Genomic DNA, 72,089 nt, shown 5'->3' on the forward strand with positions numbered 1-72,089 from the left:
CCCCACACAAAGCTACCATGTTTCCTGTTTTTTCCTTCCACACGGGTGTGCTTTACCAAATACACGTAGGGGACTGGGTGATGGTGCTCACATTACTTAAATAGACTCATGCAATACATAGCTAATGCCAATGTCTTTCAAAAGTTTTCACTGTGCTATGATACTCACTGTTAGTGTAAACAGATCAATGAACATTTCATCTGCAGACAGTATTAGCAAAGAGCTTGCTAGTAGTATTTTTTATTCTATAATATATTAGGAGTTTAATATTTGGTGAACTCCATTCTCGAAAACTGTCTGCATATAATTCTCTACTTACCAAAAGTGAGGCCTCATTCTGAAATCATTTAACAAATCTGATGTATTTTCTGTGAGGACAAGTTTAACTTTCTGTTTTCCTTTCAAATCAAGATGTCTGAAATCATCTCTCCAACAGCCATTTTCTTGCAAAATCCCACGCTAGATTGTTAAACATGGAAAGGATGCTTGCCATAAGTTTGTAACCTGGATAAAATGAAGTCCTTCTGCCTTTAAAAACTTCTTGCCGACATTTTTGACTTTGCTCCAGTACAACTCTCCTTTGGGAATATTGTGTTATTTCAACATGCCAAAGAGAAGGCAAAAGAAAAATGAAAGTTGTTCTTAATTTTGTTAGGACTGCCAGATAAAATGCAGGATGCCTAGTTAAATTTGAATTTTATAGACGATTTCAATATTTAGTGTATGTGTAGCATCCTTATATTAAAAGCTATTTGTTATCGCACAGTCATATTTAATTAATCTTCTGTAGTTGCACTAGCTGTATCTGACCAGTCTTTGATTTTTCATTGTGCTGAATTATTAACAATCCAACACGCAGCAGGGTTCTCTACGTCTAGTGTTAGGCTTTGCTTTTCAGATCAATGAATGATATAGGGCTAAAATAGAGAAGTTTCAATGACAGTAATATTATGAATTACTGCCTCTAGTTTATTTTCCATCCTATGGCTGCATGGCAAAGGAGAACAGACACAGAGAGATGGAGAGACACTACAGATTCATCACCCCAGCGGCTTCGCCGTGTGGCTTGAATGCAGGTCCTTGCGCATAGCTGGCGAGCTATCCCCGGGCCCTCTACCCATGGTTATCTGTTTGATGCTTGAAAGAAACTTTTTACGGTTGAACAAGACAGTATTCTATAGAGGTAACAGAGACTCAACTTTATAGAGTGAGAAACAGGGTGACGGTAAAAAGGGAGGGCGAAAGAGAACGAACCGGTTACTGCAGCTTCGTTCTTGGACAGATTGATATAAAGAAAGAGTTCATACGGAAGGTGAGGACCTGGAAATTGATTTCTTTACAACAATTGCACCTCTTTCTCTTGGGAATATTTGGACCTTTCTAAGTGCGTAGTTAACCCATTTTGACAACTACTTACCCTGACTCTAGGCAAGTCTTCTCAGAGCAAGTGGCATTTGAAAGATGATGAGAAAGGCTAAGTGGAGCAGTAGAGAGAGAGTAGATAGTTGACGAAATAGTCCCCAAATCTCCTCCCAACAGATTTCAGTTTAAAAGTGTGTAAGTTAGAAAGGGTGAGGTGATAATTGTAGGTAAAACCCATCAAGGTCCTTGTCTTGTGTAAGCGGTGAGTACAGATATTGATTAAGTTTAGAACTTGTTCAGTCAAGTACTAGAAATTATAGGGTGACTGCCCAAAGATAGGGTTAGAGTGAATAATCCTTAAGTGGCAAAGAAGAAAATGGAATGTGGGCCTATGGGAGGGGTAAGAAAGGTTAGTTGAGAAAAATCAATCAACCCTAAAGATAGCATTAATGGAAAATGCCTAGAAGAAACTTAACACTTACCCTAGTAGGATGCATACTTGTATTATGCCTTTCAAAGTTTCTAGAAGAGATGTTAAAATTTTTTATCAGGAAAAGAAATAGTGCAACCTTTGTGAAAGATGCTGGTTTGACATACTGTGGTTGTCATCTTGCAATATACAGAGATGGTAAATCATTCATTTGTACACCCAATACAGTGTCATGTCTGTAAAAATTGGAATGAATTACAAAATAGTTGAAATCACAATAAAATCAATGGACCAACGGTACATGCAAGCTTCTAAGATTCATAGAGAATAATAAACCACTTTGATGGCAAATATCAATGAAATGAAAGTTTGAAAGGCTAAATTACTATTAGGCAAAACAAGATGTTAAAAAAAATTGTTTTCTGAAACAATGAAGAGGGTGTTACAAACGGACAAGATACTAAAAATCACAATGTGCTTTGTAAAATGGATGACAAATAAAGGAAAGGGAAAAGTGACAAACTAATATGAAACTAACATGTCACTTTTTGTGACTGACAAAGCTGATAAAAACATCATGAGGGGAGTCCGGCGGTAGCGCAGCAAAGCGCAAGGACCGGCGTAAGGATCCTGGAGCCCCCAGCTCCCCACATGAAGGGGAGTTGCTTCACAAGCGGTGAAGCAGGTCTGCAGGTGTCTCTCTCTCCCCCTCTGTCTTCCCTTTCTCTCTCCATTTCTCTCTGTCCTATCCAACAACGAATGACAACAACAATAATAACCACAACAAGGCTACAAACAAGGGCAACAAAAGGGGGAAAAATGGTCTCCAGGAGCAGTGGATTCGTGGTGCAGGCACTGAGCCCCAGCAATAACCCTGGAGGCAAAAAAAAAAAAAAAGTCATGACATGAGCACAGCTAACAACTAGCTCTCAGATACGTGTTTTCAAAAAGACTAGATCTAGGTTGTGAGACAAGTGTCAGTAACTGGTACTAAATCTACTGGAGACAACACTCTCTGACCATAATACAATTAATGTAGGTAAGTTAGAACATTCATAGACTCCCACACAGTTAGAAATTATGAAAATTTGGTCTGGGCAGACAACACAATGGTTATGCTAAAGTATTCTCACTGCCTGAGCTCCTGGGTTCAGTTCTCAGCCTGCCATAAGCCGGAGTTGGACAGTGCTCCTGATATCTATCTATAACTTTCTCTCTTTCTTTCACCTTTCTCTCAATATCTCTTTCACTAGAAGTAAACAGCTGGGCGGTGGTGCACTTGGTTAAGCACATTTGGCACCAGTGTAAGGACCTAGGTTCTAGATCCCACTCCCCACCTGTATAGCAGGTAGGTCAGCTTCGTGAGTGGTGAAGCAAGTCTGCAGGTGTCTATATTTTTTCTCTCCCCCTCTCTATCTCTCCTGACCTCTCAATTTCTCTCTGTCCTATCTAAAACAAAAATTAGCAGGAAAAAATGGCCACTGGGAGTGGCGGACTCATTCACAATGCTGGTACCAAGCCCCAGCAATAACCCTGGATGAAGTAACAACAACAAAATGAAGAAATAAAAATGAAACATAAAAAATAAATTATGGGGCCAGATGGTGGCACACCTAGTAAAGCACTCATGCTACAGCATGTAAGGACCACGCTCAAGACCCTGGTCTCCACCTGTGGGGGGAAAGTTTCACAAGTGGAGAAGCAGGGCTGCAGGTGTCTCTGTCTCTCTCCCTCTTTGTCCCCCATCCACTCTCCATTTCTCTATGTCTCTATCCAATAATAAATGAATAAAATATTAAAAATAAATAAATTATAACATTTACCTTTAACTCATAGAATACAAGAAAATCTCAACAGGAATCAGAACAGGACCTAAATTGGGGTGAAAGTGTTTTTGCTGACACCACAGGGAGATGAGAAATTGTATCCATATGTCAAACACTACACTGTAAACTGTTACCCCCCCCCCGAGTCATTAAAAAAAGAAAGAAAAGGAATATTAAAACTAAATGATGAGAAAATTGTCTGTAAAGCCTAATGAATATCACTAAAATATCGATTGGGAAACAATTCAGAGCAGTGCTCTGGTAAAATAAAGCAAGGACATAGAGAAATATATAAATTTTTATAAAATACAAACAGGTAGTAAGAATAGCACAGTTTATTATATGAAGGTGTCTTGGATTTTAAAGTCAGAATCTTCTTTGTCTTTTAAAATAATTTTAATTTTTTCACAAAAGTTACAAGGAGAGAAAATACTTTCCTCTTTCCTCACAATTCAAGAATTGTCTTCTTCTCCTCCTCCTCCTTCTTCTCCTTTTTTTTTTTTTTACAAAGAAGAGCTTGTTCCTACTTAAATCCAGTACACCCATTAATATCAGAAAATCAACATGAAAAATTACAATCTAATACATAAACGAAATTCTAGTTTCTCCAAAATAGAAACATTCAGCACACTAAGGAGCACAGAGACCTGCTTTGCAGGTGTCCACTGTCACTTCCACTCATCTTGGGATTCACTGAGCCTTCTGGGTTTCTGTCTTGGGTAGTCACAAGGTGGGTCTGTCCCCATCCTCTGCAATCTTGGCAAGAAGAGAACCAAAAAGGGCAGGCGAAAGCCTCCCATAATACCACACCCAGGAGACCAAGCTGACTTCCCTGGACAACCAGCAGTGTGTCCTGGAGCCCTCCTCCCCAGAGCCCTGCCCCACTAGGGAAAGAGAGAGAGACAGGCTGGGAGTGTGGATCCACCTGCCAACACCCACGTTCAGCGGGGAAGCAATGACAGAAGCCAGACCTTCCACCTTCTGCATCCTAGAATGACCTTGGGTCCATATTCCCAGAGGGATAAAGAATAGGAAAGCTATCAGGGCAGAGGATGGGATATGGAGTTCTGGTGGTGGGAATTGTGTGGAGTTGGACCCCTCTTATCCTATGGTTTTTGTCAGTGTTTCCTTTTTATAAATAAAAATTAAAAAAAAAAAATACCACACCCATATGACAAACTACTCCTGGGACCATTTCACACTCTACCCACTTCCAAAAAAAAAAACAAAACAAAACAAGACAAAAACTCCTTTAATGGAGGCTTTTGCCTGTTTTTAAGAGAGAAGGTTGCCCGCTTGGGAGTCTGGCGCTCAGCTCATCGCGTTTCAGGAGACCCATGCCACCTGCGCCCTCCTGCGCAGCTGGCGACCTCTGCCCTCTGCCCGCCTCCCCAATAGCGTCACGGCTGTTTGTGCGCATGCGTCCCAGCAGGCTTATAAAGGGGGTGAGCCCGGGGCTTGGGGCCGGTCGCCATCTTGGACCTCGTGGTCCTCTGCGCGGCTGGAGGGAGGCCAGGCCGCAGCGCGCCCAGGGCTGCCCGTGAGTGCTCGCTCGCTTCTCCTGCCGAGGGTCAGCCTGCTTTAGCTGCGGGGGATCGGGGTGGGGGGCGTCCACCTCCCCCAACCCCGTTTTGTCCCCGGGACTTGCGGCGGGGAGAAGGGGGGCGTCCTGCCGCGCCCTAATGGCGGCTGGAGACTGTTAACAGGTGGCGGCTGTTTGTCCTTCTCCGCGGAGCTGGAGCCTCGGGCGTGAAAGGCTGTTACCTCCCCTACCTCACACTTGATGATGATTTTTTTAAAACAGATTTTATTGGAGAGAGGAGACCGGAGCCCTGCGCAGCTCCAGCTGATGGAGGCCCTGGGGATTGAACCTGGGGCCCAGCGCCGCGGGGACCCGGAGTCTCCTTGCGCCACCGTCGTGCTGGCTCCCCTGCCTTCCCTCCGCACACGTTTACCATGACCTTTATTTCTTTGTCGAACAGAGACAGACGGACACCTGCAGCCCCGCTTCCTCACTCGTGAGCCCCCCTCCCCCTCCCCCAGGTGGGGACCAGGGGCTCGAACCTGCGGCGCTGCCGCTCTGCAGTGTGCGCGCTCAACCGCGTGTGCCAACACTTGGCCCCAGCTACTAACCTTTTCTTTTTTTTTTTTTTTCTTTTATTTCTTTATTTACAACTATTTCGTTTATTTTATCTTGGTGAGAGAGAGAAGGCCTGGCCAGCTCCGGCTGATGGCGCTGCTGGGGATCGAACCTGGGGCCTCAGGGCTCAGGCTTGAGAGTCTTCTCACATGGCTGTTATGCTCTTCCCCCTGCCTTCTAGCCTGACGTTTTTTTTTTTTTTGTTTGTTTTTTTTAGTTTGAAAAATATTTATTTATTCATGAGAAATGATAGAGACCCAGACATCATCACTCTGGTACATGTGCTACTGGGGATTGAACTCGGGACCTCATGCTTGAGAGTCCAAAGCCTTATCCACTGCACCAGCTCCCGGACCACTATCCAAACTTTTTTTTTTTTATTTCTTTATTTACAAATATTTGGTTTATTTTATCTTAGTGAGAGTGAGAAGCCCTGCCCAGCTCCGGCTGATGGTGGTGCTGGGGATTGAACCTGGGGCCTCAGAGCTCAGGCATGAGAGTCCTTTCACATTACTATTATGCTATCCCCCCCCCTTCTGCCTTCCGCCTTCTATCTTAACATTTTTTATTTCTTTATTTACAAATATTTTATTCATTTTTATCTTAGAGGGAGAGAGAAGCCCTGCCTAGCTCCGGCTGTCTGTCTGTCTGTCTATAGCAGATCGCATAGAAAGACGCCACTTTGATTAATTTTTTTTTTTTTTTTAATATATCTTAGAGACGGGGTGAGAGCGGAAGCAGACCACAGCACCAAAGCTTCCTTCAGTGGAGTCTGGACTGGGATCATCCTGGGTCCCGCACATGGCAGAGTAGCCACACTCCCCAAGCCACACTTGCAAGCAGGGGGAGCCGCTTCCTCCAGGTAAACCTCTGCGCCAGACATCCGGTGTATTTTCATTCATATGTCGAAACTGTCACGTCGGCACGATCCACTGTGAAGATGCCGCCACACGGCCTTTTATCATAAAGTCTGAACAGTTGAGGGTGAACTTCGTGCCTGTGCATCCGTCCGCGCTGACCGTGTTGCTGATGCTCAGAAACCACGAAGCAGCTAGTGACTGCAGTGTGAAAAGTGTAAGTCTAGGTATAGAATTACAGTATACATTTTTTTCCCCACTAGGGTTATTATTATTTTTTTATAGGAGGCAAATGACCTGTAGTTTCTGAAATGACAAAATTACATAGTTCTGAGAATATGTGAAATGGCTTTTCACACACTAGTACTGAACACGGGCTGAGTGAGGAAGAATCTAGCTGGCCAGCGTCAATGTTTTTCACACCCCACTTGTACTTAATATTTTTATTAGTGATTGAATAGCAGTTTACAAAGTTATATAACAGAGGTATAACTCCATGCGTCTATCACCACCAGAGTTCTGTGTCCCCATTCCCTCCATGGGAAACTGCATTAATTCTCCCAAGATCACAGATCGGGGTTGACCCTAGGGTTTCCTGTGGTATTGCTTTCTCCTCCTTTTTAGTCACATCTGCTGCTACTTCTGAGTGTCCTTCCTTTTTATTTCACTCTTCTCTCTGGGTCCTGATGGAGTTGGAGTGCAAAGACCTCTGGTCATCTTCCCGCTGTCATTTCACCCCCTCTGGCAGTATGGACCAACATTCTTGATGGAGTGCAGAAGATGGGAGTTCTGGCTTCTGTCATTGCTTCTCTGCTGGGCATATGGGTTTAGGCAGGTGGGTCCATGCCCCCAAGCCTGTTTCTGTCTTTCCATAGTGACTGGGGTATTGTTCACTGGAGTGTCAAAACCTATACCTGCTACTACACTGCTTGGCAATTTTATTTATTTATTTATTTATTTATTTATGGTCTGTCTATTTTAATAGAAGGTGAGACAGGGACAGGGAGAGGAGAGGCACCATAGTGAGGCACGGCTTATGAAGATTGCCATTTCACTGGCGTTCCCACATGGTGGCCAGAGACTCAAACCCAAATCCTTGCACATATTAAGGTGTGCGCTTGACTAGGCGAACCATCTCCAGCCCTTTGCTCAAAAATATTGAGGTAATAAGAATTATTTTTACTAAGAACCTATTGAATCCCCTGCACTGCTGGTGGGAATGTAAATTGGTCCAACTTCTGTGGAGAACTGTCTGGAGAACTCTCAGAAGGCTAGAAATGGACCTCCCCTGTGATGCTGCACTTCGTCTCCTGGGGATAGATCCTAAGGAACCCAACACACCCGTCCAAAAAGGTCCAAAAAGATCTGTGTACACATAGGTTCATAGCAGCACAGTTTGTAACAGCCAAAACCTGGAAGCAACCCAAGTGTCCAACAACACATGAGGGTTGAGTAAGTTGTGGTCTGTATACACCATGGAATACTACTCAGCTGTTAAAAATGAGTAATTCACCTACTTGACCTCATCTTGGATGGAATTTGAAGGAATCATGTTAAGTCTGAGATAAGCCAGAAAGAGAAGGATGAATATGGGATGTTCTTACTCACAAAAGTAGAGAAATAAAAACAGAAAAAGAAACACACAGCAGGACCTGGACTGGAGTTGGTGTGCTGCACCCAGTAAAGGGCTCTGCGTGGAGGGGGCTCTCAGGCCCTGGTGCATGATGACGGCTTAGAAGGACTTGGCTGGGGGTGAGAGTGTTTTGCAGAAAAATGAAATGTTACATGTGTACTAACTGCGTTTACTGTAAACCATCAGTCCCCCCCCTAATAAAAACTAAAAGGGACCCCTTAAGTGTTTTAGATGTTCAAGATTTTTGGCACATTCATTTAGTTAATATTCACAAATAGCCTTTCAGATTAGAAAAAGCAATATGCCACCCCTAGTCAAGTCTCACCTTGTGTTTTCCCCTACTGTTGTTTCTTCTTAAGTTCTGCCTGTAGGTAGGATAGTCTGTAATTTGGCATTGGCCTTTCTCCTTCTAGCTTGTCTCACTCAACAAGATACTTTTGAGTTCTGACTATTGTCACTGCAAAGGAGACAACATCATTTCAACTGCTGCGTAGCACTCCGTTGTGTATATGTGCCACAACTTCCCTAGCCATTCTATTTTTTTTTAAAAAAAACTTTATTTGATTTGATACAACAAGAGAGAAATTGAGAGAGGAGGGGGAGAAGGGAGAGAGGGAGAGAGAGAGACAGAGACACCTGCATACCTGCTTCACCTTTTGGGAAGCTTGTTCTCTGTAGGTGGGGGACCAGGGCCTTGAAGACAGGTCCTTGTATGTGACTCACTTTTTCAGTGAGAATGTAAAGAGAATTTTATTTATGATGTACATGCTGTCTGGATACATGGCAGAAACCCAGTAATGTAAGCAGCCCACCTACCTGGCCTTAGATCAGTAACTTAGCTCAAGCAGAAGCCCTTGGGAAGAAATTAGGGAAAGTTAGGTAGAAAAGAAATGAGAAAAAATAGGAGAAACAGGAGTAAAATGTGGACTGGTTTGTTGGATTGCACCAAAGCAACAGAGTCTGGGGAAGAAAGACGGAGAAGCAGAGGCTAGGGGGGATCTCAGGTCCTGATCCATGAGGATGGGCTTAATTTGGGGCAGAGATACACAATGACTGTGATTCAACTATGTGTTATAGATGCTGGGTGATCTAGAATTACTAGAGAGGAGTTCCTGGAAAACAGTCCCCAGCTACTAAGAGAGTTGTCGTCCATATTGTGTGGAATCAGGAAGTGTTAACTCTTATTTTCACTTCCTTCTCATGTTTCACACACCCATCTTCTGGTTCTCCCAAGGACTCATTGATTCTATGTACCTGCAAACTTAAAAGAAAATGTAGCTTCTGTCTAAGTGAGCTGGTGCACTAGTAGTTGTGTTTGGTTTATATCAGTGTCGTTGTGACCAGTGGCATGCAAGTCTGGTAACAGTTTTGCTGTGAAGAGCCAGGCAGCCGAGGAATCCACCAAGGCCATCCCCGCCTAAGGGCAGGAAGCAGAGAGGAGCCGCCCAGGTCACCCTGACATCTGCAGAAGCACTGTGTGGGGTGAAGGAGAAACCTCTTACCAGCTCCAGTTCATCTCCTGTTACCTGCTAGCAGGAATAGCGAAGAGCCATCCTTTGTTCATTTTCATTTCTGGCTTCTTTGCTGTAAACAATGTGTGAGTTTACTTTTGAGCTACTATCTTCTGTTGTTCTCTGTGTCTGTTTTTATCCCATCGCTCTGTTGTGATTCCTGTGTCTTCATATCACAGCGACTGTGATGGCTCCGCTTTGTTTTTCTTACTGTTGTTTTTGACTACTTGCGGATATTTTTTTTATGGTTTCATAAATTATTCGAATTACTATCTTTATCTGAAATATCAGGGTGGAATTGAGTCTGGGTAGTGCGCCATTTTGACACTCTGATTCTTTTTTTATTTAAGAAATTATTAGTGATTTATTAATTTTTTGATATTTATTTATACAAAGGGAACACTGACAAAAACCATAGGATAAGAGGGGTACAACTCCACACAATTCCCGCCACCAGAACTCTGTATCCCATCCCCTCCCCTGATAGCTTTCCTATTCTTTGTCCTGGGAGTATGGACCCTGGGTCATTATGGGGTGTAGAAGGTGGAAGGTCAGGCTTCTGTAATTGCTTCCCCACTGGACATGGGCATTGGCAGGTCGATCCATACTCCCAGCCTGTCTCTCTCTTTCCTTAGTGGAGTGGGGTTCTGGGGAAGCGGGGTTCCAGGACATATTGGTGGGGTCGTCTGTCCAGGGAAGTCTGTTTGGCTTCATGCTGGATCTGGAACCTGGTGGCTGAAAAAAGTTAACATATAGAGCCACACAAATTATTAAATAATCATGAACCTAAAGGCTGAAATAGTTCATATGAAGAGTTGGGGTGGGATGTTTTAAATTATCTTAAAAATTGGTTTTATGGTTGGGGCTGCTGCGGTGCATAGGATTCACAGTAGAAAGCTGGGAACTGGTTTAATCAATACAGGGTTTATTAGGGTGAAACGGGTAAAAGGCAAAATAAGCAATTATCATCAAGGGTTAAGCTTACGCTAGGTCTATAAAGTCTGACTATGGTTAGCAAAGTTTAGTCCCATAAGATAAACAGTTATCAGCTCTGGTGAAGGTTGCTCATGGCTGTAGAGGGGTCTGAAAGTTTACCGGCTAGCAGAGTCGCATGTGCTCAGTTCCCAGAAGAAGTAGCCATGGCGGGTGGATGCCTGGAGCATCTCCGCTGAGAGGCATCTGACCAGGAGAAGAAGCCGCAGCCCAAGAGCCCCCAGCGTTCCGGCTGCTGTCCTTTTAAGTCTCTTCTGCCTACCCACAATGCTTTGCACACCAGCACAGACTGGATTCACCTGCGGTCTACCATGCGCCTGTGCAGACCACTGCACTCTGTCAGAACTGTGTCGGGGCATAGAGCGTCACCACAGTGGGGGTCTCCATTTTGTATATAGGTCGGAGTATAGTAGTCTTAGTTGTTGTTTTTTCCCCTGAGCCTGAAATCTGATATGCAGGTGGATCCAAGTTATTGTCTGGGGAGATGATGTCATGGCTGGAAAAAGGACCAGAAAGCTGGGTCAGGGAAGAGAGTAGCTCCCTAATATGGGAAAAAGGGGTATAAATAGTGTTGACTGTAAACCTCATCAATTTGATCCGATCTGGGGCACATATTCAGCTTCCCATGAAATAGGATATATGTTTACACATACCCATTAATCAGGACAAAATATATACCTGACAGCAAAAGTGCACAATAGTCTGCAGTGAGTCAGTATATGCAGCAAGCAAGTAGAGAGGCCTAAAAAGACACCATAAAGTTCCTAATGAAATAGTGTCTACTTAGACCTAGATACCCTCCTCACCTACTTCCTCTTATACTTTCCTCACTCACTGCTGGGAAATTTAGTCTCTATCAGGCCACCGCATCATCTGGGACCCTAGTCGGGGAGTCCTGAGATTCCCAAACAGACATGACAGGCCTAGATCTTGAATGTATCACTCTTTTCATTGTTACTGGTCATCTCTATCAGGAACAACAAAAGAGGCCCCTTTGTGGGCCCCCATAGGACTTTGCCTTCAACTTGGATCAACAGTGGTAGAGAATGTTCCATCCTCTGAAGGGAGACTGAACAACATACTCATATGTTCCATCTGAGGAAGATGGGTCCTGATATTGGGACAGTTTGGAGCGGTCCTACTCATGACCACAGAATGTGAGATTGGATCTACAGGTATGCAGAGAGCACACAGGCTCGTAAGCTGAATATGGGTCCAAGGTCAGATCAAATTGCTGATATTTTTATTGAGAATTTTTGCATCTATGTATATAAAGATATTGGCATATGTTTTTGTTTGTTTCTTGAGGCATAGCTGATCTGAGTTTGGTATTAAGGTAATGCTGATCTGATATATTTGGAAGTTATACTTTTCTCTTTTGGAAGAATCGGAGAAGGAGTCCTTATTCTTTGAATGTTTGGCTGAACTTACCAAAATTTCTTTGACCCATTTGTTGAGAAGTTGTTGACCACTAATCAGTTCTAAGATATTTTTCTTTTCAATTTTGTCTTGCTTTAGTCTTGGTACATTGTATACTTGTAAAAATTTATCCATTTCTTTTAAATAGTCCAAATTTGTTGGCATGTAATTGTCCATGGTAGTCTCTTAGTATCCTTTGTATCTCACTGACAATACTTGTAATATTTTTTAATTTTGATTTTGAGCCTTCATTGATGAGGCTAGATAAAGTAACTTTTATACTTTTAGATAAATAGTTCTCAAGTTTCATTTATCATATTGTACAGCCTTTATAAAATCTTTTGTTGTTTTTTTTTGGTTTTTTTGGTCACCAGGGCTTCACTGCTCCACGCTGACTTTTTCAGATAAAAAGCCAGAGAAGAGGAAAGAAACCCCGCAGTGCGGAAGGTCCATCTAGCGCAGCAGCGAAGGGCAGTCTGGAGCCTGGGTTTCCCTGCATGGTGGAGCAGGCACAGTTTCCGGTGAGATGTCTCGCGGGGCTGCCTCTGTAGTCGAGGCCTTTATTTCCTTTGCTTTACTGTGACCTTTTTTCTTTCCTTAGTTCTGACTTTGTTCTTGACTAGTTCCTTAACATGTGAAGTGCCAGTCTCACTGTTGCTGGACTGACTTTTCATTCAGAGACACAGTCTGATTTGATGCGGGGTAGACAGAGAACTGGGTGTGAAGCTGAGAGGAGAAGGGGTCAGGACAGAGAGCTACCACAGTATCAAGCAGCCCTGGATGCCTGTGCACTCTCGTGTGATGCCAGGGCTCCCACCCAGGCCATGTGCATGACGGCACTTGCTGTATCCTGGGAGCTCTCTCAGCCCCTTAATGCATTAAAGTCTCTCCCCACCACCTCCACCACTGCTTCCAGTGGCCATTTTTTTAAATCTTTCTTTCTATTTTATTTGATAGGACAGAGAGAAATTTAGAGGGAAGGCGGAGATAGAGAGAGAGGGAGAGAGAGAGAGAGAGAGAGAGAAAGAGAGATACTTGCAGCCCTGTGTCACTGCTTGTGAAGCTTTCCCCCTGCAGGTGGGGAGAGGAGGTTCGCACCCTAGTCCTTATAGTAATGTCTGTGTTCACCATGGTGTGTTTCCACCTGCCCCCCCCCCCCCCATTAAGCTTCTTTTTTTAAAGCCAATGTTTCCTTGCCAAATTTTTATGGATAATGAAAGGGAGGCATGTCTCTTCTATTACTGTATTGTTACCTGTCTTTAAATCTCTTACTCCTTGTCTTATGTAGCTAAGTATTCTCACCCTGATGTGTCATTTCCAAATGCTATATCCTCTTTGTCGATTGATCCATTTATCATTATGCAGTGTCTTTTTTTTTTTTTCCTGACTCTTACTACAGTCTTTCTCTCTTGTTAAAATTCTTTTGACCTCATCAGAATACTGCTCAGCTCCAGCTCAGTCTGGTGGAGTGGGGTTTGAACCTGGGACCTCAGATCCTACACCTCTGTCCTGTCTCTAATCTCTCAGTCTTTGTTTTGTAGTGTCTTGTCGGATAAAAGTATCACAGCTTTCCCTTGGTTTCTCTTTGCATGGGGTCTTTGTTTTTCTCCCTTCACTCTGGGTGTGTCCTGTTTGAAAGGAGTCGGGTTTAGCCAGCAGACTGGTGAGTCTCATTTATTTGCCTCCTCCGCCTTTTAACCTTTAGGCTGCTTTAGAAGCTGTTACAGCCCAGGTTGACCGTCTGCCACTTTCAGTGAGATTTGCTGCTACCGAGGAGAGTAATGTTATAAATTATGATAGTGCCTATATTTTATATTCTCTGAAGACTACAGGGGAACTGTGATACTATAAATTTGAATATAAACTGAATGCAGGAGTTTGTAACCTTTTAAGTTGAATTTAAATGAGAAATAATATATGGCCTTTTAAAAATAAATAATATATTCAGCTCTACCAAATGTAAAGGCAGAAAAGAACAGTGGGGAGTGCCTGCAGGTTCACGCATTAGCTTGTGGTTCAAAGCTATTTGCATATGACTCTGCTAATTGTGCAAGTATTCGCGAGTATCACTGAGTCTGATTTTCTCAATAGCGTGCTATCAAAAATAGTAAACCACATTATATGACGAATTTGCAATGAAACTATTCATCATAATAGCTTCACTGTTTGCTCTTACTGGACTTCTAATAAGTAATTTTTGTAACTGTTTAAAGTTCGGATGCCACTATTGAATCTGAACTATATAGAGACTTATAAGTCTTAAGTAGTTCTGTAAGTTTTTCTCCTTTCTGTTCTGTTAAAAAGGGCTCCTGGGCCCGTGCGCTGGTTTATCCAGGAAAGCACACACGTCACCATGCCTGAGAACCCGGCTCCAACCTCCCAACGTTTTCCTCCTCCAGAAGCAGTATAGCAGGGGCGCAAGGGTGTACCCTTTCTGCTTCTCCTTTTCTATCTCACTGTGTCTTCTCCCTCTATTAAAAGTAGATAAAAAGCATAAAAACTCACCACTGGGAGTGGTGGGGCTGTATAGGCACTGAGTCCCAGCAATAACCTTGCTCCAAAATAATGAACTTCTGCTGCAAAAATGAAGTTTGAAAACCACTGAGTCTGAAATAATATATTCGCAGAATTATCCGTTGCATAAAGTAACTGGGTTTGTTTTTAATTCCTTGTTTGTTTTCCTGACTTTTAATTGGTCATTGGTTCTTCAGATACATGTGGGTAGGTGTGTCCCATGGCACAGGGCACTTTCTCCCTCCTGTTAAAAAGCACTGGAGGGAAAAATAGAGAAGGATTAACAGCCACAGAACTGGGCACTCTGCCTACCTGGTTATTTATTTTATTCTGGGATTCGGTATTGGCACCACTGGCAAAGCACACAGATCGCCATGCGCAAGAACCTGGACCTGGGTTTGAACCCCTGCCCTGCCCGACAAGCAGGGCGGGGGCGCGGGAACTTCACAAGCTGTCTATCTTTGTTTTAATAATAAAGGAAAAAGCCACCAGGAGCCATGGATTTCTTGTGCAGGCAACAGGGTCCAGAGCTAAACCCGGTGACAAAAACAAAAGTTCAACTTTTCCACAGTGAGGCCCTGGAGAACATCATAAGGCCGACCCATTTTCTTTTCTTGGGTCTAAGAATTTCCAGAAAGCTTTCCAGACTCCTTTCCTTTCGACTTCTTTATAGAAAACCCTTTGGTCTTGTGTCTTCAGAATTGTCATCACCCTGCACAAGCCATTATCTGTCAGTTCACTGTTACACATTAAGCCTGCCTCGCACTCCTCCTCCTCCTCCTCCCCCTCCTCCTCCTCCTCCTCCTCCTCCTCCTCCCCCTCCTCCTCCTCCTCCTCCGTCTCTGCTCCCCCGACCCCTTTCTCAGAGGGTTCTCAGCTCTGGTGGTTCTGGCTGTTGAACTTGAGGCTTCAGGCATGAAGTTCTTTTGTGTGACAGCATCACCATCGTCACCATCTCCCTGCCCTCCACAGATTCTTAGTCCAAGCAGTTTTATTTCAGAAAGAGGTCCTTCCTCCCACACAGGTAGGGCTTAACTAAACTCAACAGACATAGCATTAGGTGAGAACAGTCTGCAAATCGGGCCTCTTATTTTTTTTTTCTCCTTTTGCTTTGAAACTCCTCATGCTGTTATTTGGCGTTTGTGCTGTTTGCGGAAGTAGTAACCATACGGAGGAGAGTAGGCTTCCGGAACTTAGTGACTTGTGTCTGTGAGCTTCCTCCGGCTTCTGTTCACATTCCCTTCAGTTAATAAAGACCTTTGCTGAGAAGAGTGGCGTTATTCCTGAGAAATGTATGTTTTTCTTTTCTTTCCTATGAAGCCGAATGAACAGTCCCATAGCCCTTTGTGTGAACAGCAGGAAGAATGTTCTCCGTGTATACAACAGAAGATCCCTTCTTTTCCCCCTTAAATTCTTACTTATTCCTTTATCTTTGTTATGATAGAGACGGAGAACAATCAGGTGAGAGGGGGAGATGGAGAGAGAGAGAGAGAGAGAGACACTGTCAGCCTGCCCCACTGTTCAGGCTTTCCCCCTGCGAGGGGCCGGGGGGCTCAAAGCCCCAGGTCCTTGCTCTTGGGAACGTGTATGCTTTACTGCTTACACCACCACCCAGCCCGACAGCGTCACGTCTTCAGACTCTTGCCTGGGCCAGTGAAATAGCTCACTGGGAAGGTGAAACACGTTGTCAGGCTCAAGGCTGGCACTGAAGGAAGTTTTGGTACCATGGTCTCTCTTACTGGCTTTCTCTCTCTTCTGTCTCACTGTCACTATCCTACAGGTTTTCCTTATAGGTCTTTCCTTCCTATAGGTTGTATTTATTTATTGGATAGAGACAGCCAGAAATGGAGAGGGAAGGAGGAGATAGGGAGAGAGGCAGAGAGACACCTGTGGCACTGCTTCATCACTTGCGAAGCTTTCACCCCTGCAGGTAGGGACCGGCTCGAACTCGGGTCCTTGCACATTGTATCATGTGTGCTAAGACAGGTTTGCCCCCTGCTCACCCCCTGTAGTTTTTTTCAAATCGAGTAAAGCCTAGGACTTGGAAGAAGGCCAGTGAACTTAAGTAATGAGTTGAGAAAGTCCTTTCTCAGGTGCCGGGTAGTAGCACAACAAGTTAAACAAGTTAAGCACATGTGACACGAAGCGCAAAGACCTGCCTGAGTTAAGGATCCTGGTTCAAGCCCCTGACTCCCCACCTGCAGGGGGGTCAGTCGCCTCATGGAATGTGAAGCAGGTCTGCAGGTAGAGTCTGTCTTTCTCTCCCAGCTCTGCCTTCCTGTCCTCTCTTGATTTCTCTCTGTCCTATCCAACAGCAATGACAGCAACAACAACAACAATAACAGCAGTGATAAATAAAAAGGACAACAAGAGGGAAAAAATAGCTTCCAGGGTAGTGGATTCCTGGTGCAATAGCCCTGGAGGCAAAAAAACAAACAAAAAAGGAAGTCGTTTCTCATTCTAAGTTTCTTTCTTTCTCTCTCTCTCTCTCTCTCTCCCTTTCTTTCTTTCGGCTTATTCTAATGAATGTTTCAGTGTGCTGACCTTTGCTTTTATTCTCAGGAACTCCAAGATGGAGTAGGCACAGCCCAGAGTCACCATGCTGACGAATCCATGAATTCCCAGGGAGAAAATGCGAGCGGAGTTAGTGCCCACATAGCCCTCAGTCTCACCTCCTGCTCCAGCTCTCCTTGGGTTATTCAGTTTGTGGGCTTGCATCTTCGACCCGCTTATCGCCTGTAACCTTAGTTCTCTCTGAGCTAACACAGCGTGCTAAACCTGTGTGTCCTTATCCTGCGTGTTCTTCTTTACCTTGTTATTTTCTGCCTTCTGTGGTATTCTCACAGCATATTCCTCTAATTCCATTGATCTTCATTTTTGTGTTGACTTTCCCCACTGCAGACTTCAATTTCTTGTTTGTAATACTATATTATCTCGCTTGTTGCATAGTATCAGCTACTTCCCTTGTAGAAGAATGATTATTTTGATCTCTTGGAAAACAGAAATCAAACTTTCAAGATAATTGTATGCTGTTTCCCTCAGTATGTTTAAGGCAATGTTTCCTTGGTTTTTTTCAGGTGTCTCCCTTTCCTCCCCTTCTTCCCTCCCTCCCTTCATTCCTCTTTCTTTATTTCTTCCGTTTTCCTTTATTGGAGCAGGTTAATTGATGGTGACCGCAAAGCTATTGGCATATGGGCACAGTTTAACTCCATATAGAAGTCTGCAGAGCACTGTTAACTCTAAACTTAGGTCCTTTTCTGTGATATTTTTAACGGTTCAGTGTTTTTCTTTTATTCTCACAGAAAATAGGCAAAACACAGTTTTGAAATGTGCGAGATCCGGGTTCTAGTGAGGGAGGAAGCATTTGGTGCTAGACTTTCCCCTCCTGCCTGTCTTATCTTTCTATCTGAAAAATCATCTTGAAACATTGAAACCCTGGCAATGAAAGTAGAAAAAGCCAAGTGATAGTTGTCAGATGTTAACTCGGGCAAGTAGGAATTGAGCTGTGTCCCATCAACACGAATGTTCTTGCTTGAATTTGCCACATATTTAATAGTTTTTAGAATTTCAGCTAGGTCAAGAGAATTAGCTGGAGTCATGGTTGTCATAGAGAACTTTGCCACTGTGTTAAAGATCTCGCTCTGCTTTCTCCACAATATTGGCCGCCAGCTATGCCAATAGCACTTCCCCTTATGCCTGAGTGCTTTCTGCACTAGTGTCCCTGAGTCTGGTGGACAGGATGCAGCCTGCTTTCCAGTCCGTGAATAAACCTCGTGCTGTATAATGATGCTGAGAGGGCTCACATACTGCTAATGAACAGAGCTGGGCCTGGGGCACAGCGCCCCCTGTTGGCTGATCTATACGCCCACTCCTTTTTGAATTTTGAGTTGTTGGAAGGAGTCTGCATGAATAAAGGTTTTCGCACAGGAGAAGATACTCTCCTGTAGACTTTCATGACTTTATTCTACTGCATTTCATCTGTCTCTTCAATGGAAACTTATTTCTCAAAAATGAGAATGCTTTTCTGTTTCCAGTGATTATATGTGTATTGGGGAAAAATATATATTATATATATGTATATATGTATCATGCATACTTACATACATATGAGTAGATAGTCATGTAGTCTGTTATGTTATCTTGGTTATTTCAGTAAAATTCTTTACAAGTGTGGAAGGCAGTGCAAAGTTAGATGCTTTTTGCATATCCTGCCATTGTCTTGCCATTTAAGATTATTCTTACTAGCATAGTTTGATGAGTAATCGGCAACAGGTTGCTTTACAAACTTGTATTTATGGGTGGGGGAAGGCAGCATAGTCATTATGTAGAGAAACCCTCATGCCTGAGGTCCCAAAGTCCTAGGTTCAATCCCTGTACCACCATAAGCCAGAGTTGAACAGTGGTCTGATAAGTAATAAGGACAAAAATAAATCTTGTACTTACATAATCAGTTTATGAGACTGATTTGATTTTGACAACTGTCTGCAGCATTTAATTAGTATTTGTCGTTTACTTCTTAGAAAATGGGCTCTGCATCGCTATTACCTCAATTTTTAGATGTGGATCTGACGATATCGCATGTAGAATGCTTCTCCAAGGACATTCTGGTGAAATTTCAAGGCAGAAGTAATAACGAGTGTTCATTTGACTACCACATATTGCAGAGGGAAATACAGCATATTCCAAAAGTGAAAAGTGATGTGGGAATAGATGAATTTTGTTTGGTAGAAGAAAGAATTTCAGGAGAATGGCAAAGAGGAAGAGTTGTGGAAAAGAAAAATGAACTCTATACTGTGCTTCTGATTGACTGTGGAGAAAAACTGAGAGTTGACAGGACACAGGTTGCTTCAGCCTCTGGCAACTTATTTGAGCTACCACCACGGGTGGTATTTGGTATTTTTGCCAACTTACTTCCAGTTGGGGAAAGATGGTCTCCTAAAGCACTGAATTATTTCAAGTCATTGGTAGGACTACAAGTTAAAGGCTTTGCACAGGCTGTTTTGCCTCTTCAAATTATCCTTCTTGAAGCGCCAAAAATCATTTCCCAGGTCCTTGAACTACGGTTAGGAAGACTTATCGATGGAGAGTCCTTCCGTCTTATTGTGGATATGTTGAAAGAATTCCCACAGCAAATGCCAGATTTACTACAACACGAAAGACCCGGATTACCACTAAACAGCAGTGCTACCTCAGTTGATATTCAGCATGTTCTCGACAACTTGCAACCATCTTTGCCAGTGGGCAGCACTGCAAGTGTCAAGGTCTCATCTGCTCTGAGCCCCAGCAAATTTTATTGTCAACTCACCAGGTGGATTCCAGAGTTGGAAAACTTGACTGCATGTATGACTCTGCATTATGATCTTGTCACTGAAGAAAGTACATGTGACAATTTCGGTGTACTATGTGTTGCCAAAAGGCAAAATGGACAGTGGCACAGGGGCATTCTCCAGCAGCTTTTGCCCAATAATCAAGTGAAAGTCTGGTTCATGGATTATGGCAACAGTGAGGCTATAGCTTCTGTTCATGTAAAGAAACTTAAGCAGGATTTTATTGTAGTGCCATTGTTCTCCTTCCCATGCTCTCTGACATGTTTGCACAGTTCAGATAAAGACATAAGCAAATGTCAACTGAGTATATTTAAACAGGCTTTATTAGGGCAGATAGTATATGCACACATTGATTGCTTCAATAAAGATGAGCAATTGTATTACTTGACACTGCAAACTGGAGAATCCATGGTTAGTAATAAGTGTCAGAAGACAGAAGGCACACAGATGCTCTGTCCTGTGTCCAGCCCCAAAATCTCTGTGTTGAAAGAGACTAGAGCTTCGGATGTGAACAGCTTCGCCGTCCAGAGATTCATTGGAGACACTGAGCAGCCAGTAGGCTCTCTAGAACAAAAAGGTGTTTTAAAAGTTGGTTCTCCTATTAAAACGATAGAAATGAAGATAGACACGACCTACATCGCCTTTGTAGCATATGTCTTAAACCCATCAAACTTCTGGGTACGCACTAGTGAATATCAGAAAGATTTTCAAGACATCATGAGCAATATAAACAAGTTTTATGACTTGTCTGACAACGATGAGCTGACCCTAAGAAATCCAGAAGCTGGAGTACTGTGTTGTGCCAGGTACAGCAAGGACAGGTGTTTCTATAGAGCCATCGTCACTGAATCAAATCCTTGTAAGATCAATGTTTACTTTCTGGATTATGGAAATACTGACTCTGTGCCATTTTTTGATGTCAAAATTTTGCTTCCAGAGTTCTGTGAGTTGCCTGCCCTAGCCATGTGCTGTTCTCTTGCACATGTATTTCCTGTCGAAGACATATGGGTGAAGGCCGCAATCGATTATTTTAAGAAAGTGGTCTTGAACAAAGCAGTTCTGCTTCAGGTTATATCAAAAAAAGATGACAAGTACACGGTAAATATTCAGAGCATCGAAGCCCCAGAAAATATAAACGTCACCTCTCTGATGTTACAGTCTGGATATGCGGAATATTGGGAAGTTGAACCAGAATGTCATTCAAAAGCTGCAAGTGAATATTCTGTGTTAAAACCAAAAACCAAAGTTAATATTCAGAAGGTCTTATCTGCCCTTCTGGAAAGATCTAAACCTAAAAAGACCCACTTAAGTAGGTTAAAGAAAAGTAGCTTAACGTTGTCGGAGTCCTCAGCGTTTGACGTCTCAGATTTAAAAAATTCCTTGAGCTTGTCTGTGGCTACTATATCAAAACAACCTTACAGAGCGTATATGTTTAAACCAGGAACAGTCCTTGAAGTTAAATGCTCCTCTTACTCTGGCCCAAGTGACTTCTCATGCCAGCTCCAATGTAAATCAGAAGACCTAAAGTTATTAATGGAACAGATTCAAGATTATTACAGTGCGCATTCAGACCCTTACCAGATGGGGCAGACTGCTTGTGTTGCTAAGTATTCCAAAGATGGGAAGTGGTACAGAGCTACTATTTTGACTCAGATATCAGCAACAGAAGTTGATGTAGTCCTTGTTGATTACGGCTACCAGGAAAGAGTTTCAGTTACAGATCTTTGTGCTATTAACCCCTGTTTCCTACATTTAGAAGGCCAAGCGTTCACATGCTGTCTTAACCATTTAGTTGAACCTGTTAGTTGTAAATCACTCATCTGGACAAGCGAAGCATGCAGAGACTTCGGGAATTTTCTTTGTTCTTCTAGAGGGTTGTTGAGTTGTGTCATCTATGCCTTAGTTCTCACACATCCAGGCTATTTATACAATTTAGTGGAATTACATTCTCCATCTATTAGTGCTAAAGAATTTCTTCTTAATCATGGCTCTGCACAGTACAGCATATTATCCAAGTCATTTCCACCTTCTGTTAGTCTTTATAGTTACTACTATTCTTCTTTTAATATAGAAGTCGGAAGTGAGGAAGTGATTTACATATCTCACATCTGTAGTCCCAAAAAGTTCTACTGTCAGCTTAGTCGAAATAGTAAAGACCTAGAGATGATAGAATCAAAAATCACAGAGATCAGTAACATAAAAGATTACCCAAAATATGACTGTAGTAAAACGAGGCTGTGCGTAGCCAAGTACGTAGAGGATGGTCTTTCCTATAGAGCTTTAGCAATGCCGACGGATTCCGCGTCTGACTTTCTGGTTTATTTTGTAGATTTTGGAAATAAACAATTAGTAGAACAAAGTATGTTGAGGGCTATTTCTGATCACTTTCCCGAGTTGCTGTTTACACCTATGCAAGCTACTAAGTGCTTTTTGTCAGATCTTAGAGACGTAGATATCCCAACAGAAATCACTAACTGGTTTGAAGATAACTTCTTGGGCAAACCATTAAGGGCAGTTATACTGTCCAGGGAGGCAGATGGTCAGCTTGGAGTAGAGTTATACGATGGCTATGAACATATAAATCAGAAAATTAAAGCATTGCTTCACGATTATGAAAAGAAGCATTGTTCCCAAGAACACTGCTATTTTATGGAAAAAGTCCATAAAATGAGTGAAAAGGAGGGCCTTAGTCCTTCCTTGAAAGCCCAAAATGAAAACAGCCATCAGCATAGTATAAGTAGTCTAGTAAAATATTCTGAAAACAAAATAGAACAGATACTAAATCCCCAGAGTATATATACCAGGTTTTTGAACCCATTTGTTTGCTATAAAATTGAACCTGTGTCAAAAAACAAAGTGAAGAAGTCTTTGAAAGATGAACTTAAAAGTAAGTGTGTAAAAATCGTCCCTGGAAATGCATGTCTTTTTGACGAAAGTGCTGTGGGTCAGAAACCAGTAAGGGTTGTGTCACAGTCTTTTATCAGAGACATCAGTCAAGTGGTCTCAAAAAACCCACTTAATCTTTCTAGACCACAGATTAAAGACCTTCCTCAACCCAAAATTGACCTGAAGGCCAAAGTTAAGGGGTACGTGTCTCATGTCAATAACCCAGCAAGTTTCCATATTCAGCTTGCGGAGAATGAAAACGTAATCCTCAGCCTGGCAGAGGCTCTAAATGAGAGGACAGATACCACACCAGGGAGTACATTCGTTAACCCAATGGTGGGAGACCTGGTAGTCGCAGAATATGCCCGTGACAATGCCGTTTATAGAGCAGTCATTAAGAACATTTTACCAGGAGACTCTTTGGAAGTGCAGTTCATTGACTATGGCAACTCTGCAGTAGTAAGCACATCAAGCATCTATGAACTTCAGGGCGAATTCTTGAGCATCCCACAGCTAGGAATTCATTCTTTCCTTAGTGGAGTCAAATGGAACGAGCCTGATGAAATATGGGACAGTAAAACTGTGGGTTACTTTATTTCGAGAGTACGTAATAAAGCAGTTTCTTGTGAATTTTTGAGAAAACATGAACATAAATGGGAAGTAGACATGACTTGTGATGAAAAATGTGTCACTAATGAACTGTTGAAATGGACAGCGTGCTCAAAACTGCAGAGAAAAGTATTGGAACTGCCTCCGGTTGTCTCTCAGATTGCCAGCCCTGGTGAGGAGGTCAAGAGAGAGAGGGCAAGGTCAAGTGAAGTGGAAAGTCGTCAGGCCCCCCGCCCACCCTGTCAACAGTTGGCTAAAATTCCTCTTGAAGAGGTCAAACCAGGACAACTTGAAAAGGCTGAAATACTGCATGTTTCAAAAAGTGGGACATTTTATGTGAGGTTGGCAAAAAGCACAAAAGAATTAGCAGACGTAACAGCACTCATTAATAAAGAAGTTAAAAAGACCTCCTTTTTATCAGTGGAGAGTGTTAACAAGGGCTTAGAATGCTTGGCAAAATCTAGGAAAACACTGAAGTGGTATCGATCCAAAGTAGAAAAAAAATGTGTCGATGAGAAGCTGCTTGTTTTTTTAGTGGATCACGGCAGGTATGAAATAGTGTCTTCATCCAGTACCAAGGCACTTCGTGACGAGGTGCGAAATATTCCAAGACAAGCTGTGCCCTGTAAGTGGATTTGGTTTGAAAACTTCAGGAAAATGCCTTTTGAGTCCATTGTGTGTTTGTTTGCTCATTTGGAAATAAACATCCTTTTCCTGAGATACCTGAATTCTTTCTGGGAAGTAGAAATTCTAGTAGGTGACCTGTTACTGTTGGAATATTTAAAGACATTTCATGCCGAAAACAAGCTGAGGCCTTCAGAAGTCCTTCGCAGTTTGGGGCCTAAGTCTCCCATGCCATCGTGTGCGGTAAGATCATTTACCTGGGCACAATTCCAGAGTGGTAAGCAGTACTCTGGATTTGCCACTGCTGTTTGTGACCCACTGGACTTCTCTATTCAGCTAGAAGATTTCTTTGACACGATGAAATCTCTGTTTCTGTTGCTCTCTGACCTGCCAGAAAACTTGGAAACGGTGCCTCAAGAGCGCATAACTCCTGGCTTGGGCTGTTTATTCAAATACGACTTAGAAGATCAGTGGAATAGAGTAGAAATTTCTGATGTCTCGGCTCAGTTTCTACATCTTGTTCTGATTGACTATGGATTTTCCATTTTTATACCTTACTCAGCTATAAAAAATCTCAAACTTGTTCCTGAGGCAATTTTGAGCGTCCCAAGGCTAAGTTATCCTTGTCTCTTAGATGGTGTCTTACCCGCCACAGAGAAACACTGGAGTGAAGAAACCAGAAATTTCTTTCAAGATTTCCTAAGTAAACCAGGATTAGTTTTTCAGTTCAGGGACTATCATTTTGAGACGAAACTGAAAGTAGATGTCATTCATGAGGAAAGAAATTTAGCAGACCTGCTAGTTGCATCTGGTTTTGCCATGTATTCTAAAGATTCAGCTCATCTAGATTCATGTGCCACTGCTGGCCCGACTGAAACTCAGTATAAACTGCAGACTAAGCCCGTTTGCTCTTTATTAAGTCAAAACTGTCACAAAAGTGGAGTTATGAATTACACATGTAGCGAAAAGCCCAAGCTGAAAAGGAACCAAATGAAAAGAAGAGATGTCGGTAAGAACCACATGAGCAAAAGCCCTGTTAATAAAAGGTCGCATTCTAGAAATTTAACGCTGAGGAAGAAGGTTGACAGCAGACAAGACCCCCAGAGTGCCACTGCATATAGCGCATGTGCAGCAGCTTCCTTTCTGGAACCACCTGACGGGGTGACGAGAGATGCCGGCTGCGTTGAAGACAGATGTGGAAAACCACCAGCTGAAGGAATACAGACAAGTGACATCGCGGACCTAGTGAAAGCAATGCAAGCCAATGCAAACAACGTCTCAGAACACTTCAAAGGTAAGCAGTTGTTTTATTAATACTGGGCTCGCCCTCTCTCTCTCTCTCTCTTCTTAAAAAGTCTGTGCACTAAAATTGTTCAGCTTGGAAAGACACTCTCAGAGAATTGAACTTGGGAAATCTTGAGCGAGCGGATGCGTGAGGAATGATCTCTCAACCGTTGTTTAGACCGCATTTACCTTCTGAATAGCGGCCTCTGAGAATGTAATGAAAGGGAAGGAGCCTTGACTACGCGTGTGTGCATATAAGCCTGCCATTTCGCAAATTCCAAGGGTTTCAGGAAACTCCTATAGGTCCATGGATCTCGCTGCTGTTCGTGAGCTTTGTGAACTCATTTAGAAGAACGAAATTTCTGTTGTCTCTTATTAGATGGACTTTAGTTTCATTGAGTTGCATCATTGTCAATGAGTGGAGATCTCTCCCTTTCCCTTTCCTTCCCTCCCTTCTTCTTCCTTCCTCCTCTCCCCTCCTTTTCCTGTTCTCACCATGGGGGGATTCATCACTCTGAGGCTATATTTTTTTTCCAGCTAGAAAAACAGAAAGGGAAACAGGAGGGGCTAAGGGTCTCTAGTGAAGTGGGACTGGCCCTGGGTTGTGTGTATGACAAAGCAGGTTCGCTTTCCAGTGAGTGGTCATCCACTGTTTAGTGTCTCATTTGAATTCGTAGTTATATATCTTATTGTGAAAATGACAAATGTGGGCTGGGCAGTGTTGTACCCAGTGGAGCACACACATTGCCTTACATAAGGACCCAGGTTCAAGCCCCTGCTCTCCACCTTCAGGGGGAAAGCCTCACACACAGTGGAGCGGTGTTGCAGGTGTCTCTCTTTCCCACCCTCTGTCTCTCCCTCTCGGTTTCTATCAGAAAAAAAAAAGGAAGAAAAATGAAAAGATGACAGCTAAGAGCAGTGGAGTCATCACGCACCAAGCTCCAGCTTACAGCCCTGGTGGAAATTTAAAGTATAGTAACATAGACGCTAATAATAATTCCTTTAAGATGACCCCTGCCTTATTTTTAAATTTTACTATTTTTTCTATAGTAGAGACAATAATGAAGTGCTTAGCTTCCACTCAGGCACTTTGCTGAGAGCTGGATCTTTTTGAAGTTGGCCACAACACTATGAAGTTGGGTGACCTGCAGGTTTAAGTGAAATCTAGTAACAGGTACCCACTTTCCCTCCCTTTTCTTCTGTTTTTTTTTTCCCTGCCACTAAGATGAGCTTGGGGCCTCAGTGCCTGGAGGACTCCATTGCTCCCATAGGCATTTCTTCTTGATAGAAGATGATGGACACGAATAGAGAGGGAGACAGATAGAGAGGTGGCAGGACACCACCGCATCATTCCACCGCTGGAGAAGCCTCCCCCCCAGCAGACACTCTCATCCAGTGACAGACTCCCAAGTTAGGCCCCTGAGTACTGTCCTACAGATGCTCCACCCGGCAGGTCACCTGCCCGTGTTCTGGTACCCACTTCTTTACCTAAAACGTTAAACAGTTTGGGGGAAGACAGTAAGAAATGGTGAACAGAATACCACATTCACCATAGCATCTCCAAACAATATTAAAAAATGTGAGCGATATCCATGGGTCAGTGGTTACTTGGAACTGCTGTCTCCAAAGCCAAAGAGAGAAGAGGAAGTGAGTGACTTAATATTTCTTTAAGTGGGCTGATCGGAGAGCCCTCCTCCCTGGTGTGTTAGTGAGGGGCAGAGAACAGAGGAATCCCGCTAGGAGGTGCTCACCCGTGAGGAATCTCCTGTGAAGGAAACAGCAGGAATGGGCAGACAGGAGTCCCACCCTCCACTGGCACTATCACTAGTGTTTGGGTGAAGCTGGAAGGTTGAAGAAAGTGGCGCACATGACTGTGTTCCCCGCTGGGTGAGCCACCTGCTCTTTAAGAATCCACTTTGCTTCTCCCCTCCCCTCCCCTGTCTCCCATCTCCTCCTCTCCCCTTCCCTTTCTCCTTTCTCTCCCTTTTCCTCCCCTCCTCTCCCCTCCTCTCCCTTCTCCCCTTCTCTCTCCTCCTCTCCCGTCCTCTCCTCCCCTCCCCTCCCCTCCTGTCCTTGGCACTAGGACCTTGAATGTGCACGATTCTATTACTCCTGGGCTGACTTTTCAGAAAAAAAAAAATCATTCATATGTTTATGTATATTTAGACTCACACATGCACGGAGTAAGAAACATCGCAGCACTGCCTCAGTATCTCTGGAGCTGAGGATTTAATAATGGTTGAGGAGAAATGAATATTTTAATTGGTATGCTATGTGATTTTGCCTCTTAGTACAAAGTGTGTTTTGTGATCTGTCAGTTTTTTTTTTTTTTAACTTTTCTATTGTGACTTTTAGAAAGAATTAACAAGGTCTTCAGGACCTATCATTGAAGTCCATAATTAGAAATTCATCATCACAAAATGGTGTTTCGTTCACTTGTTTTTCAGCAGCAGAAGATGAAGGCTCAGAGAAGCTGTGCTCCATTTTGGCAACAGACGACTCCTAGTTGACCAGCGATGACTTTCTTGTTTTCTGTGCTCCAGATACATAGTAAAAATGGTAAGCACCGAGCAGTGAGCAGTGCCTTCTGTTAAAGCCTGCCAAAGGAATCTAGATTGTTCACATTATTTCCCCAGGAGATAATGATTATAAAGTGTGGTAGAGAAAATTTATGTGGCTAAAATTATTCTCTGATTTTAACAAAATTCCTTAGATTATGTGGTCCGCCTCTTAAGTTTCTTGAAGACAGTTTATATGGTAAACTATTCTTTGCATGTGGTTTCACACTTTTTCGATACCCTCATTTCACTATTATCTTCTGATGAATTTCTGTCTGGACTAAACCCTGTTTTTACTCTATACTTTGTATAACGATGGTCGCAATTAGGGATAATATAGAGTCAGTGTTTCATATATAATCACATCCCCTAGAAAATATATAGGTCTGACAGAATTGATAGGTTTTTCAAAGAAGAGAGATTAGATCTCATCATGAATTTTCCTCTCCTTAGGTCATACTTTATCTTCTTTCGTTTTATTTTATATTTAATTTGAATTTGATGACATGGTTTGGTTGCTTGCTGCTTTTGAATATTTTTATTACTCCAGAGTACTACCCTTTGTGAGGGGGAGAGTAACAGATAACTTGTCAGCGACTGTCCTTGTGAATTAAATTTATTTTGCAAGCAATGGTTTGTTGAGCAAATTCAAAGTATTGGTATGGAGATAGAACCGGACAATTATATAATTATATTTTATGGCTCAAGCAAGCCATATAATCGTTGAAGAACTAGCAACTTGGTGATTTAAAGAATATTTGAGAAAAGTTAACATTTTCTCTCTTAATTTAATTAATCTATTCATTTTTATTAGTGATATACAGAATTACAGAATAGAGGGTACAATTTCACACTGTTCCCAGCACCAGAGTTCTGTGTCCCCATTCCCTCCATTGGAAACTGCAGTGGTTCCCCCAGAGTCACAGACACAGGCTGACTGTTATTTCTAGAACTACTCATCTCTCCCTCTACCTGTATATCGACATATATTCGCCCGTTTTTTCCTGTGGTCCAGCTTTCTCTTCCTTTCTAAGTTACACCTACACCACTTTCTACTTCCGAATGTTCTTCCTTTTCTCTTTTCTCTCTTCTTTTCTGGTCATCTTCCCCTAACATTTTCCCCCCTCTGGGAGTATGGACCAAAAAAAAAAAAGTTATAAATAGATATAGACAATCTAGGTAGGGATATGAAGTTTATCATTCAGTGTGTGTCAACATTGGTGTCACTTCACAGTTAGTAAATAAATTCCAGAATAATAATGTTTAATATATGCAAGTTAAAGCCTGGTATCCTAATAATTAGCATTTCCTCAAGAGAGGAAAATTTTCTGTTTGTTTTTTTTTTTATTTGTTTGTTTCGTTGTTTGTTTTTGCCTTAAAAGTTGATTTTGTGTATGTGGTTGTATTTAGAGCAGAATTAAACATTTATTGTTTGTGACTTAAATCTTGGAATGTGTTTGTCATTTTCCCCCCAAGTCAGCCCTGGTCCGGGAGATTATTTTCCGCAGTTTACAAGAACGCTTCTATTGGTAAGATGACTCCTTTTCTAGGTCTCTTGAGTCACTGGGTTACTTTTGTTAGGGTGCCGTAAAAATATGGCAAAGCAGTGATTTGTTTATTAAAAGAAGCATATAGCGATGGCAGAGTGTAAGATACAGCAATCTGAAAGAGGCTTTTGGGTACCAGGTTTATTCAGGAAGGGTCTTCTTTCATTTTTTTTAAATTTCATTTTTTTTCTTCTTTTCTTTCATTTTCTTTCTGAGTTCTTTTAATTTTATTTATATATCTTTAGCTGGTATATTCTTTATGGAAATGACCACAAATGTAACCATTTCACATTTATTCAAAGTATTTAAATAATTGAGTACTGTAGAGAAGATTACTATATTAGACTATATTTCAGCTAATTATGATTTTTTTTTTTCTTACTTGAACCAGAAATCCTGTACTGAAATTAGCTCAAAATATAGTTAGGCTAGATTTTCTTCCTTGAAGATGAGTAGTGACTCATTTAAGTTTCACATTTTGTTATTTTATTTTGTTTTTATTTTTTATTTTACCACCAGGGTTAATGTGGGGGCTCAGAAGTACCTGCATGATACCTTTACCTTTTCCAGTGGGCATTTATTTTATTTCATTTCATTCTTTTTACTTTTTCTATTTTTTCTTGTTCTTTTTTTATATTTGTTTATTCCCCTTTGTTGCCCTTGTTTTATTGTTGTAGTTATTGTTGTTGTTACTGATGTTGTTGTTGGATAGGATAGAGAGAAATGGAGAGAGGAGGAGAAGACAGAGAGGGAGAGAGAAAGACACCTGCAGACCTGCTTCACCATTTGTGAAGCGACTCCCCCGCAGGTGGGGAGCCGGGCTCATTCTCTGAGTCCTTGCACTTTGCAGCACCTGCGCTTAACCCACTGCGCTACTGCCTGACTCCCTCTTTTTACTTTTTCTTTCTGATAAGGATGAGGAGAGAAATGTGGAAGGTAGTGAGGTGGGGGAGGATGGAGGCAGGGAGGAGAAGGAGGAAAGAGAGAGACAGAGACAGAGAGAGAGAGAGAGAGAGAGCCCACTGTCCTACTACTTGCAAAGCCTTCCTCTTCCAGCTGGGGGGTAGGGGCCTTGAACCCCCGTCCTTGCACAAGGTAACCTACACTCTTCTGAATGAGTCACTACCTGGCACTTACTTGTTTCCGTTTGTGCGTTTTGAAGGTACATTATTACTTTTTGCACTTTACTAGATATTTTCTTCTTTTGTTTGTTTGTTTAACATTTACTTATTTATTTCCTTCTGGTTGCCCTTGTTGTTTTTATTCACTAGATATTTTCTTACCCTAAGGTAGCAGCCCGGAGAGGAGTACAGCAGTAGCATAGCTGTATTCAGACAAGTATCAAATAAAAACAAAATAGCATGTTCAGTTCAGAGTTTGTCTTTGTTGGAATTCAATTTTGTTACATTCTACAGGTATTACTAGTTAATATCTAATAACGCTTCATTTTGTAAAATATTGACATTAGTCTCAGTCGTTAGCGTTAGTAGAGTTGACTTGGTAAGTTTGGCAAGAAGCTGCTGATGCCACATTGGGGGGTTCGTGGGACAGTTCTTCCGTGAAGGAGTTTGCAAGTATTGCATTTTATTTTTGTCTTTGCATACATATAACTTAAAGTATTTGAGCTCAGCACAGTGTCTTTTTAAATGTGAAAAATTGTAATTCAGTAGAAAAAGATGATAGGTATTTTGTTAAAAGAGTATTGACAAATACATTTGGCTGGTGTGTACTGACAAGGGTGTTAGTCAATTCATGTAGAGCCAGAGATTGTGAGAGGGAAGCGGGAGATGGAGAAGTGGAGAGGCAGAGAAACGCCTTCAGCACTGCTCCACCACCTGTGAAGCTGCCCCCATAGCACAGGAGCTTGAGCCTGCTGGTCCTTGCTCACTGCAAGCCTCACACTCTGCCAGGTGGGCCACCCCCGGTCCCAACAGGAAATTCAACACTCAAATCCAAGTTTAGGGAAAAAAATACTTGGGCACCTGAAGGTTTTAGAATAATCACTTTGAGGCAAAAGTCTCTCTGTCTTATTCTTAAAGCTGTCAGTCTTATTTATCCTTTTTAACTTTAACACTGAATTTAAATGTGATTAGTCTCTTTATTTATTTATTTATAAGAGTGATAGGAGAGACAGAAAGAACCAGACATCACTTTGGTACACGTGCTGCTGGGGATTGAACTGAGGAACTCTTGCTTCAGAGACCAACGCTTTATTCACTGCGCCACCTCCTGGACCACGTCTCTTTTTTCTTTACTGTCTGAATATACTTTTATAAGTCGCCACCATCATGTCTACTGTTCTGTGTTTGATATTAGAATAATTGGTCTTGCGATTTCTAGAAAATAAACTAAGGATATTCCTTTTGACTATTACATCTTAGGGTGAACTTTTGGTTTAACTTGTTCCCTTAGTTTTTTAAAAATTATTTGTTATTCATTAAGTTATTAATTATTATTAAGTTACTGTTGACTGAAGCTATTATATTTTTCATAGCAAAGTATTGTCTTTGCTTTTGAGGCTAATAATAATTCTAAATAGTTCCTTCTTGCTAGGGAATCATCCTCCTTTGTAATCTTACCGTGTTCTCCTATATTGTATATTCCGCATCAGATGTTTTTAAAAATACCTCTGTTACATATAAGAGATAATTAAACAAGTTAAACTGTTTCTCTCTCTCTTTGTTGTTGCTGGGGATTTACTGCTTTGAGTCAACTTTTGAGGCAGAGACAGAGAAAGAGAGAGACGGGGGTGGGTTACCACAGCGCCAAGCGTCCTTCAGTGCAGCAAGGCCTGTCTTGAAGCAGCTTGTGCACATGACAAAACAGCCAGTATCCAGGCGAGCGATCTTGTGAGCCCCAAGCTGTGGTGAAGGTATTTCCCTTACAGAGGGAGAAGCACGCTGACAGAGTGAGTGGGCCTGGCGTAGAGTAAGGCACCATCTCCTCTCCCGTCCAGTCATTCGTATCTCAGTTATCTGTGTGCATTTTATATTCCCAAACTCTGACTAATCATCGTAATTGTAGACATTATTCTTTAAACAATGTAGAAAACCATAGGTTTGCAAACTGAAGTTGCCATTTAGACTAACGATTGCTTTTTAAATGTGACTGTCTCTTAGGTCAATGTAGACAGCAAATGGTGAATACTCCGAGTTGTAAAAGTAGCTCTTGTAATTTTTCGTGTATTTGCTGTGACCACCATGGTTTTCAAATTACTGTCTAATTTCTTGTAATCTCAGCCTGAAGAACTCTATATCAGTTCTTCTTGCAGGGTGAGTCTAATGGTCCTAGACTCCCTCAATTTTTGTTGCTTTAGAAATGTCTTAGCTTCTCCCTTTTGTTTGAAAGATAGTATTGCCGGATTAAAGATTCTTGTTGCTATTACGCTTTGAAAAGTGGCTTGACCACACAGGCTCATTGCAGTCTACTCTCCAAGGTCCCTGATAGTTAGTATATCTGCCGGTAATCTCATGGGAGGGCTTGCAGATATAATCAGTTTCTCTCTCTCTCTCTGCTTTTGGGATTCTTTATACCTTTGGCTTTTCAAAATTTGACTGGTAGGTACTTTTGTGTGGCTCCCCTGCTCTATAGTTTCTTAAAAAATATTTATTTATTATTGGATAGAGACAGAAATTGAGAGGGAAGGGGGAGATAGAGAGGAAGAGAGGCAGAGAGATTTGGAACTTTCTAGACTGAACTCATTGCAGGACCAGTCCTCTTCAATAGGGGGTGAGAGATAGGGAGGGAGAGAGCCGAGAGATAGCACAGCACCACTTCACCACTCAAGAAAGAATCCCCTCTGTAGGCACTGCCTTGTGGTGCCTTGGATCTTACAGGTTGGCTTCATTCTTGTTTATTTGCCCACCCTCGAAGAACCCAGATCGGTACAGAATGATTTCTTCCATCCTCACAATATTAATCACAATTCATTACATTTTAGTGGTAAACTGAAGCTTTAAATATTTTATTATAGTGTGGTCCAAGAGGTGGTGCAGAGGATAAAGCACTGGTCTCTCAAGCATGAAGTCCTGAGTTCAGTCCCCAACAGCACCTGTAGCAGAGTGATGTCTGGTTCTTTCTTTCTGTCTCTCCTTCTGTCTTTCTCATAAATAAAAAAATTATATATATATGTATATATATATATATATGATAAAATAGTAAATTATTTTACTTTAGTTTTTTATTTGACATAACTATGAAAATATTTTATTTTGAAGACAAAAATGTGTTGAGTAACATCGTTTTACATTTTTGTAAATCTCTTTAACGTCTGGCTTAGTGGAAGAGGTTTGGATTCTGCTTCTGTATTCAGTCTTTTCTGGTATTATGTATCATGTAGTTCTTTGAAAACTCCATTACAGGGAGTCGGGCGGTAGTGCAGCAGGTTAAGCGCACGTGGTGCGAAGCGCTGATATAAGGATCCCAGTTCAAGCCCCCGGCTCCCCACCTGCAGGGGAGTCGCTTCACAGGTGGTGAAGCAGGTCTGCAAGTGTCTATCTTTCTCGCTCCATCTCTGTCTTCCCCTCCTCTCTCCATTTCTCTCTGTCCTATCCAACAACAATGACATCAGTAACAACAACAACAACTACAGCAACAATAAAAAGACAACAAGGGCAACAAAAGGGAAAATAAATAAAATTTTTAAAAAATCTTTAAAAAAAAAAGAAAACTCCATTACATAATCAGGAAAGAATGACATTTTAGAAGGCAAATGCCATTTTAGTACTATTGTGAAAATATTTCTGAAAGGTTTTTAGGAACCCACTGGGAATACCTAGATCACAGTTTGAGAACTGTTTCTCTAGAGACTCAGCCAGCTGAGTACTAGAGGCATTTGCACTAGTACTTGGGTTGGGTCGGTGGTCCAATGTATTCACACAGAGTCTCGGTAACCCCCTGCCCTCTCAAGTCTTTCCCACTGAGCTTCTTCATAGAAACAAAGCTTCACTCTAAGTTACGTCCTTGGAAATGCTATTTCAGATAAAGATGTGTGGCTGGCTTCCTTAACGTGCTTCTGTTTTCAAGAAAGATAAGCTAAAGAGTTGGGGGCGGGGAGAGGAAAAGAAAAGAGACTATAGAGGAGAATGGACAGTTGGATAGAAGGCAAACTGAAGGAATGAGCAGAATCTTTCCTTACCTCCACATGTGTCACCCAGATTCATCTGCCAGCACCGACCCCTGCAGTAGAAACACTGTTCCCGTCTGTCCTGGTGCTGACCGTTACTTATGGTTCTTAGTGTGCTCCTACATCTGGGTTCTCAGAGGCAGTTAGGCTAGAAGCATGCATTGCAGTCATTGGTTCTCCCTGTCGTTATGCAGGTGGCAACACTAGTTTTGGTCTCCTACACTGTTTATTTCCTGATGAACCAATGCAAAGAATTGTTTTTTTTCCATAATAGCTGAAACATTATCTCCTTGATTTTTATCTTTCTCCATAAAGACATGTAGAGATGAGAGAAAGAGTATAGAGATGGTGGTGTTGCACTGGTTTCTGAGGTTGGATCATACACGGTCATGCACTTTTCGCTAGTCACTGGAATAGTTGTGCTTAGTGAGTTACCGTGTACGGAATCCCACCTGAAGGCAGACACTTTGAAAAAAAAAAAAAAGATAAACTCCACCCACATGTGGACTTTTAAGCATCCATGTGACAGTTCCCACCTGTGAGCATTTGAGTCTCACTAGTAAAGTCTCCAGCATTGCAGTACATGCTTATGTCCTGTCAGATTTCTGCCTGACAAAATGCACATTTCTTCTATCCTGGTGCTTACCACTAGGTCTTAGCATAAGTCTCCACAGAGAAGTCATAACTGGAGTATTTTTTTGTATCTGAAGTAAAGGGGTTTCATTTCATCCCTTTGGATTGTGGATTCCATAAGTGTTGGTTGGGCAGGAGAGCACAGGAGAGCTAGAAGGGGAAACTGAATAGGCATCTGGGAGGCTGTGAAAGCACAGAGGAAAGCTGGTGGTTTCTGAGGAACTGCAGAACCAAGCTGAAGAGAGTCACGGTGGACACCTTGCCTCTGGGCTCTCCCGGTGCTGAATAGGAGCGCCTGTACAAGCTCTGAGTTGCACGTTGGAGGCGTCTGGGCTGACGTGCTGCTTTGTTTCATAGGTCGTCCGATTCAGAGGATGAAGAACCACTTCTGGGGCACCTCAGCTTCACTTGGACTTTGCTGTAGATGATGAGGTCAGAGCCTGTCGTGATGCCGTGATGGAATGTCGCGCTGGAGGTCTGGGCCTGCGGGCGGCATGTTGCACGTGTGAACTGGTCAGAGTACAGAAGATGTTGCATCAGGCAAAGATTTGTGTCAGTAACATGTAACATTCGCTGCCCACACGCTCCTATCTAATGTGACCTGACTCTCCTCCACGTGGCGTGTAATCCCACCTTCCTTCCCTTGGATGTGGGAAGGTCTGTGACTGCTTTGACTCAAGCCTGGCACTTCAGAACCACAGGACCGTGTGACCTTAGTGTGACTGGCCAGAAAAAGCCTTTCGCATACTATTTTTTTTTTAAACACTTGCACCTCGGGCACTGGACCATCATTGAGGAAATCCAGTTGCCACATTCAGCCTCGGAGGCCACATAAGCAGCAGGGGGAGTCCTGGGTTCAGTCCTCTGTACCATAGGGACCCCAGGCGAGCCCCTGACATCGGCAGGCCTGTCCTGTAGCAGGCAGTTCCAGACGTCTCCGTCTATACTGTTCTTGTTGACTCCATGAGCATCGTGCAGAGACACGCCATCTCCAGCACAGCCATGTCCAAATTCCCAAGCTTCAAACCTCATGAACTTCAAGTAGCTGTCGGATACACTGAGAGCTGTGGGAGTGGCTGGATGATTTAAAAATAAGTAAGATTCTAAGAGTCACGAGAACTTCAGGTAGCTAGTTAAGAGTGAAAAGGTGAGTTAGCAAATACAGTCACCTTCAGGGGGAAGTTCTCACACGCATTCACTGGTGGTGAGTGGCTTCTTGATTGACTCAGTTTTGACTTACTAAGTTGCGTGGTTCTGAGTTCTAGGTATTTGATGTGCCACTGTCCCTTTGCATCGGTTTATTTGTAAAGTTTAACTTGTACTTTGTTCCTGATTAAAATTCAATAAATGCGTTTCTTTCAGTTTGCTTTTGTGTTTTCCATATACGTGAGAAAATCAGTGTTGATTGAATATTAAAATTTTCCCTTTTCAAAATGAATGGCGCAGCAGGTGGTTGTGCTAAGTGAAGTAAAAGGTGAAAGATGACCACCAGATGGTTTTGTTCGTTTGTGACGCATAGGCAACTAAAACAAATGAACTAGCTGGAAACGATAATTAACCTGTCTCCTAAACTTGGTGAGAACTGTTGTGATGGAGGTGGTGGTGGGTGGGTGGGGGGTTGGTTGTGTGTGTGTGACAGCTTACACCATGGATGGATATGAAACTATATCCCTGAAATCTAAGAGCTTTACACATCACGAATAATAAAATTGAATTGTTTTCAGCTTCTTAAAGGGTAAAATTCATGACTATTAAAAATATGTGCAAAGTTACAGTTGATCCTAAAAGCAAGGGATTAAATATTACAATGTCCTTTATTAATAGGGAACATCCTAAGGAATGTCCTTCTTGATGGTCCATACATCTAATTTGAATATAACAAGTTCAGGTTATGAATAAACACAAGTCTTTTTTTTTTTCTCAAAACTGAGAAAAATACATAATTTTTGGAAGGTTTTACTGACATCTAGTGGCACTCAGTTCTGCATGGTTTACATTATTCTTCAATTTATTTCTCCTCATCTTTCTGTGATGACCATTCTCCTACTGTTTAAAGAAAGCAAGAGATGCCTCGGCAAACACCCTGCATAAACTAGCGCCAGTCAGTAAGCTGACCCTTATTTGAATGTACTTTGTCTAGTATTATTTCTTCATTTGCTAACTCCCCGCCTTCGTCGGTCACACTAGCCTAGATTTTTCACCACATGCTTTTAAATAAGTGCATGGCTGAGTACAATTATGCAGATATGTAAGTGCACACAACACATAGGTTTTTGCATCAGAATAAAATCATGATTTTCTGTATTTTTTTCAACACATTTCATAAAAACAAAGACAAGCAGTGTCTATTTATTATGGCATATGTTTGGAATTTCATGTAAACTTTTTAGGATAGGTATATTTTCCAAAATACCTGCTACAAGGCTATGCCAATCATCTTTGTAGTTTTGGCCACACTGACTATTGCTGTAAAACACTCCTATACATACAAATCCTTGCATAGGGGAAACTTTGTCATGAGATTGCTGAGTACAAGGACGACATTGTAACTTTATTCGATGTTGCTGTATTGCTTTCAGAACAGACAATATGTCCCTGAGCAATGCACGGGAGTACCTGCATAGATTTTTGTAGAATTTTGAATGTCTTTACTTTGCATGAGGGGTATAAAATGATTTTTTTTTTATTTAAATTTTTAATTTAAGAAAGGATTAGTGAACAAAAGCATAAGGTAGGAGGGGTACAACTCCACACAATTCCCACCACCCAATCCCCATAACCCACCCTCTCCCATGATAGCCTTCCCATTCTCTAGCCCTCTGGGAGCATGGACCCAGGGTCGTTGAGGGTTGCAGAAGGTAGAGGGTCTGGCTTCTGTAATTGCTTCCCCGCTGAACATGGGCGTTGACTGGTCGGTCCATACTCCCAGTCTGCCTCTCTCTTTCCCTAGTAAGGTGTGTCTCTGGGGAAGCTGAGCTCCAGGACACATTGGTGGGGTCTTCAATCCAGGGAAGCCTAGCCAGCATCCTGGTGGCATCTGGAACCTGGTGATTGAAAAGAGAGTTAACATACAAAGCCAAACAATTTGTTGAGCAAACATGGATCCCAAGATTGGAATAGTGGAGAGGAAGTGTTGGGGAGGTACTCACTGCAAACTCTAGTGTAATCCTGCTTTCAGGTATATATTTTGCAGTAGTTTATGGATACGTGTGCGCATACGCTCTCTCTCACAGAAACTGGTGTATGTCTAGGTTATGGGACTTTGTTAGAAAGTGAACTACCTGAGATGAAATTAGAGTGTACTATAAAAGGAAAGGTCTCACCCGAGTAATGAAGCTGAAGGGTTGTCATTCCACACGTGAAGTCTCTGGATACACTCTGAGGTGAAGCATGTTGAGATGGCAATCGTTGCTTTGGTTAGGTTGTGATCGACGGATGCAATATTATTTGGTATGGATTGGGAGAAGCATACGGGAAAGTGAGCCCTATCCATGGGTGCCAGGACTGGGGGAAGTAGGGGCTCTATAGTGAAGATGTGAGGTTCCTGCTGTCTTAGGCTTCAAAAAGACAATCAATAGTTAATATTATCATCACATTATTTGTTAATTGGGTTAACTTTGAAAAGTCCCTTTGTTATGGTTTGCTGTACAGTACCCAGTATCTTGTATATAGCTGTGCTATTGGAAGCTTCTAATCTACTTGGTCTAGGCTTTTGAGAGAGTCCGCATATCAAATACGTTGCCTATCTATTAAAAAGATTCAGTTTGTCTTTTGAGAACCTTTGAGACATACAATTGATTTCCCCCTCTCATATTAATTAACTACTGATTTATATGTCTACATTTTGCTAGGAGTGTACATAAACACCATTCCCATCACCAAAGGACCGTGACCCATCCCTCCCGCCCATTCCCACCCCCCACTTGCCCAGGAAGCTACATGTCTACCCCTCACCACTGGGTTTTTACTTTGGTGCCCTACTTACAATTTGATCAGGTCCTGCTTTTAGTTTCCCTTTCAGATCTTCTAAGTCAGCTTCTGTTGATGAGTGGGATCATCCCATACTCATCTTTAACTTTCTGACTTAGTCCACTTAACATAATTCCTTCTAGCTCTGTCCAAGATGGGTCAGAGAAGGTGAGTTCATTGTTCTTGATAGCTGCATAGTATTCCATTGTGTATATATACCACAGCTTTCTCAGCCATTCATCTGTTGTTGGGCACCTGGGTTGCTTCCAGGTTTTAGCTATTATGAATTGTGCTGCTATGAACATAGGAGTACACACCTCTTTTTGGTTGGGTGTTATGGAGTCCTTGGGGTATAACCCCAGGAGAGGAATTATTGGGTCATATGGAAGGTCCATGTCTAGCCTTCTGAGAGTTTTCCAGACTGCTCTCCACAGAGGCTGTACCAATTTACATTCCCACCAGCAATGTAAAAGGGTTCCTCTGTCCCCACATCCTCTCCAGCATTTGTTGCTGCTGTCCTTTTTGATGTATGCCATTCTTACAGGAGTGAGGTGGTATCTTAGTGTTGTCTTAATTTGCATTTCTCTGACAATCAGTGACCTAGAGCAGTTTTTCATATGTTTGTTAGCCTTTTGGATCTCCTCTGTGGTGAATGTTTTGTTCATTTCCTCTGCCCATTTTTGGATGGGGTCATTTGCTTTTTTGCGGCTAAGTTTGCTGAGCTCTTTATATATTTTGGTGATTAGTTTCTTGTCTGATGTCTGGCATGTGAAGATCTTCTCCCATTCTGTGAGGGGTCTCTCTGTTTGTTTAATAGTTTCTTTGGATGTGCAGAAGCTTTTCAATTTGATGTAGTCCCATTGGTTTGTTTCTGCTTTGGTCTTCCTTGCAATTGGGTTTGATTCATCAAAGATATCCTTGAGGTGTAGATGGGAAAGTGTTTTACCAATGTTTTCCTCTAAGTATTTGATTGTTTCTGGTCTGACATCTAGGTCTTTGATCCATTTGGAATTGATTTTTGTTTCTGGTGAGATAAAGTGGTTCAATTTCATTCTTCTGCATGTTTCAACCCAGTTTTCCCAGCACCATTTATTGAAGAGAGCCTCCTTCTTCCATTTAATCCTTTGGGCCCCCTTATCAAAGATTAGATGCCCATAGGTGTTGGGATTTACTTCTGGGCTTTCAATTCTGTTCCACTGGTCTGTGTGCCTATTTTTGTTCCAGTACCATGCTGTTTTGATGATGATGGCTTTATAATATAGTTTAAGGTCTGGGAGTGTGATGCCTCCATTTCTGTTTCTTTTCCTTAGGATGGTTTTGGCAATTCTAGGTGTTTTCAGGTTCCAGATAAATGATTGTAGTGTTTGTTCTATTCTCTTAAAGAAGCTTGGTGGAACTTTGATGGGTATTGCATTGAATTTGTATATGGCTCTGGGGAGAATGTTCATTTTGATGATATTTATTCTTCCAATCCATGAGCATGGGATATCTTTCCATTTCTTGGTATCAGTTTCTATCTCCTTGAGTAGCGACTCATAGTTTTCAGCATACAAGTCTTTCACTTCTTTGGTCAACTTTATTCCTAGGTATTTGATTGATTTTGCTGAAACAGTAAATGGGAGTGATTTCTGGATGTCTTCTTCTTCAGATTTAGTGTTTGCATAAAGAAATGCCACTGATTTTTGTACATTGATTTTGTAGCCTGATACCTTGCTATATTGCCTAACAACTTCCAGTAATTTTCTACTGGATTCTTTAGGTCTTTCTATGTATACTATCGTATCATCTGCAAATAGTGAGAGCTTGACTTCTTCCCTTCCAATCTGTATCCCTTTGATTTCTTTCTCTTGCCTGATTGCTATGGCAAGAACTTCCAATACTATGTTGAAGAGTAACGGTGACAGTGGGCAGCCCTGTCTAGTCCCTGATCTGAGGGGGAATGCTTTCAGCTTCTCTCCATTGAGTATGATGTTGGCTGTAGGTTTGCTATATATAGACTCCACTATCTTGAGGAATTTCCCATCTATTCCCATTTTTTGTAGAGTTTTGAGCATGAATGGGTGTTGGATTTTATCAAAGGCTTTCTCTGCATCTATTGAGATAATCATGTGGTTTTTGGCTTTGCTTTTATTGATGTGATGAATGACATTGATTGATTTACGGATGTTGAACCAGCCTTGCATTCCTGGGATGAATCCCACTTGGTCATGATGAACAATCTTTTTGATGTGTTGCTGTATCCGGTTGGCCAAGATCTTGTTTAATATTTTGGCATCTATGTTCATCAGAGATATTGGTCTGTAGTTTTCCTTTTTTGTTCTGTCCCTATCAGCTTTTGGTATCAGGGTGATGTTGGCTTCATAGAAGGTGGAAGGGAGTATTCCTGTTTCTTCAATCTTATGGAATAGCTTAAGAAGTATGGGTATTAACTGTTTCCTGAAAGTTTTGTAGAATTCGTTTGTGAAGCCATCTGGTCCAGGACTTTTGTTGTTGGGGAGATTCTTAATAACGGTTTCAATTTCTTTGTCTGTGATTGGTGCATTTAGATTTTGTAGTTCTTCTTGGTTCAGTTTTGGAAGTGCATAGGTTTCTAGGAATTGTTCCATTTCTTCCAGATTCTCTAGCTTGGTGGCATATAGTTCTTTATAGAAGTTTCGCAGAATTCTCTGGATTTCTGTGGTGTCAGTTGTGATATCTCCTGTATCGTTTACAATTCTATTAATTTGAGTCTTCTCTCTTTTTTGTTTGGTGAGTCTGGCTAGGGGTTTGTCAATTTTGTTTAATCTTTCAAAGAACCAACATTTGGCTTCATTGATCTTTTGTATGGTTCTTTTATTTTCGATGTTGTTTATTTCTGCTCTAACTTTAGTGATTTCTGTCCTTCTGGTTGCTTTAGGGTTCCTTTGTTCCTCTTCCTCTAAGTCCTTGAGATGTGTAGTAAGTTCGTTCATTTGGGCTTCTTCTTGGTGTTTAATATGTGATTGTATAGCTATAAGTTTCCCTCTCAGTACTGTTTTAGCTGTGTCCCAAATATTTTGATAGGTTGTGTCTTCATTTTCATTAGTTTCCAGGAACATTTGAATTTCCTGTTTGAGTGAGTGTCTGACCCAGTGGTTCTTAAGGAGCATGTTGTTTAGTTTCCAAATTCTATGTCTTTTAATAATTTTCCGTTTGTTGTTAAAAGTTAGTTTTACTCCACTGTGGTCTGAGAAGATACTTGGGATGATTTCAATGCTCTTGAATTTATTGATGCTGTCTTTGTGGCCTAACATGTGGTCTATCCTTGAGTATGTGTTGTGTGGATTTGAAAAGAAGGTGTATTCCAGTTTTTTGGGGTGGAGGAGTCTGAAAATGTCCAAGAGGTCTAGTCTGTCAATCTCTTCATTCAATTCTCTTGTATCTTTATTGGTTCTCTGCTTTGTTGATCTGTCTAAGTGTGAGAGTGGGGTATTGAAGTCTCCCACTATTATTGTATTACTATTGATGTATTTTTGAAATTCTTTCAATAGGTGTTTAATGTATTTAGATGGTCCCTCGTTGGGTGCATAGATGTTAATAATTGTTAAGTCTTCTTGGCTGATTGATCCTCTAATCATTATGTAATGTCCTTGCCTATCTTTTATTACTTTATTTAATTTAAAATCTATCGTGTCTGAGATGAGAATGGCTGTTCCTGCCCTTTTTTGTGGACCGTTAGCCTGTATGATAGTTTTCCATCCTTTCACTTTAAGTCTGTGTTTATCTTGTTGTGACAGATGGGATTCTTGCAAGCAGCATATGGTTGGGTTATGTTTTCTGATCCATCCCCCCACCCTGTGCCTTTTGATGGGTGAGTTTAAGCCATTGACATTTACTGATATTATGGATTTAATGTATTGTAGTGCCATTGTTCTAAAAAACAATTTGTTTACTCTGATATATTACAAGTATTATAGTGATGTTCTTGTTTATAAGAGGTCTTTTAGTACCTCTTTCAGGGCCGGCTTGGTGATAGTTGCCTCCTTTAACTGTTGTTTGTCTAAGAAGGTTTTGATCCCTCCATCTAGCTTGAATGAAAGTCTAGCAGGATATATAATCCTTGGTTGAAACCCTTTTTCATTCAGGGCTCGATAGATATCTTGCCACTCCCTTCTGGCTTTTAGAGTTTGAGTTGAAAAATCTGCAGAAAGTCTTATGGGTTTTCCCCTGTATGTGACTTTTTGTTTCTCTCTTGCAGCCTTTAGGATCCTTTCTTTATCCTTACTTCTTCTCATTGTGACTATGATGTGTCTTGGTGTTTTCAGGTCTGGGTTGATTCTGTTTGGTACTCTCTGGGCCTCTTGCACCTTGATATCCTTTCTGTTATTCAGGTCTGGGAAATTTTCTTGTATTATTTCCTCTAGGATGTTTGCTTCCCCTTCCTCTCTTTCTTCCTCTGGCAGGCTAATTATACGAATGTTACTTCTTTTGAGATCATCCCATATGTCTCTGTTGTTGTTTTCAGTGTCTCTCAATCTCTTTTTAAGCTCTTTCACCTCTTTCTTAGTTTTCTCTAACTCATCCTCTGTCTGACTAATTCTGTTTTCTGCTTCTGTTAGTCTGCTTTCCCTTGCCTCAGCTTCTTTCTTCATTACAGCTATTTCAGCTTTCAGTTCTCTAATTGTCTCAAGATAATCGGTATTTTCCTTGGGGGTCTCAACTGTTGTTTCCCTAATACTGCCATTTCTTTCCTCCAATGTTGTTTTCATTTCTGTGATTAATAAGTTTATTATTGCTTGCATACTTTTCTTATCTATGGTTACTTCTGACTGATTTGTGGTTTCTTCTGGGCTCTTATCTTCATTCATTGGGGTAGCAGTTTTATTTGTTTTTAATCTACCCATTTTTTTTTAATTTATGTGTTTCTCTCTTTTTTTTTTTTTTTTTTAATGCTCTGTTGTTCCTCAGTTGTTGTGTTTTGAGCACAAGTAACACTGTACTAAATACCTTTATGACAATTGCACTCACCAACCTCCGGAATAACCGTAGCAATTGAAGTAAGTATTGAAGGAGTTTAATCGTTACCAGTTAGCCAAACATTTTCTCCAGTCCGTGAAAAAATAGTAACCAAATCCCAGTGAAGAAAGAGAAAAGGAAGAGAGGATAGCAAGAATAGACAGTTATGCAAATCTACTATCCAGTGTATATTCTAAGGGTAACAAGAGTGTAAAGGGAACTAGAGCAGAGATACACACATAGAGAGTCCACTCTGGGTCAGATTTCTTCCCCAAAGTAATTCACAAATTCAGAAAGGCAAAGAAGAAAGAAGTGTATGACAAGATTAAAAAAAAAAAAAAAAAAAAAGAGAGAGATAAGAGAGAGAAAAGGGAGAAGATAAGAAGTAGAGTTGTAATTAAAGAGCAGTGCGAGGAACTTCCCAAATGTGTATCAGTGAATTAAAAAAAAAAAAAAAAAAAAAAAAAAGGAAAGAGGAAAAAAAAAAAACAAAAAAAAACCCTGTTTGGTGGTATGGGGTATCCTGCTAGTAGCTGGTCCCAGGCACTGCTTATGGGGGGGGGGGGGCGTGAAGGATGTATGCTTGAAAATTAAAAGGAAGAAAAAAGAATTTTTTCCCCTACTCTAATTCTTAACCCAAATTAAGTTATAGAAACATCCTTGGTATGACCGTTATGGCCCCTTATTGGCTGGCTTGCTAAAGGCAGAAAATCCTATTGTTTACACGAGATGTGTCCGGAGCTCAAAGGCTAGCAGCTTCTGCTTCTCCGGGCGCCATCTTCCGGGAAACCCCGCCCTCCAGACTTTTTTAAAGGATTTCTCAAAAATGAAAACTAGCTCCAAGTCCTTTGATCCAATGAGAGCTATACTCAAGAAGTCTTTGGATCCACCCTCAGGGTCGCGGTGGACCCTAGCGACTCCCAAGAGGCAGCCCCCGAGCTAAAGTGCTCTCTCCGGGTCCTCTGCCCGCCGTGCTCTGCAACTGGCGGCGGAGGAGCCGCCTTCCTGGGCGGGCGGAGGACAATGCCCGGCGCACTCGCCTTGCCTGGCGCCGCCTGGGAATTCTGGAGCCCCGCTAGTCCGTGTCCCCTTTGCTCTAATTGTTAACCCAAATTAAACTGTAATCACTTCTTTGGTGCTCCCCCCTTGTTGACTGGCCTGCTAAAGGCAGAAAATCCTACCTTTGCCGACGATGCTATCAGAGCACTCGCTGTTAGCGACTTCTCAGGCCGTCGCCATCTTACCTCCCCGGGTATAAAATGATTTATTGTCTTCATCTTAATTCTCTGTCGGAGCATTTGAGTGACTTGTCTTGACTTAGAACTTAGGAATTTTCTAATGAAATTTATTTTTAATTAGCATTAAAATACTTTCACTTTGTTATAAGGTGTTAATCATTTATTATTTTTTTCATCTTCTAGTTAAGTATTTTAAAGGAAAAATATCAGAGTTTTCCCTCTTCCTAGAATGGTCCATGCCTGTCTTGTTTTGGAAACACTGAGCCTTCTCAGATTTGGTCTGCAGTCTTTCAGGTTTTGACTTTTGTAGGTAGAGAAACTGAGAACTAGAGAGACCGAGTCAAGAGAGTCCGCTCTCGGGTCTATCTTCGATCCAGTTAATCTTCAACTCACTGAATAATTAGGGAATTTTCAACAAAATGCTGGAGGGGCTGTGGGGTAAAAAAAAAAACCCACAAATAGTCTATTTTATGTATATTTTGGACACAATTCAAGTCCATTAAGACAAAAGAAATTATAGATATAATGAAAGTTGGCTACCTGGTGATGGTGCAGCAGACTGCTAACACAGGTTATATACACAAACACGAGGGTTCAACCCTCCTGCTCCCCAACTGTAAGAGAGGGCAGCTTCCTAAGTGGTGAAGGAAAACTGCAGTTGGGAGCTGTATGGTAGAGCCCCGGGTTAAGCGCACACAGTGCAAAGCTCAAGGACTGGCATAAGGATCCTGGTTCGAGCCCCTTGTACCGCAAATGAGCAGTGCTCTGGACTCTCTCTGTGTATCTTTATCTCTCTCTCATTAAAATAAGACAAAAATCTTTTAATTTTTTAAATTTTCCTCTTTTGTTGCCCTTGTGTTTTATCATTGTTGTTATTACTATTGTTGTTATTGTTGTTGGATAGGACAGAGAGAAATCAAGAGAGGAGAGAAAGACACCTGAGACCTACTTCACCACTTATGAAGTGACCCCCCCACCCCCGCAGGTGGGAAGACGGGGGTTCAAACCGGGATCCTTACTCCGGTCCTTGTGTTTCATGCCATGTGCACTTAACCTGGGGCATTTCCGCCCGGCCCCCCAAAAAAAATATTTTTAAAAAGAATGTTCATGGAGAGCTGATTTAGATAGCCTATATTCAAGCATGGAATTTCCTATAACTTTTAGCGTAAATGGATATTGCTTTTTTTCTTTTTATCAAATAATTTATATTGACGTGATACCGTGATCATTTCCCCATTTTATTCTTTTCTCCCCCCTAAAGATAGAAACACAGAGGGAGAAAGGGGAAAAAACCACAGCACTGAAGCTTCCTTCTATGTGGAGAAGGGGGAGTGTTCTGGAGTCAAACCTGGGTTGCGCCCATGGGAAAGCTGAATACTATTCAAGTGAGGAACTTGGCAGGCCCTGTTTCACTTGTAATGATCAGCCTTACGTGCATGGGATGGTTTCCACTGGGCCATGAGGCCTTTGTTTTTCTATTTCTTTGTTTAGTATGATAGGCTTCAATTTTTTTGCCTCTAGAATTTGGGGAAAATTTTGCTTATATTTTTCTTATTTTTAAGAAGAGAAACTTTCATAAAAAGGTTAAAATTGGTCTTGGAATGAGTGGAAATTTCCTTGTTTGCATTAGCAGTAAAAAAAATCTGTGTAAGATTTGGGTTACCTTCAAGCTCCATCCAAGGCGAAGCAAAGGAAGATGACTTTAGTATTTTTTATTATTTTTTTTTATTTAAGAAAGTATTAATGAACAAAACCATAGGGTAGGAGGGGTACAGTTCCACACAATTCCCACCACCCAATCTCCATTTCCCATCCCCTCCCCTGATAGCTTTCCCATTCTCTATCCCTCTGGGAGCATGGACCCAGGGTCATTGAGGGTTGCAGAAGGTAGAAGATCTGGCTTCTGTAATTGCTTCCCCACTAGACAGGGATGTTGACTGGTCGGTCCCTACTCCCAGTCTGCCTCTCTCTTTCCCTAGTAGGCTGGGTCTCTGGGGAAGTGGAGCTCCAGGACACATTGGTGGGGTCTTCAGTCTAGGGAAGCCTGGCCGGCATCCTGATGACACCTGGAACCTGGAGGCTGAAAGGAGAGTTAACATACGAAGCCAAACAAATTGTTGAGCAATCATGGACCCAAAGCTTGGAATAGTGGAGAGGAAGTGTTAGGGGGGTACTCACTGCAAACTCTAGTGTACTTCTGCTTTCAGGTATATATTTTGCAGTAGTTTACGGATACGTGTGAATATATGCTTTCTTTAACAGAAACTGGTGTATATCTAGGTTTTGGGACTTTGTTAGAAAGTGAACCACCTGAGATGGAATTAGAGTATACTATGAAAGGAAAGGTCTCACCCAAGTAATGAAGCTGAAGGGTTGTCATTCCACACGTAAAGTCTCTGGACACAGACTGAAGTGAAGCATGTTGAGGTGGCAGTCGTGTTGTTTAGGTTGTGATCGACAGATGCAATATTATTTGATACGGATTGGGAGAGGCATACAGGAAAGTGGGCCCTATCCAATGGTTCCAGGACTGGGGGAAGTAGAGGCTCTATAGTGGAGATGTGAGATTCCTGCTGTCTTAGGGTTCAAAAAGACAATGGATAGTTAAAATTATCATCACATTATTTGGTAACTGGGTTAACTTTGAAAAGTCCTTTTGTTAGGGTTTGCTGTACAGTACCCAGTATCTTGTATATAGCTGTGCTATTGGTTGCTTCTGATCTACTTTGTCTAGGCTTTTGAGAGAATCTGCATATCAATTACACAGCCTATATATTGAAGATTCAGTTTGTGTTTTGAAAAACTTCGAGACATACAATTCCCCCCTCTCGTATTAATTAGTGATTTATATGACTACATTTTACTAGGAGTGTACATAAACACCATTCCCACCACCAAAAGACTGTGACCCATCCCTCCCACCCATTCCCACCCCCCACTGTCCCAGGAAGCTGCATGTCTACCCCTCAACACAGGGTTTTTACTTTGATGCCCTACTTACAATTTGGTCAGGTCCTGCTTTTAGTTTCCCTTTCAGATCTTCTTACTCAACTTCTGTTGATGAGTGGGATCATCCCATACTCATCTTTATCTTTCTGACTTAGCTCACTTAACATAATTTCTTCTAGCTCTGTACAAGATGGGTCAGAGAAGGTGGGTTCATTGATCTTGATAGCTGCATAGTATTCCATTGTGTATATATGCCACAGCTTTCACAGCCACTCATCTGTTGTTGGGCACCTGGGCTGCTTCCAGGTTTTAGCTATTATGAATTGTGCTGCTAGGAACATAGGAGTACACACCTCTTTTTGGTTGGGTGTTATGGAGTCCTTGGGGTATAACCCCAGGAGAGGAATTACTGGATCATATGGAAGGTCCATGTCTAGCCTTCTGAGAGTTTTCCAGACTGCTCTCCACAGAGGCTGTACCAATTTACATTCCCACCAGCAATGTAAAAGGGTTCCTCTGTCCCCACAACCTCTCCAGCATATGTTGCTGCTGTCCTTTTTGTTGTATGCCATTCTTACAGGAGTGAGGTGGTATCTTAGTGTTGTCTTAATTTGCATTTCTCTAACAATAAGTGACCTAGAGCAGTTTTTCTTATGTTTGTTAGCCTTTTGGATCTCCTCTGATGTGAATGTTTTGTTCATATCCTCTGCCCATTTATGGATGGGGTCATTTGCTTTTTTGGTACTAAGTTTGCTGAGCTCTTTATATATTTTGGTGATTAGTCTCTTGTCTGATGTCTGGCATGTGAAGATCTTCTCCCATTCTGTGAGGGGTCTCTTTGTTTGTTTAATAGTTTCTTTGGATGTGCAGAAGCTTTTCATTTTGATGTAGTTCCATTGGTTTGTTTCTGCTTTAGTCATCCTTGCAATTGGGTTTGATTCATCAAAGATGTCCTTGAGGTGTATGTGGGGAACTGTTTTACCAATGTTTTCCTCTAAGTATTTGATTGTTTCTGGTCTGACATCTAGGTCTTTGATCCATTTGGAGTTGATTTTTGTTTCTGGTGAGATAAAATGGTTCAATTTCATTCTTCTGCATGTTTCAACCCAGTTTTCCCAGCACCATTTATTGAAGAGAGCCTCCTTTTTCCATTTAATCCTTTGGGCCCCCTTATCAAAGACTAGATGTCCATAGGTGTGGGGATTTATTTCTGGGCTTTCAATTCTGTTCCACTGGTCTGTGTGCCTATTTTTGTTCCAGTACCATGCTGTTTTGATGATGATGGCTTTATAATATAGTTTAAGGTCTGGGAGTGTGATGCCTCCATTTCTGGTTCTTTCCCTTAAGATGGTTTTGGCAATTCTAGGTGTTTTCATGTTCCAGATAAATAATTGTAGTGTTTGTTCTATTCTCTTAAAGAAGCTTGGTGAAACTTTGATGGGTATTGCATTAAACTTGTATATGGCTCTGGAGAGAATATTTATTTTCATGATATTTATTCTTCCAATCCATGAGCATGGGATATCTTTCCATTTCTTGGTATCAGTTGAGTAGCGACTCATAGTTTTCAGCATACAAGTCTTTCACTTCTTTGGTCAACTTTATTCCTAGGTATTTGATTGATTTTGCTGAAACAGTAAATGGGAGTGATTTCTGGATGTCATCTTCTTCAGATTTAGTGTTTGCATAAAGAAATGCCACTGATTTTTGTACATTGATTTTGTAGCCTGATACCTTGCTATATTGCCTAATAACTTCCAGTAGTTTTCTGCTGGATTCTTTAGGTTTTTTCTATGTATACTATCATATCATCTGCAAATAGTGAGAGCTTGACTTCTTCCCTTCCAATCTGTATTCCTTTGATTTCTTTCTCTTGCCTGATTGCTATGGCAAAACTTCCAGTACTATGTTGAAGAGTAACGGTGACAGTGGACAGCCCTGTCTAGTCCCCGATCTGAGGGGGAATGCTTTCAGCTTCTGTCCATTGAGTATGATGTTGGCTGTAGGTTTGCTATATATAGACTCCACTATCTTGAGGAATTTCCCATCTATTCCCATTTTTTGTAGAGTTTTGAGCATGAATGGGGGTTGGATTTTGTCAAAGGCTTTCTCTGCATTTTTTGAGATAATCATGTGGTTTTTGGCTTTGCTTTTATTGATGTGGTGAATGACATTGATTGACTTAAGGATGTTGAACCAGCCTTGCATTCCTGGGATTTATCCCACTTGGTTGTGATGAACAATCTTTTTGATATGTTGCTGTATCCGGTTGGCCAAGATCTTGTTTAATATTTTGGCATCTATGTTCATCAGCGATATTGGTCTGTAGTTTTCCTTTTTTGTTCTGTCCCTATCAGCTTTTGGTGTCAGGGTGATGTTGGCTTCATAGAAGGTGGAAGGTAGTATCCCTGTTTCTTCAATCTTATGGAAAAGCTTCAGAAGTATGGGTACTAACTGTTTCCTGGAAGTTTTGTAGAATTCATTTGTGAAGCCATCTGGTCCAGGACTTTTGTTGTTGGGGAGGTTCTTAATAATGGTTTCAATTTCTTTCTCTGTGATTGGTGCATTTAGATTTTGTAGTTCTTCTTGGTTCAGTTTTGGAAGGGCATATGCTTCTAGGAATTGTTCCATTTCTTCCAGATTCTCTAGCTTGGTGGCGTATAGTTCTTCATAGAAGTTTCGCAGGATTCTCTGTATTTCTGTGGTGTCAGTTGTGATGTCTCCTGCATCGTTTACAATTCTATTAATTTGAGTCTTCTCTCTTTTTTGCTTGGTGAGTCTGGCTAGGGGTTTGTCAATTTTGTTTAATCTTTCAAAGAACCAACATTTGGCTTCATTGATCTTTGGTATGGTTCTTTTATTTTCGATGTTGCTTATTTCTGCTCTAACTTTAGTCATTTCTGTCCTTCTGGTTGTTTTAGGGTTTCTTTGTTCCTCTTCCTATAAGTCCTTGAGGTGTCCAGTAAGGTCGTTCATTTGAGCTTCTTCTTGGTGTTTAATATGTGATTGTATGGCTATAAGTTTCCCTCTCAGTACTGCTTTAGCTGTGTCCCAAATATTTTGATAGGTTGTATCTTCATTTTCATTTGTTTCCAGGAACATTTGAATTTCCTGCTTGACTGAATCTCTGACCCAGTGGTTCTTAAGGAGTATGTTGTTTAGTTTCCAAATTCTGTGACTTTTAATAATTGTCTGTTTGTTGTTAAATGTTAGTTTTACTCCACTGTGGTCTGAGAAGATACTTGGGATGATTTCAATGCTCTTGAATTTTTTGATGCTGTCTTTGTGGCCTAACATGTGGTCTATCCTTGAGTATGTGTTATGTGGATTTGAAAAGAAGGTGTAATCCAGTTTTTTGGGGTGAAGGACTCTGAAAATGTCCAAGAGGTCTAGTCTGTCAATCTCTTTATTCAATTCTCTTGTATCTTTGTTGGTTCTCTGCTTTGTTGATCTGTCTAAGTGTGAGAGTGGGGTATTGAAGTCTCCCACTATTATTGTATTACTATTGATGTATTTTTGAAATTCTTTCAGTAAGTGCTTGACGTATTTAGATGGTCGGTCCCTCACTGGGTGCATAGATGTTAATAATTGTTAAGTCTTCTTGGCTGATTGATCCTCTAATCATTATGTAATGTCCTTGCCTATCTTTTATTACTCTATTTAATTTAAAATCTATCGTGTCTGAGATGAGAATGGCTGTTCCTGCCCTTTTTTGTGGTCCGTTAGCCTGTATGATAGTTTTCCATCCTTTCACTTTAAGTCTGTGTTTATCTTGTTGTGACAGATGGGATTCTTACAAGCAGCATATGGTTGGATTATGTTTTCTGATCTATCCCCCAACTCTGTGCCTTTTGATGGGTGAGTTTAAGCCATTGACATTTATTGATATTATGGATTTAATGTATTGTAGTGCCATTGTTCAAAAAAATTTTTTTTTGTTTGCTCTGATATATTGCCAGTATTGTAGTGATGTTCTTGTTTATAAGAGGTCTTTTAGAACGTCTTTCAGGGCTGGCTTGGTGATGGTTGCCTCCTTTAACTGTTGTTTGTCTAAGAAGGTTTTGATCCCTCCATCTAGTTTGAATGAAAGTCTAGCAGGGTATATTATCCTTGGTTGAAACCGTTTTTCATTCAGGACTCCATAGATATCTTGCCACTCCCTTCTGGCTTTTAGAGTTTGAGTGGAGAAGTCTGCAGATAATCTTATGGGTTTTCCCCTGTATGTGACTTTTTGTTTCTCTCTTGCAGCCTTTAGGATCCTTTCTTTATCCTTACTTCTTCTCATTGTGACTATGATGTGTCTTGGTGTCTTCAGGTCTGGGTTGATTCTGTTTGGTACTCTCTGGGCCTCCTGAATCTTGATGTCCTTTCTGTTATTCAGGTCTGGGAAGTTTTCTTATTTCCTCTAGAATGTTTGCTTCCCCTTCCTCTTTCTTCCTCTGGCAGGCCAATTATATGAATGTTACTCCTTTTGAGATCATCCCATATGTCTCTGTTGTTGTTTTCAGTGTCTCTCAATCTCTTTTTAAGCTCTTTCACCTCTTTCTTCGTTTTCTCTAACTCATCCTCTCTCTGACTAATTCTGTTTTCTGCTTCTGTTAGTCTGCTTTCCCTTGCCTCAGCTTCTTTCTTCATTACAGCTATTTCAGCTTTCAGTTCTCTAATTGCCTCAACATAATCAGCATTTTCCTTGGGGGTCTCTACTGTTGTTTCCCTAATACTGCCATTCCTTTTCTCCAATGTTGTTTTCGTTTCTGTGATTAATAAGTTTATTATTGCTTGCATACGTTTCTTATCTATGGTTACTTCTGGCTGATTTGTAGTTTCTTCTGGGCTCTTGTCTTCATTCATTGGAGTATCAGTTTTATTTGTTTTTGATCTACCCATTTTTTTGATTTATGTGTTTCTTTTTTATTCTCTGTTGTTCCTCAGCTGTTGTGTTTTGAGTACATGCAACACTGTACTAAATACATTTATGACAATTGCACTCACAAACCTCAGGAATTGCAGTAGCAACTCAAGCAAGTATTGAAGCAGATTAATCACTACCAGTTAGCCAAACAATTTCTCCAGTCCATGAAAGAATAGTAACCAAATCCTAGTGAAGAAGAAAGAGAAAAGAAAGAAGCGATAGCAAGAGTAGACAGTTATGCAAATCTACTATCCACTGTATATTCTAGGGGTAAAGAGGGGAAAGGGAACTAGAGCAGAGATACACACATAAGAGAGTCCACTCTGAGTCAGATTTCTTCCCCAAAATAATTCACAAATTCAGAAAGGCAAAGAAGAAGGAAGGAAGAAGTTTATGACAATATATAAAAAAAAAAAAGAGAAAAAGAAAAAAAAAGAGACAAGTGAGAGAAAAGGGAAAAGATAAGAAAAAGAGCTGTAATTAAAGAGCATTGAAAGGAAAGGTGTTTTTTTGATTACTTTATTTTTAATGTAATTTAATTTAATTTTTTTTAATTAGCTAGGAGGAGGAGGGAGGGGAGAGTCTATAGAGGAGGTAGGAGTAAGGAGATAAGTTCCTCCCACAATAGATAAGATGCCCACTACCCTAGCAATGTAAGATACCCTAAGAGTTAATTCTGATCAACCTAAAGCGGGGGATATATGCCTTTATATAATATTAATAATATAATAGAGCAGGGTAAAAAAAAAAAAACCCTGTCCCAGATTACCTCAAACCTTGTGATCAGAGGCAGCTGATTGTTAAGAATGAGAAAAAAAACAAACCTCAGGACTAGACAAGGATAGCTTAAATAGACAGTTATGCAAATCTACTGTCCACTGTATATTCTAGGGGTGGCTAAAGGAGGAAGGGAAGTTGAGCAGAGACACTTGCAGTGGGAGTCCACACAGAGACAGAATTCTTCCCCAAAATAATTCCCAAATGTGTATCAGTGAATTCACAAAAGCACACTGTTTGGTGGTGTGGGGGCTGGGGCCTGTGGCTTTGGAAGCTGTAGGATTAAGGAAGAAAGGTTGACAAGAATGAGAAAAAGAATAAAAAAGAAGTAGAGAGAGAAAAAAAAAAAAGATAAGAAAAAGAACAGTCATAAAAGAGGTGAAAGGAAAGAGTTTTTAAATTAATTAATTTATTTTTAATTATTTAATTAGCTATGCAGGGTGAGGTGGGGTGGGTTGGCTACTTAGAAAGAAAAAAGGCCAGAGGTTTCAGAAGGGTATAGACTTAGAATGAATGATACTCCCTGGTGGGACAGGAATTTGTTAAAGACAGAAGCTCAGCAGGGGAGCCTGCTAGGAGCTGGTCCCCAGGGACTGGTTATGGGGGGGAAGGGGGAGGGGGTGTGCTTAATAATTAAAAGGACAAAAAAATTTTGTTCCCTTTTTTTCTACTCTATTTCTTAACCCAAGTTAAGTTATAGTCACCTCCTTGGTGTCACGGCTAGGACTCCTTGTTGACTGGCCTACTAAAGGCAGAAAATCCTACCGTTTCCAGAAGATGTGGTCAGAGCTCAAGCCACTAGCAGCTTCTCACTCCGCCATCTTCCAGGCACCCCCTGACTTTAGTATTTTTAACAGCTGTGTAGTTTTATACCCAGCCTCCCCTTCTCCTTATGTCTAGTTTCCCATGGATTTTCTGGAAGCTTTGGATATTTTTCTGCATCCGACTCTTGACACTGTCTGAATATGACTCGTTCCATGAAATAGCAAACAGCCTTGCACAGCTGTTCTGGACTCTCAGCCATAGGCGTTGGCAGCTGGCTCCTTGCTCATTCTAGAGGAATCTATGCCAGGTACCAGACTCTACTTTGTTATATTACTGCTTTCTTGAACTTTGGTTCTGCATATTTGACTATTTTGTTGGTTCTTTGAGAAAGTGTATTAAATGACTCCTACACTTGACGCAGATTTTCTTTTTTTTAAATTTAATTTTATTTATTTTTCCTTTTATTGACCTTGTTTTTTATTGTTCTTGCAGTTATTATTGTTGCTATTAATGTCATCATTTTTGGGTAGGACAGAGAGAAATAGAGAGAGGAGGGGAAGACAGAGGAGGAGAGAAAGACAGACGCATGCAGACCTGCTTCACCGCCTGTGAATGACTCCCCTGCAGATGGGGAGCCTGGGGCTTAAACTGGGATGCTTATGCTGGTCCTTGTTCGTGCCACGTGCGTTTAACCTGCTGCGCTACTGCCCGACTCCCTATGGAGATTTTCTTATCGTGCCATTTGGGTCAAATGTGACTTATTACCTGCTATACTTTAGTACTTTGTTACTTCTGGTGTGCTTTCTGTTCTTTTTTTTTTTGAGCTCTCTTTTTAAAAAATATTTATTTATTCCCTTTTCTTGCCCTGGTTGTAGTTATTGATATCATCATTGGATAGGACAGAGACAAATGGAGAGAGGAGGGGAAGACAGAGCGGAAAGAGAAAGACAGACACCTGCAGACCTGCTTCACCGCCTGTGAAGCTACTCCCCCTGTGAAGCGATCCGGGGGCTAGAACCTGGATCCTTGTACTTTGCACCACCTGCGCTTAACCCACTGTGCTACCGCCCGATTCCCCCCCCTTTTTTAAGCTAAACATGATCTGATGTGGTTTTTCTAAAAATGACTATTTTGTGTTTCATTTTATCAGTGCATAGAATAACCTTATTTTTATCATTTTAAATTATTTTTCAAAGTATTTCTCTATTAGAGGGGGAGAGAAGCTGAGTGTAATTGCAGCATAGTGATGTCATTGATTAAACTTGGAATCTCATTTTTGTGAGTTCACAATGTTGTCTACTGTATCCACTCCTGGGCTGCTTCCCCCCCCTGTTACGATTTCACCAATAAAATGAATATTTCAGTATACTGTACATTTTTTAAAAAAAATATCGAGTTTCTAAAAGATGATATGTATATATTGACTAATGAAATAATTAAAGTCCTTTAAACATTTAAAGATTAAATATTCCAATCTATTTAAAAGGAGTGGGATTGGTTTTAACATTAATACATATTTTACACATGTATTTCCTTTATATTTAGTTTAATTCTTATACTTAGTTTTTGTTCTGGAATGTTGCTGAATAGTAACAAATACCAACCATTTCAGCATCAGTGAAGACAACCTTTCCTTTTTTTATGTAATAACTTCTATGAGTTGATTTCCTGATTTGTGAGTCATCTTTTTATTCCTAACACAAACCATTCTTGGATAGACTAGATAAAACTTCAGCTGTGACTCCATATGCTGCGTATGTAAAGGAAAATTGTTGGATGGAACACACAGAAAAGAGAATGTTGTACAACATTTACATGTGGCTTAAATATCGAAATATATAAAAGAGTGTTAAACTTTGAAGACAAAGAAATAATCCATGTCATAAAAACCATGTAGATGTCCTCAACTCCCAAACAAAACCAGTATTCTAAATATTAAGTTTATCATTAATTATAAAAAAACAGTTGGTTTTTCCCATCCATGTTTGCATGTCTAAACAAAACTTCTTAAAGATTTTATCAGATTTATTATTTGGAACCCCTCTTTCTGTATTCTGACTTTGCTGGTCTTCACTAGGTTTGGGAGGTTTGTTGACTTTGAAACATTGGACGACTCATCATGTGCACTGCTGTGGAATATTCTATACCACTATTGCAATTTTCTGATGGGCTTTTGAGTTGTTCCTGGCTTAGCTGTTCTCAAATTAACAATACCATAGCATGGTTCTCATTTCTCCACGTCCTGGGTCCAGTATACCAGGGCATGTCTTGGATATATTCCTAGGGCTGTAATGTCCAAGCTGTTGGGAAAGTTTGTCTTTACTTTCATTCACTGCCACCAGACTACTATGCAGATTTTCAAAACTATACTCAGACTGTCAGTATATAAAAATTGTCCATTCTCCTCAATATCTACACCAACAGTTAATGTCATCTGTGTATAAGGGTATAAGGGTATAGGGTATAAGATGAAGCCCATCATTTATTTTACTTGGTTGTAGATTTATTTATTTATTTATTTATTTATTTATTTATTTATTAGAGGGATAGGAGGAGAGAGAAAAGACCAGGCATCACTCTGATACATGTGCTGCCGGGGATTGAACTCAGGACCTTATGCTTGAGAGTCCAACCCTTTATCCATTGTGCCACTTCCCAGACCATGATGTAGTTTTATTTAAATCACGTGTAAGTTGTATATATTTTGTGTATAAAGGTATACATCCAGTACGTAATGTATATTTTGTGTAGTAATTTCAGACGTACAGCTTCACCTGCCAGTGAAGCTTCACTATACCTGCTGGTGTCGTGTCACTCATATACCCAGATTGACTGTACTCTTCGCCTCACATTCTTTTATTTTTTAAAATTTTTTATATTTATTTTCCCTTTTGTTGCCCTTGTTTTTTAATTGTTGTTGTATTATTGTTGTTGTCATTGTTACATAGGACAGAGATAAATGGAGAGAGGAGGGGAAGGCAGAGAGGGGGAGAGAAACACAGACACTCGCAGACCTGCTTCACCGCCTGTGAAGCGACTCCCCTGCAGGTGGGGAGCTGGGGTCTTGAACCTGGATCCTTACTAGTCCTTGTGCTTTGCTCCATGTGCCCTTAATCTGCTGGCCTCACATTCTTTCTTCCCTTCTGACCTGGTAACTGTTACTTCTTTTCACACAGCCCAGGAGTTAGCTTGGTTTTTACTTGTTGAAGATACTTTGCCGTTCAGTGTTCAGCACAGGGACCATCACCACACACCGGTTCGGAGCACATTCCAGAGTTGCTTTTGTAGTAGAGCTGTTGACTTTTAGCTTTTTATTTTAACAATTCCATATGGATGGCAGCAAAGGCATTGTATAAGGCAACTCTAGATGTCACTTCTTTGATATTGGGGGAGGGCACTGCAAATATCTTATTGATGGGATCCGACACTGTACATAGATTCTTTTTTTTTTTTCCTTAAAGGTAAAACAAAAACTTTATTTTAGACATTTTTTACTGATTTAATAATGATCAACAAGTCCATGGGATAAGAGGGATACAGTTCCACACAATTCCCACCACCAGAGTTCTGTATCCCATCCCCTCCATTGGAAGCTTTTCTGTTCTTTATTCCTCTGGGAGTATGGGCCCAGATCATTGTGGGAGCTACTGTCTTTCCGGATCCAGCTTTCTGGTCCCATTTCCAACTCTGACACCATCTCCCCAGCCAGCGCCTTGGGCCCACCTGCATGTTAGCTGTCAGGCTCAGGCAAAAATTACTAAAGTCAAGGGCCCCTTGCAATATAGCTAAAACATTCTTAATTTTTATGTAACAAGTATGTACTATATTGCTTGATGGTTTATGGCTGGGATTTTTAATCTTGCCTTCTCTCGTGGTTCTTTAGATCAGATTCTGTGGTATTTATATACAGGAATGAAATTGCATCGGCATATAGTATGACCATACTTAGTTAGAGGAGTCCGTCAGACTGCTTTTCAAATGTCTGTAACGATTTATATGCACAGATAGGAAAAGGTTCAGTTTCTCTGGATCCTTAATAATCTCTCTGATTATTTGACTTCCTAATTTTGACTTGTAAATACTCTAATCTGTTTTTTTAAATATAAAGCTAAGATAGTGATGGCTAGTTGCAAGGATAAATCCAAGTCATAAAAATGTTTGCATTTTGTTCCAATATTTATGACATTTGGAAATTGAGATAATTTGGAACTTTGCACAGGCATAAGAGTAGATGAATCTTATTTGGAGGTTTTTTTTTTTTTTTTTTTTTTACTTTATTATTGCCACCAGGTTTATTGCTGAGGCTTGGGTGCTGGCATTATAAATCTACTGTTCCTGGAAGCCTCTCTCTCTCTCTCTCTCTCTCTCCCATCTCTTTCTCATTTGATAGGACAGAGAAAAAATGAGAGGGGTGGAGAAAATAGAGACACCTGCAGCACTGCTGCACCACCTGTGAACGGTTCCCCTGCAGGTGGGGGCCAGGGGCTGGAACTGGTGTCCTCACACACGGTAACATGTGCATTCAACCAGGGGAACTGCCATTTTCTTGTCTTTTTTAAGATAATAATCAATTTTATTTTATACTACAATACAAGCTAATTATTAAAATATTTCTACAATTTGTCTATAAATTCTTTTTTAAAATTTTCTCTATTGGAGAATTAATGTTTTACATTCGACAGTAAATACAATAGTATGTGCATGCATAACATTTTCCATTTTTCTATATAACAGTACGACCCCCACTAGATCCTCTGTCATCCTTCTTGGATCTGTATTCTCCCCACCCACCCACCCCAGAGTCTTTTACTTTGGTGCAAAATGCCAATTCCACTTCAGGTTCTACTTGTGTTCTCTCTTCTGATTTGTTTTTCAACTTCTGCCTGAGAGTGAGATCATCCCATCTTCATCCTTCTGTTTCTGACTTATTTCACTTAACATGAATTTTTCAAGGTCCATCCAAGATCGGCTGAAAACGGTGAAATCACCATTTTTAATAGCTGAGTAGTATTCCATTGTGTGTGTGTATATATATATATATATATATATATATATATATATATATATACCACATTTTATTTTTTGTCTACTTTTATTTACCTTCACTGGTTTCCTTCCCCAGTCCACACCCTTCTGGCATGTCACTTGTTTGCTGTTAAATTTCTGAAAATTAATTTATTGGACTGGTTGTGGCACTGGGTAGAAAGCACACTGTACCATGCACAGGCTTGGACCAGGGTCCAAGCCTCTCATCGCTACGTGCAGTGGGAGGAGCCTTGTGAGGTGAAGCTATACTGCAGGTGTCTTGTCTCTCTGTCTCTCCTTTTCCCTCTCAATTTGTCTTTATCAAAAAAAAAGTAAATAATAGAGTTAATTTATGCTGTCACTCTGTCAGAACTGAGAGCATATCACGGTGCATGGGAAACTGTATTCAGCCTGTAGGAGGCCATCTTAAGTTGACCACATGTTTTGAATTATTCTCGAATCAACTGGACACATGTTCAACTTGTTCTGGGAGACTGTTTTCCATGACTACCCAAAGGTTACCACTGAGCAACAACGGGCAAATTTTCAAACACTCACTTGGGGTGTCTCATACCATTTCTGACACACCCTCTCAATGGCAGACCCCCCAGTCCTTCCTGTTAGGTACTTGAAGTTCCAACTAGACACCTCACAGCCCGTTCAAACCTAAGATTCTAAAATGAAATTCTTGTCTCCCTACATTCTTGTCTCCCCATTGCTCTTTTCTCATCTTCATAATTGACGTGGCACTCACCTGCTTGTGAGGGCCAAATCCTTGATTGTTTCTTCAGTACCTCTCTAACCTCATAAACAATCATATTAACATTGACTTCATTTTTTCACCAGTGGCTTAGTGGTGGCTTATCAGATAGATGGGAAGAGTTTGGGACACAGAATTTTTCACTGTACCCAGGCACCAAGATGGGTGCCTCCAGCCCTCAGCAATAACCACCAGGGGTCTCAGGAAGTCTGAGAGACCATTTGGCTGTGTCCCAACCCACTCCCCACCTCCACATCTGTGTTTGGGGCTGAAAGGTGCCGTCCTGCCTTTAAAACGCCACGCCTCCTATTCAGTCCAAGCCATCAGCATCCTTTGCCTGGATTTTTGCTCCGGACTCTGGGACCCCTGTACCCCTTTGTGGCTCCCCTTATAACTCTCATATTCCTCACAGCGATTTGGGTGAGTTTATTAACATGTAAATTTGCTTGTGTCCAAAATGCCTGATTGCTTCCTCTCAAAGTTTTGAACCAATTGAATGTGTCTAGTTATCTGCCCCTTGGTTCTCTGACTTTAACTTCTACCACTGTTTCTATTGTTTACCATTTTCTTTTAAAAAATTATTTATTGCATAGATACAGCCAAATATCAAAAGGAGTGGAGAGACAGAGAGACACTTAACACCCCTACTTCACCACTCGCAAAGCTTTCCCCCTACCAGTGGGGGCCGAGGGCTTGAACCCAGGTCCTTGCACAGTGTAATGTGTACGCTTAACCAGGTGTGCCACTACCCAGCCCCTTGTTTACCATTCTCCAGTCACACATTTCCACCGTATGCTAAGATTTATTTCATATGATATGCGGACAGGCCGCACACACAAGAGAATTACTCTTCCCATTAGTTACAATTCCATCAAACTGGGAAATATTATGCATGTGCCAACTATTGTATTTACTGTCAACTGTAAAACATGAATCCCCAATAAAGAAAAAGTAATAAGAAGAAATTGCAGTAGAAGAGGAAGGAGGGCCAGGAGAGTGAGAGAGACCTGAATCTCTGCCTCACTGCTCATGAAGTTTCTCCCCTCCAAGTGGAGACTCCAAGTGGGGCTTGAACCTGGACCTTGCACATGGTAATGCATGCATTCACGTGCAGTACATCACCACCTGGCCTCAGATGTAATATTTCTTTTTTGTTCTTTTTAACATTTTTTTTTTCCTCCAGGGTTATTGCTGGGCTCAGTGCCTGCACCATGAATCCACCGCTCCTGGAGGCCATTTTCCCCCCATTTTTGTTGCCCTTGTTGTTGTAGCCTTGTTGTGGTTATTATTATTGCCATTGTTGATGTTGTTCGTTGTTGGGTAGGACAGAGAGAAATGGAGAGAGGAGGGGAAGACAGAGAGGGGGAGAGAAAGATAGACACCTGCAGACCTGCTTCACTGCCTGTGAAGCGACTACCCTGCAGATGGGGAGCCGGGGGCTCGAACCGGGATCCTTATGCTGGTCCTTGGGCTTTGTGCCACATGCGCTTAACCCACTGCACCACCGCCCAACCCCCAGATGTAATATTTCTAAGCTGAAAATGCTTTTTTGTCTGAGTGCGAATTTTTCTTATTTCTTTCAGTTTTTTATTATTAATTTTGCTACCAGCAGTACTGCTGGGACTTGGTGCCTACACAGTTTCACTGTTCCTAGAGGTCATTGCTTTTTTAAAATTTTATTTGTGATGTAATAATGATCAGCAAGATGTGGGCTAAATGGATGCAAGTCCATTCAGTTCCCACCACCAGAGCTCCATATTCCATCCCCTCCATTGGAAACTTCTCTCTTCTTTATCCCTCTGGGAGTAGGGGCCAGAATTCTTTATGGGGAGCAGAAGGTGCCACTATTTTTAAAACATAAGTTTTGACCGTATTTTATAACAGTATCATTCTCATTTTTTAAGTATACCTTTAACTTGTACTCTGTCAAAGTATCTACTGAATTGTTAAGTGAGTTTATTCTTTCTTTTAAGGATAATTCATCTTTTTTTTTCCGTGTTCTATAATTCAGCTTCAGAAAGAGGGGTTGGAAAATGAAGATCTCTTCAGAGTGTGAGGGTAGAATTTAGAGCCACCAGATGGAGCCTCAATACTGAGTTTTCACGATGGGCTCTCTGAGAATCCAAACTTAATTTTTTTTTAAATGTTACATAAAATGCATTTCTCCCTGCTCTCATTTTGTATATTTCTAATAATTTTGATTCATTAGACACGTTTTTATCCAAATTCAGAATGGTTTGGTATGGCTACTCAGGAGTAACAAAAAAAAAAAAAGGAGCCAAGTGAAGTGTTTAAGGATCATTACAAAATTCAAGCAAAATGAAGAGTACTAGCTAATTCTTTGGCGAAGCAATGCTGCAGGACACAAGATGGGAAGGAAGGTTAGAATGCCCTGGCCGTGCTTACTCACAGGATGCTGAGAGCCAAGGGATTTGTAGTGGAGGGAAGCAGGGTCAGGCGAGGAAATGTTTACTAAGCAGAGTAAAGCTTGGTAGAGTAGGTCTAGCTTACAAAAACTACTCATGAGAAAACTGGTGTAGCTGGTGTGCACTTGTTTGTGCCAGTGAAAAGCTGAGGGATAACTAATTTCACAAAGTAGATTTGTCACCAGAGACTTGTCAGAGATAAGACGTTCTTTAGAGTTTTCTGACTGGCTGGCCATATTGGATTCTGATTTTGCTTTTCTAGATGAGTGTTAAAAGTTAGCAGCTATGACATGGTGATGATGATGATGATGATGATGATGATGATGATGATGATTGAGAGAGACCAAAACTCCACTCCGTCAGAGGTGGTACCACGGATTGAACCCTGGGCCTTGGTGTTGTGTCTGCAAAGTCCTACAGTCTACTGCTGGGTTTCAGTCCTACTCTGATTTTTTTTTTTTTTTTTTTAAATTTTATTTATTTATTAATGAGAAAGATAGGAGAGAGAGAAAGAACCAGACATCACTCTGGTACATGTGCCGCCAGGATTGAACTCAGGACCTCATGCTTGAGAGTCTAGTGCCTTAGCCACTGCGCCACCTCCTGGATCACAGTCCTACTCTGATTTTCACTTCCTTTCTTTTTCATCGTACCGTAGAGCCTGGTACCACATGTGCTGGCTACAAGATATCTAATGCAATAAAAATCCCTTTCTCGGAACTCTTTGTGAATATGATTTCCTCATATCTGAAGGAAAATAAAGAACGTATAGGGAAATTGTAAATCATTTTTCTATTTTTTCTTTACTCACTTTCATTTGCCTTACTTACAGAGATGCCCTCCCCAGTAATAATAAAATAGAAATCTCTTGTGACAATCCTCAGAGAAGAAAAAAAACCCTTTTATTTATTTATTATTATCTTTATTTATTTATTGGATAGAGACAGCCAGAAATTGAGAGGGAAAAGTGGGATAGAGAGGAGAGACAGAGAGACACCTGCAGCACTGCTTCACCACTTGTGAAACTTTCCCCCCTGCAGTTGGGGACCGGGGACTTGAACCTGGAGCCTTGCGCATTGTAACATGTGCACTCAACCCAGGTGTGTCACCACCCAGCCCCAAGAAGAAAAATACTTGATGGCCTGTTTGCGATTTGGCCTGAACATCAGAGGAGATTTTGCCTTTTGTTTCACTGTCACTGTAGAGGCCGGCGAGCTCTGCTCTCCTTTCCTCCCACCCTCTGCAAATGGCAGCCACCTTCTACCAGATCTTTCTGCCTCTGCTCTCTCTCCCGCCCCACTGGACTTTTATAATTCTGTCCAACTAATGTACCAAAACAGAGATGACTTGCCCATGCCCATCAAAAACTGAAGTCAGTGCAGGGTGAGATTCTGACTCTCCCACATCGTAGGACGCTCTCTAACCTGGCTCTGCTGACATTCTGTATTCAGGGTGCTCAGCTGTGACTTCTGGAGCTTTCCAAAATTACTCTTCTCTTTAAAAAAATGTTTAAATGCCCATGTTCAGTGGGGAAGCAATTACAGAAGCCAGACCTTCCACCTTCTGCAACCCACAAGGACCATGCTCCCAGAGGGATAGAGAATGGGAAAGCTATCATGGGAGGGGATGGGATATGGTGATCGGGTGGTGGGAATTATGTGGAACTGTACCCCTCTTATCCTATGGTTTTGTTAATGTCTCCTTTCTTAAATAAATTTTTTTTATTTTTTCTTTTTAAATTTCTTTATTGAGGAATTAGTGCTTTGCATTCAACAGTAAATACAATAGTTTATTTACTGGATAGAGATTCCAGAAATTGAGAGGGAAGGGGGTAATAGGGAGAGAGACAGAGACACCTGCAGCACTGCTTCACCACTTGCAAAGATTTCCCTCTGCAGGTGGGGACTAGGGGCTCGAACCTGGGTCCTTGTGCACTGTAACATATGCACTCAACCCGGCCCCATTTATTCCCTTTTGTTGGCCTTGTTGTTTTATTGTTGTAGTTATGATTGTTATTGTTGTTGATGTTGTCATTGTTAAATAGCACAGAGAGAAATGGAGAGAGGAGGGGAAGACACAGAGGGGGAGAGAAAGACAGACACCTGCAGACCTGCTTCACCACTTGTGAAGCAACTCCCCTGCAGGTGGGGAGCCGGGGCTCGAACGGGGATCCTTACGCCAGTCCTCATGCTATGTGCCACGTGAGCTTAACCCACTGCATTACTGCCCAACACCCTAAAACTTTTTAGATTTTTTTATTATCTTTATTTATTAGATAGAGACAGTCAGAAATCTAGAGGAAGGGGGAGACAAAGAGGGAGAGTCAGAAAGACATCTGCAATCCTGCTCTACTACTCACCAAGCATTCCCCCCGCAAGTGGGGACCAGGGGCTTGAACCCGGGTCCTTGTGCATTGCAACATGCGCACTCAACCGGGTGCACCACCACCTACCTGGCCCCCGATATATAACATTTCTATTCACAGCCAGTACCATAGCTGATCTGATTTCTTTACAAGGGAGGAGATTCAGACCTCTGTTCCTGACACATCTGAGTAGTGTAGATGGATTTGTCTTTTTTTTTTTTTTTTGCCATTAGAGTTATCACTGGTTCTAGGTGCTAGCATGAGAAATCTATCACTCCTGGCTACCATGTTTTTTCCTTTTTTTTTCCTTTCTATTTTTATTAGATAAGACAGATAGAAATCGGGGATGGGGGATATAGAGAGCAAGAGAGGCAGAGAGACACCTGCGAGCCTGCTTCATCACTTGTGAAGTTTCCCTCCCTCAGGTGGGGAGCAGGGCTCAAACCCTGGTCCCTAATCACTGTGCTGTGTGTGCTTAACTTAGTGCACCACCGCCTGGCCCTGTGTCTTGGTCGTCTTAGCACTGGGTATGACATTACCAGGCACAACTCCTGCAGGTCTTGGGCTTTCACTCCTTCTCTTCACTGTCCCAACTATCTAGAAACACTCAGATTTATTTTTTTTTAAATGAGGATGAACTACTCACCGAGTCCATTATATCACCCTACCCCATTTTCAGAACCTGTGAATCTAGTAGTATTAGTGATATTCAATGTTTAAAATGGTCAGATAGGAGATTCTTTCATTTCCAGGTAAATGAGTCAATCAGTGAGTGTCTGCCAAAACCATAATGTTGAGGATGAAGACCCTCTAAACCAGAAGAGCTCAGAGAAGGATCAGTGTTTTGCTAGTAAATTCTTTGTTGTGAAATTGGGGTATTACTTCTCCTATTTAGTTTTTTTTAATATTTATTTATTTACTCCCTTGTTTTATTTTTGTAGCTATTATTGATGTCATCATTGTTGGATAGGACAGAGAGACATGAAGAGAGGAGGGGAAGACAGAGAGGGGGAGAGAAAGACAGACACCTGCCGACCTGCTTCACTGCCTGTGAAACGACTCCCCTGCAGGTGGGGAGCCGGGGCTCAAACCGGGATCCTTACGCTGGTCCTTGCTTTGCGCCACATGTGCTTAACCCGCTGAGCTACCGCCCGACTCCCTATTTCTCCTATTTAGTAATACTCTGTCTTCCTTATTTCCTCCTCCTCCTCTTCCTTTTCCTGTTTGTGCAGTTCTTCTCATCCTCCACCTCCTTGTTCGTGCAGCACTGGGGATGAGGGCACATGCAACTGTGTTGTTTGGGGATTTGTGACAGAGAAAGGAGGCTGAGAGAAAGAAAGAGGCCAGAGACACCACTACACTGTCTCACCATCCGTGGTGCTGGGCGTGGTGCTCCCATGTGATGGTGTAATTCAGATCAGAGGCTCTGGGTATTGTAAGGCATGTACTCTAATCAGTGAGCCATCTGCTGGTACCTACTCTCTGATTCCTGTGATGTCTGCTGTGACTGATTCTGAGCTTATCTTAAATCAGTATTATATATAAAATACTATATATTTGTTAATTTATTTTATTTATTCCCTTTTGTTGCCCTTGTTGTTTTATTGCTATAGTTATTGTTGATGTCATCGTTGTCAGATAGGACAGAGAGAAATGAAGAAAGGAGAGGAAGACAGAGAAGGGGAGAGAAAGACAGACACCTGCAGACCTGCTTCACCGTCTGTGAAGCGACTCCCCTGCAGGTGGGGAGCCAGGGGCTCGAACCGGGATCCTTACGCTGGTCCTTGCACTTAACCCGCTGCTGCCCTACCGCCCAACTCCCAACATACTGTATTTTATGAGTGGCTTCATATTTTGACTAGAGTGCAAAGTGATCTTTGGTAAACTCACCCTTTCTTTTCTTTTTGAGTTTTGAGTCAACAATTAGATTTGGGTGATGAGGTATCTTTACGACCAATGAATTCCATGTGCAGTTATAGCCATTCTCCTTTGACATACAATGAACTATCTGTTGGAAACACAGTGTGTGGAATATCATAACAGGGACACACTTGAGAAGCACACAGATGCCAGCCTTGGTCACAGAAGAATGACGAGCAGAAAACAAACGCAGATCCAGACAACCTGCCTCTGGTCTTCTATGACGGGAGACTACTGTGGAATCTCGCTGCCACCAGGTGACTGATTGGTCTCCTGGGATGTGGTAATTTCTGGGAAGTTGAGACTAGAGTGTCTGTTGCCTGCAAATTTGTGTCTTAACAAAGAGCACCCTACACAGGGTAGACCACATAGAAACAATTGCATATCTCTGTGCTTTCTGCCATCAAGACCATTTTTAAAATCTATTAGGAATTGGTTTATTTGGAAGAGGAGGTTGACCGACAGGTTACAATTTATTTTCTGCATTATTAGCAAATACCACCTCCTGGTACTCACCACATGGGACACTCATATTTTCACATTATTTGTGTATCTTTGAGAGGTATGTTTACATGCTTCTATTTCAGTATTTATTATGTCCAGTCTTCTAGTTATTTTTAAAATGATTTCAAAGGCAATGTAATCAACCACGTGGACATTTTATTATGTGTTTTAATTCTCATAGGTGGGTCTTATACCCAGTATTCTCTGCAAGAACTTATGAGTTCTGTAGAAATGTTGGAGCAGTTTGGTCTTTTCCTATTGAATGGTACCTCAAAACTCTCCTCAAGGCTATAGACATGGGGAGCAGGAGGTGGCTTTGTGTGGTGTACACTGTACGTTGCCTGCAACATCAAAGGAAGTTCTTCTGTTTCCTCTCAGTGGTGGCAAAAGGAACAACTATCTCCCCTTTGCTCTGTAGGAGAGATCTTTAAAAAAATTTTTTTTAATTTATTTAAAAAAGGAGACATTAACAAAACCATAGGATAAGAGGGGTACAACACCACACAATTCCCACTACCACATCTCTGTATCCCATCCCTTCCCCTGATAGCTTTGCTATTCTTTAACCCTCTGGGAGTATGGACCCAAGGTCATTGTGGGATGCGGAAGGTAGAAGGTCTGGCTTCTGTCATTGCTTCCTCACTGAACATGGGCGTTGAAAGGTTGATCCTTACCCCCAGCCTGCCTCTCTCTTTCCCTAGTAGGGTGGGGCTCTGGGGAAGCAGAGCTCCAGGACATATTGGTGGGATTATCTGTCTATGGAAGTCTGTTTGGCATCATGGTAGCATCATGGAACCTGGTGGATGAAAAGAGAGTTAACATACAAAACCAAACGAATTGTTGAACAACCATGAACCTAAAGGCTGGAATAGTGCAGATGAAGTATTGGGGAGTCCTCCATTTGTAGATAGCTAGTAGGCATATTTTTGTTATATTTCAAAGGGCCTGTGCTAAACTAGATTTTTTTTTCCCTCTGAGCCTGAAATCTGATATGCAGATGGATCCAAGTTATTGTCTGGGAGGTAATGCCATGGCTAAAAAAGGGACAGAATGCTGGATCAGGGAAGAGAGTAGCTCCCTAATGTGGGAGAGGGGTATAAATATTGTTGACTGTAAACCCCATCGATTTGATTTGGTCTGGGGCCCATATTCAGCTTAGGAGCCTATGTGACCTCTGTATCCCTGTAGATCTGAGCTCACATTATGTGGTCATGACTAGGAATATTCCAAGCTGTCCCAATATCAACCCATCTTCCTCATAGAGTATGTTGTCCAGCCTCCCTTTGGAGGATGGAACATTCTCTATCGTTGTTGATCCAAGTTGAGAGCAAGGTCCTATGGGGCCCCCACAATGGGATTTTTTGTTGTCCTGATAGAGATGACCTGTAACAATGGAGAGAGGGATTTATTTGAGGTCTAGGCCCATCATGTCTGTTTGGGAGTCTCAGGACTCCCCCGTTAGGGCCCCAGCTGATGGGATGGCCTGACAGTGACTAAAGAATTATCATTAAAGTATGCCAGTCTCTTGCCCTTATTCAACTTTTGCAGTCCTTGCTTTGCTAAGGTTGGCTTTGCAGTGAGTGAGAGAAATGTAATAGGAAGTAGGTGAGGAGGGTATCTAAGTCTAATTAGCTACTATTTCATTAGGAACTTTATACTGACTCACTGCAGGCTATTATGTATTTTTGCTTTCAGGCATATATTTTGCCCTAGTTTATGGATACTGTGAACATATGCTCTGTCTCATGGGACCTGGTTTATATCTAGGTTTTGGGACTTTGTTAGGAAGTGAACCGCCTGGAATAGAATTAAAGAATACTATGAAACTAAAGGTCTCACCCGAGTAAGGAAGCTGAAGGGTTGTCATTCCACACCTGAAGTCTCTGGACACAGTCTGAAGTAAAGCACGCTGAAGTGGCACTCATTTCATTGATTAGTTTGGGATCGACAGATGCAGTATTGTTTGGTATGAATTGAGGGAAGCATGCAGGAAAGTGCGCCCCACCCTAGCGTTCCAGGACTGGGGGAAATAAAGGCTTTATAGTAGAAATGTGAGGTTCCTGCTGTCTTAGGGTTCAAGAAGACAATAAATAGTTGTTATAATCACATTGTTTGGTAATTGGGATAACTTGAAAAAATCCCTTTGTTAGGATTTGCTGTATAATACCCAACATCACCATAATTTATGTCCTTTGACATTATTTATATATAGTTGTGCCACTGGTGGCTTCTGTTCTCTCTAGTCTAGGCTTTTGAGAGAGTCAACATATCAAAGACTCAGCCTATGCATTAAAAAGACTCAGTCTGTGTTTTAAAAAGTTTGAGACATACAATCAATTTCTCCTCTGATACTAATTAAATACTGATTTTATATGACTACAAATTAATAGGAGTGTACATAATCACCATTCCCACCACCAAAAGACTGTGTCCCATCCCACCCACCCCCAACCTCCCCCTGCTGCCCCAGGAAGCCGAATGTCCACCCTCACCCTCACCCTCACCCTCACCCTCACCCCAGGGTTTTCACTTTGGTACCCTACTCCAGATTTAGTCAAAACCTGCTTTTGGTTTCCCTTTCTGTTCTTCTTTCTCAACTTCTGTTGATGAGTGGGATCATCCCATACTCATCTTTATCTTTCTGACTTAGCTTACTTAACATAATTCCTTCTAGCTCCATCCATGATGGGTCAGAGAAGGTGGGTTCATTGTTCTTAATAGCTGCATAGTATTCCATTGTGTATATATACAACAGCTTTCTCAGCCACTCATCTGTTGTTGGGCACCTGGGTTATTTGCAGGTTTTAAGAATTGTGAACTGTGCTGCTATGAATGTAGGTGTAGGAGAGATCTTAACATGCCTCATTTCTGTGACAGCCCAGAGTCTTCACTGGTGTTTCTGTATTTTAGTGGAGTTTACTCAGATACTTTGTGATATGTGCCTTGTAATAGTCTCCAGCTTTCCTGAAGCCTTACACTCTGTAGCTTGCACCTCAGGAATTATATCTGCGTTCTGTATCAACCCTGTGTTCTGTGGGAGAAGGAAACAAGTGAGACCTGTGAGTGTTGAGTTATTTTAGAAAGCCCCGAATGTTGGCCTGCTCTGAAGCAAAATGGTGAACGTGACTGCAGTCACTGCTATATAAAAATATGTCTGTTGCGTACTTTTCTAGTGGGTGGTAGAGAAAGAATATTCCTGAGCAGGTAGTGTGCATGGCTGGCGCTAAGAGATGGGTTGATTTTCTTGAGTGAAGAGGCTACATCTGGACTAACAGTTCTAGTTGATGTAGTCACTTGAATAGGGAACATCCCCCCAACCCCCCTTATAAGACCCCAGATCTTCACCTGCACTATTGTAATCTTTAGGTTCATGATTATTCAACAGTTTGTTTGGCTTTATATGTTAACTCAGGTTCCAGATGCTAAGATTATGCCAACTGGACTTCCCTGAACAGACACCCACAAAAATGTGTCCTGGAGCCCCGCTTCCCCAGAGCCCGCCCCACTAGGGAAAGAGAAAGACAGGCTGGGAGTATGGATTGACTTGCCAACACCATGTTCAGTGAGGAAGAAATTACAGAAGCCAGACCTTCCACCTTTTGCATCCTATGATGACCCTGGGTCCATACTCCCAGAGGGATAAAGAATAGGAAAGTTATCAGGGGAGGGGAGGGGATATAGAGTTCTGGTGGTGGGAATTGTGTGGAGTTGTACCTCTCTTATCCTATGGTCTTGTCAGTATTTCCTTTTTATAAATAAAAATAAAATAATAAGACTCATCTTTTCAACTATTTTAAAGTACATCATTCTATTAAGAGACTGTAAAAATGATCCCTGAAATTATAGTCTTCCTACTCTACTTAGTGTGCTTAGTTAGGTTAGCCTTTGGTCTGGGAACACTAGTTATTTTCCCACGTAAATAAATGGTACTAGCCCTTCCAGCCCTCTCCCCACACCTCCACAAGAAAACTTGCTATACCAGTAGGATTGGTCAACCTTGGGTTAGTGGCAGGGGGACCAGGACCTTATTGTTATATGAGAATGTAAAAGGATTTAGTAGTGGCACTAATCCCTATGCTAATTTTAGAGCTATCTAATATTCCTATAAGTATAATGTTTAGATATGAAGATAGAATTTTTTAGAAGCTTCAACTCAGCCCTTCCTACCCCCAATCACTATGTATCTTCTGTGGGAAATTTAGCAGGAAGGTTTCTGGAACAGACTTG

General features: G+C 41.4%; 1 protein-coding gene across 1 annotated transcript; it reads left to right on the forward strand.

Annotated features, from left to right (window-relative positions):
- Positions 1–5,573: 5,573 nt before the first annotated feature.
- On the forward strand, positions 5,574–36,639 carry TDRD15 (tudor domain containing 15). Its single transcript, XM_060186639.1, has 5 exons — positions 5,574–6,620; positions 12,546–12,692; positions 19,206–25,425; positions 27,863–27,974; positions 35,636–36,639. Exons 2-4 carry the CDS (start codon positions 12,669–12,671, stop codon positions 27,919–27,921), a joined length of 6,303 nt encoding a protein of 2,100 aa, XP_060042622.1. The 5' UTR covers positions 5,574–6,620; positions 12,546–12,668; the 3' UTR covers positions 27,922–27,974; positions 35,636–36,639.
- Positions 36,640–72,089: the final 35,450 nt, after the last annotated feature.

This window comes from Erinaceus europaeus, chromosome 3 (assembly GCF_950295315.1).
Source record: "Erinaceus europaeus chromosome 3, mEriEur2.1, whole genome shotgun sequence".
NCBI lineage: Eukaryota > Metazoa > Chordata > Mammalia > Eulipotyphla > Erinaceidae > Erinaceus > Erinaceus europaeus.

Bases quoted from the DNA above. Each gene is read 5' to 3' on its own strand.
- TDRD15 (XM_060186639.1), top strand. From the start codon at position 12,669: ATGGTGGAGCAGGCACAGTTTCCG. The intron at 12,693-19,205 runs GTGAGATGTCTC...TTTACTTCTTAG, and splicing joins TGGAGCAGGCACAGTTTCCG to AAAATGGGCTCTGCATCGCT. The intron at 25,426-27,862 runs GTAAGCAGTTGT...CTTGTTTTTCAG, and splicing joins CGTCTCAGAACACTTCAAAG to CAGCAGAAGATGAAGGCTCA.